The sequence below is a fragment of the Rhinolophus ferrumequinum genome, chromosome 22, assembly GCF_004115265.2.
Source record: "Rhinolophus ferrumequinum isolate MPI-CBG mRhiFer1 chromosome 22, mRhiFer1_v1.p, whole genome shotgun sequence".
NCBI classification, from domain to species: domain Eukaryota; kingdom Metazoa; phylum Chordata; class Mammalia; order Chiroptera; family Rhinolophidae; genus Rhinolophus; species Rhinolophus ferrumequinum.
The window spans coordinates 35,053,479-35,125,567 of record NC_046305.1 but is presented as its reverse complement, the minus strand read 5'-3'; the positions used below and the strand labels follow the sequence as shown (position 1 = coordinate 35,125,567).

The 72,089-nt window shown below is 36.3% G+C and overlaps 1 protein-coding gene and 1 pseudogene across 1 annotated transcript; both read right to left on the bottom strand.

Moving 5' to 3' along the window:
• The window catches only part of LOC117015059 (coiled-coil domain-containing protein 34-like), a 1,167-nt pseudogene extending 1,019 nt beyond the window's left edge, over nucleotides 1-148 (bottom strand).
• A 15,598-nt stretch (nucleotides 149-15,746) lies between these two features.
• Nucleotides 15,747-51,211, bottom strand: PLPPR4 (phospholipid phosphatase related 4). The gene is made up of 7 exons (XM_033094149.1): nucleotides 50,848-51,211; nucleotides 31,057-31,242; nucleotides 26,299-26,428; nucleotides 23,899-24,094; nucleotides 22,204-22,261; nucleotides 21,271-21,444; nucleotides 15,747-18,308 (listed from the first exon to the last, which is right to left on the bottom strand). The coding sequence occupies exons 1-7, from the start codon at nucleotides 50,923-50,925 to the stop codon at nucleotides 16,983-16,985; spliced, it is 2,148 nt and encodes a 715-aa protein (XP_032950040.1). The 5' UTR covers nucleotides 50,926-51,211; the 3' UTR covers nucleotides 15,747-16,982.
• Nucleotides 51,212-72,089: the final 20,878 nt, after the last annotated feature.

Sequence of the window (72,089 nt, the reverse complement as noted above, 5' to 3'; positions counted from 1 at the left end):
GCCGCCATGTCTCCAGCTCCTGTCCTCGGGTGTCCGCCATGAGGACGGAGAAGGAACCCGAGGAGGGCCGAGACCTGGCCCTGCAGTCGCGTAGGAACCGGGTGTACGAAGTGGGGGCAGCAGAGCACCACCGCCCCGCCGCCCACATCTGGCCCGCCAAGTTCAAACCGGCAGAGGGGCGGCAGGGACGTGCTCTCTGAAATTTGATTTTTGACGCTATGTTTTCTTTCCCATACTTATAACAATTATATATTTTAAAAGCATGGTTTATTGTAGGCATGCCAAATATAACTGTTTGAAGAAATGGCTGGGTTTCTTTAGCATCAGAAATAGGTATTTAATCACAAGCTACTAAACATCAGAAATAAAAACTTCATGATGTAATTGAATTTCGTTTTTGTTATAATGGTAGACAAAGTACAATTACTTCACCTATTAGGCATCTGATGAGGTCAAATTATGCTTTTAAATATAAAGCAACTTCAATGACTAATAGACATTAAATGTTGTACATACATTTCGTTATACAGTCTCCCCTGAAATAAATGCAAAAAATGCATCCATTAATGGAACATTGTACTGAATGCAATAAAACCAAGTTATTTTCTTGCAACTTATTTATGGTATTACAATAATCCTCCAAAGCAGTGATTAAGGTGAAAGTAAGCTGTCAGGAGTAATTTATATTTGTCTATGCTAACAAGCATTTCCTAGATTAAAAGAGCACAGGCAATGCAATTTATTGATTTGTGTCATGAATCTACCCAGAAAGTATAATGCTAATGATAGTTACAATCAAATTCCAGAAAAAAAGAAAAACTTGGCCAGTGTTCAGATGATATTAGTATGTTTTTTCAAACATTTTTTCTAGAGAAATAGATTTTTGAACATGTCATCTTTGATCTTTTAGTTCCCTTCCTTATTTGTAAGACACCTATAGGTAGCTCTCTTATTCTGATTAAAGTGAAAACAATCCCCTTTTTCAGTTGAATGCACAATTATCTGGTATGTAAAAAGTATTTAGGAGTAAGACCAAATGTGGTATAATACAATTCTTTCAAAACAGTAAAATTTCATAGGCTTCAGTCAAACTGTAGACTTTCTTTGATGATTAAAATTTATTAAGGTAATAAGGATTGATTGATTCAACAACGCTGAATGAATCCCCTAGATGAATCTGGGGACCCAAAGTGAATGGGTACATGCACAGAATTTGAGGAGCTCATAATCCAGTGGTGATTACATCATGTGAAAATTTATAATATATCTTAAATCTAGGAAAAAGTTTAAGTTAACAATTATGAAAAAGAATGATAATATGTTACTTACTTTGTAGAATTACAGTCCCCACTTTCTCTCTAGATATTCATTGGGGCAGGTAAACACAGACTCATATAACTTATGTATATGTTCTCTTCTTTCTTCCTGACATTTTGGTACTTTCGATTATTCTCAAAAGTGTACAAAAACTTTAGAACTATAAAAAATGGTTTACAAGATTTAAGATATATGGGTAGCAAATGAAAGGATATCTTAATATGACTTCAATATATACCAGGGGTGCCAAAGAATGTATACACGTGACTAGTATTCATCTTTTTTTTTTTTTAATAATTTTATAGACTTTTTATTTCTTAAGATTTTTATTGGAAGGGGAACAGGACTTTTATTGGGGAACAATGTGTACTTCCAGGACTTTTTCCAAGTCAAGCTGTTGTTCTTTCACTCTTAGTTGTGGAGGGCACAGCTCAACTCCAGGTCCAGTTGCCGTTGCTAGTTGCAGGGGGCACAGCCTACCATCCCTTGCGGGACTCGAGGAGTTAAACTTGCAACCTTGTGGTTGAGAGCCCACTGGCCCATGTGGGAGTCAACTGGCAGCCTTCGGAGTTAGGAGCCCGGAGCTCAAACTGCCTGAGCTGCTGGGCCGGCCCTAGTATTCATCTTTTGTTACCTGTATATATTGAGTATTACAATTTTCATAGTTTTCTCCTTTCTTAAAATGTGTATATATTCTCTCTCTCTCTCTCTCTCTATATATATATATATATATATATATATATATATATATATATATATATATACACACACACACACACACACACACATATATATATTCTGAAAAGAATTAATATGAAAATGCAGTTAGGTGATGAAATGCAAGATGAACATGCTAGCATTAGTATGGACGGAAAAGGGGCCACATGTAAAACTTGACAAGCTCAGGAGACGGAAAATAACCACATAGGATGAACATAAAAATTCCTAAGTAACGTGGGCCATGGCAGGAAGTCACAGCCTTGGCTGGTAGCTTCCTTGACAAAGGTCAATATTTACCTTTAGTGAGCCTGTCTGTTGTCTTTTTGCATCTAAGATAACATACTCTTGGAATGTCAGAGTAATCCTTTTTTCCGGAACCCCCAGGGGCACAACCCCCCACACCAGAGTAGGAAACTACAAAATCCCTCATTGCTCCCCAAATAACATCTCTATGTGTTGTAAAATGCTATTAACTATCCTGTACCCACCAATGGAAAAAAAGTGTGTGTCTCTCCATTTTGCTTTTTATACAGTCCCAGAGATATCCCCGCTTTGCTTTCTCCTACCCCCTTAATCTACAACCAATGGATTTCATGTAACCTTCCTTCTTTGATTCTAATGTATAAAATAAGTTGCAAAACGGCCATTTTCCAGAGCATTTTCTCAATCTCTTGAGACTTTGCTTCCCAGCAATTGTCGTCAGTTTGTTTCAAATAAACTCTTACAATCTTTCTCTCAGGCTGGATGTTTTTTCGTGGACAAGTAGCATTAATAGCAATAGGCAAATAAAAAAATAACTGGGAAAAATATTCCAAGTATAAAAGCACAAAAACTACAAAACAGAAAATTTTTCTGAGCAAGGAATATATGTTACTTTAGTATTGAACATAAAACTGAGCAGAGTAAATGTAGATGCTTCTCATGTTTCTGAACGGGAAGACTAAATGTTATCATAGATGTAAATTGTTCCTGAATTAAATAATAGACTAAATGCAAATAGTAATGGGGATTTTAATGGAACTTCAAGCTGATTCCAAAGTTCATATAGAAGAGCAAATAAACAGAATACTAACACATCTGAAACACACTACTCTATATTAAAACATGCTAGTTACAAAATATCAATGTGGGAGTAGGAAAATAAATGAAAGGACCACAATAAAAGGTCCAAAACAGATCCATGTATATTTGAAATTTAATAAATGACAAAAAGGGCAGTTAAAATTAGCAGGAAAAGAATAGTGCTAAAAATCTAATTGATTTTCTACCAAAAATAGATTCTTGCCTTATAATAAACACAAAAAATAAATTCCAGATAGATTAAAAATATACTTTAAAGGCCATTTAAGAATGAAAAGGAAAACCAGGGGAGTGTTTTTATAATCTTTCAGTAGGAGGCTTCCTAAATTAGACAGAGACTCAGCAGCGACAGGAAAAAAACTGACATATTTGACTATATAAATTAAGATACCTGTATGGCAAATAAAGCCAAAACATGAACAAAGTTAAAAGATAAAGACTAGACTGGGAGATTTTATATATATCTCCAAAGGATAATATCCATTTATAAGAATTTCTACAAAATCATGTTGAAGAGTAGATGCCAACGAAAGAAATGCAGTTTGGATAGTTTGTGGTTTATACATGTTATTTAAGAAGATACCATAATTTATTTAATGGGGGCAAAAATTTAAAGTATATTCCAACTGTATGTTTTTTGTTTTAAAATGTTCTCTTTTTTTTACCATGGACTTGCCAACATGCATCTACATAGATTTTCAATTTTAGTCTTCTATTTTTATACCCTGACAGGTATAAGATGTCTGTTTCCCTAAACATTGATTCATGTTATTATTTCTAGCAGTTCTCCTTGTGGCAGAAAGGTATGAAAAAAATTGAATTTTCATAAGCCTGCTATTATTATAAAATACCTATTTATAGGTAGGCAACTGACAGAGTTACCATAGAAACTAAAACAGCAATCAATTCAGAAACCATGAAAGCGTAAGTAGAGATGTGAGTATTATGAATAGAAAGCAATAAAATACAAAATCACTCATAATTATTGGAAAAATGCAAGCTAGATTTTTTTCCAAAGGGTAATAACAGATCGAAAAACAGTTTACAATTATAGTTTATCCACGAGTATAAACTTATGCAACTATAATGAAGCTAGGCATGTGCTCATTTTAAGATGCTGTCAAGAAATCAGCTATTTTAAGAAAACTAGATAAATATAAAATTCTAGTGTACTTTGAGAGGCCTATATCTTAAGACAAACAACAATTATTCCTCTCTCTAAATTTCCAGTGGTAGACCTATCTTAAACGCAATGCCCAAATCATTTTCCTTTGGCAGATATCTTGACCCAAACCCACATCTTCTACAACTACCACGACACAAACTTTGTGTTAAATCCAGTGTATGAAACTGAAGAGGCCAGAAATCATAATATATTAGCATCATTGTGATAAAATACTATGATGATTAACTGCAGAGGTAATTTCAGCAGGCACATTTGGTGAACTAATGCAGTCATTCCTGAACAAATGCTTGTGATTCACCGATAAGTCTGCAGTAAAAATTACAGCTAATTCTGGTGGGAATGGAATTTAGTTTTCCTTTTATAAAATATGTTTTAATTTATAAAATGTAAAACAAAAGAAATCAAGTTTTCTATTGATAAATAGTTTAAGGAATGAACTTTTCTCACCTGTAGGTTTTCAGTGCTATAAAAATGGAGATATATGAAAGGAATGTTAGAATCAAGGTCCTTTACTTAATAAATCAATATCAGTTTACACTGCAAACACCAAGGCAACTTGTAATTTAACCTAACATAAACCAATACGAGTAACTAAAATTTTCCCTGAACAATAAAGAAAGTTTATAATTTACTAGAGAGTACAAGATAATTAATATTTCTATAAATATTCTCTTCTTTAATTAAAACCTCAAAAGTTGACTTGGAAATCCAGTGACTATGTGATGGCTTTCCCATATATTTACCAAAGGAAAAGAAAAATGAATAGAGTGTAAAAATAGATATTAAATTATACCAGATATCTCCAATGGTCTAGAGTACGAGGATCATGACTCTTACAGAGTTGTTCAGCTTCAGAAATCAATGCATTCCATTCCCAAAGGGAAATAGCTCAGGGAGCTATAAACCACAGTACCCTGATTCATAAAGCGTTACTTACTGCGTAGGGGAACTGGGGAATTATAGAATCAATTATTAACCTCAAAAATAATTCTCTTAATGAAATATTAAACTTATTAGACTTTGAAATGCTAAAGGTCTCTCATTCATCTGAATACCTAAATAGTACATAGTAAGCATGAGAACTAACAACAGTAAAAGCTATTTTAATTAAATACAATGAGAAAAAGAACACTGATCAGCAGCTCTAGACATAAGAAATCTTGATAATGAAGGTACTTTGATGATGAGTTTTTTGAATCAAATTAATAAACAAAGGCAAATATTTTTTCTGTTTTTATTTGAGCTCTTAATTGAAGTATAACAGGCAATATGTGTCAACAAATTTTATGTGTACAGCCCAGTTAATTTTCACCAGGTGAACCTTCAAATGTCAGTAGCATGCAAATCAAGGACTAGAATATTGCCAGCATCCCTCAAGCTAGTTTCAGGCCCCTCCAGTCACCACCCACCCCTTCCAAGGCTAAACGTTATTCTGCCTATTACTACCATGGAATGGTTTTGCCTGTTTTTGAAATTTATATGAATAGAATTATTCTGTGTATACTATTTTATTGATGCTACTCCTTTCACTCAACATTACCTCATGATAGTCATTTAACTTTTGCATGTATTTGTGGGTTTTTCGTATCTATTTTTATATATTACTGTAGGGCTATGTCACAAGTTTTTATCTAATCTGCTGTTGACAGGCATTTAGGTAGGTTTTATTTTGGCTCTTACAAATAGTGCTGCTCCAAATATGATTGTGCATTGTTCTTGGTCAACATCCATAAACATTTTATAGGGTACACACTAGGGAAGGAACGTGCCTATTCAATGGGTGCCTATTCAATGCACATTTTCAGCTTTAGCCATGACTGCCAAACAGTTCTCCAAAGTAGTCAGACCAGTTTAAACTCCACCAACACAGAAAGTGAGTGCTCTGGTTGTTCCACATCCTTGCAACACTTGGCATTTTCTGTCCTTTTTCAGTTAGCTATTCTGGTGGATGTGTAGTGAATTCTTATGGTTTCTAACTAGCACTTTCTTTCCCAACATATCCTGAAATTAAGGACTTGTTCAGATATTAGTTAGCTACATGGATCTCCTCATTGTGAAGGGCATACCAAAATAGCTATTGCTTCATGAGGGAAAACTGTAATTATATCTGCATTTTAATGATTCTACATTTTAATAAACATCCCTAGTGATGATTATTAATACCTAGTACATGGTAACCACTGTCTAGCTGTTTCACCATCAGGACTGGGATTGTGTTTCAGTTACCATTGCATTTCTGGTGTGTAGCACAATGCCTTGTTTTAGATCCTTGGCGCTGCATTTTTCTTCTTTTTAAATATGACCATTTAAAACTATAAGTACTATAAGTACTGCATCAGAACTACGTTAGCTGTATCATGCTAGTTTTGGTATGTTGTGTTCTTCTTCTTATTTGATGAGAAATATATTCTAATTTCTCTTGTGATTTCTTCTTTGTTCCATCAGTTATTTAGAAGTAGGTGAATTAATTTCCAAATATTTGCAGATTTTCTAGATATCTTTTTTAATTTAAATGCAGTTGTAGTATAAAAATATATGATTTCAATCCTTTCAAACTTATTGAGACTTGTTTTATGGCCCAGTATATGGTCTCTCTTAGTGTTTCATGGTGGATTTAAAAAGCATGTGTATTCTACAATTGTGTATAATGTATAAATGTCACTTAGGTCAAGTTTTGGTAGTGTTATTCAAAACTCCCATTTCCTTATTGATATCTGTTGTGCCTGTTTGTGGGGACAGAGACCCAAAAAGCAGTTTCCAGGCTCTCGGCCTCACATAGAAAGGTGCTGGCTCAGGTAGTAAATGGCCATCGACTGGGATCAAATGGCCATCAGCTGTGGCTAGTTGGCCGTCAGCTGTAACCAGTGAGCCATTGGGCACTAATATAACTGCCCTGGCTACGCTAGCAGAAAATGGTGGCTAGCAAGAAGATGGTGGCTGAGCCTGCAAGCGGCAAAGTGAGGGTTGAGAATTGTGTGGCTCCTGGTTCCTGTGTCTCCAACCCAGCCGCCAGCGAGAATATAGAGATATGACTCCCCTACTTATGGCTCCATGGGTGTTCCTTTTTGGCCTCACCATGTCCTGCGTTCTTATGTGGGAAGTGGGACCAGAGACCCCACCTGACACCCCGCACGACACATGGCGTAGTCGGCAGGATCCCCTGCACTACACATGGCGCAGTGAGCAGGGTCTCCCGCACGACAAATGGCGCTGTGAGCTGGGTATGGTGTCGGCCAAAGCTCCCCGAAGGGCAGTGGAGCAGTTTGTGCATATGAACACTCAGTTGCAGGAAGACCAGGAGGAGCAGCTGCCTGAGAGCTGGAGCCCCGTGGAGGGGTAGGAAGACGTGGACGGTTCCCCAACCAGCAGAGGCCGGAGAAAGCGAAGGTTGTTTCGGCCCTGTGAGCTGGGAAGTGCTTGCTAAGGCAGCCCGGATGCAGGACTTGTAGTCCCAGGAGGAAACACTTGCTGAGTCTTCCATGGGAGATGAGGGTGAGGTCAAGGTCATCCCTCACCCCCAGGACAGCCCTGGAGAATGACTATGGACTATAGGGAATTGCCTTCCATCCCTAATTTAATTGACCACTTGACTGTTTGGGAACATACCACCATGTAATGGAACTGGCGGATATTTGCTTTTGTGTCTTGACCGGCCGCCATCGAGAATATGTAAGCACCTTGACTGTGAGCCGCTGTTGTTCCAGCACGGTACCCTGAGAGGCCCAGAGAGAGTGGCAGTGCCCTGAGAGCCCTGGCTGTGTCCAGGAAGTCTGGCTGTGCCCAGAGAGAGTGGCAGTGCCCTGAGAGCCCTGGCTGAGTCCAGGAAGTCTGGCTGTGCCCAGAGAGAGTGGCAGTGCCCTGAGAGGCCCTTGCTGTGTCCGGGGAGACTAGTGGTACCCTAAGAAGTCCAGGAAGTCTGGCTGTGCCCAGAAGTACTGGTGGTGCCCTGAGAAACCCTGACTGTGCCCGGGGAGACTAGTGGTACCCTAAGAAGTCCAGGAAGTCTGGCTGTGCCCTGAAGGAGTGGTGGTGCCCTGAGAAACCCTGGCTGTGACCAGAGAGCTTGGCTGTGTCCAGGAAATAGCATTCACCTCCAGGCTCCTCGCACAGGGCCCCTCGCGGAAGACGCTTGTCGCGTAGATTGTGAGGTGAGACCCTGTAGGGGTGGAGTGTGGGGACAGAGCCCCAAAAAGCAGTTTCCAGGCTCTCGACCTCACATAGAAAGGTGCTGGCTCAGGTAGTAAATGGCCATCGACTGGGATCAAATGGCCAGCAGCTGTGGCTAGTTGGCCGTCAGCTGTAACCAGTGAGCCATTGGCCATGAATATAACTGCCGTGGCTAGGCTAGCAGAAAAAGGGGGAGCTAGCAAGAAGATGGTGGCTGAGCCTGCAAGCGGCAAAGTGAGGGTTGAGAATTGTGTGGCTCCTGTTTCCTGTGTCTCCAACCCAGCCGCCAGCGAGAATATAGAGATATGACTCCCCTACTTATGGCTCCATGGGTGTTCCTTTTTGGCCTAGCCATGTCCTGCATTCTTATGGGGGGAGTGGGAGCTGAGACCCTGCAGACCGCCCTGCGTGACACTGTTCTACCAATTACAAAGAAAGGGGTATTAAAATCACCACCTGTGGATTTGTTAACTTCTCCCTTTAGTACTGTTCAGTTTTGCTTTATGTATTTGAAATTCTGTTAAATAGGTGCATGCACACTAAAGACTATTATGTCTTTTTGATTCATTGGTCTCTCTCGGTGAATCTGAATGGGCTGATATCAGTACCTTTAGTGCTTTTTTTGGTGCCAAATTCCTCTAAATTAATTTTTCAGTCTTTGACCTGGATATTATTAACTTACCTGCCATCATTCTGCAGTCCCATTGCAGGAAGATGTTGGGTTTTCAAAATTCATTTTATAACTGATAAACTTTCACTTAACTTTGAGCTTTAAATATGGATTCTTGCTCCAATCTATGGTGTGTGTTTGCAAAGGACAGTCTTCTTACCCTCTCAAATCAGCCTCTGTCCCACCATCTCAAAGACAAACCTTTAGTCTTCTGCAGAGGTGGAAACAGACAGTGGGGAAGAATATCTGGTGGCTTTTGCTGACTCTTAAAGAGCCTCTTGTTTTACCCCTCATCTTTATCTCCAGTGCTGCTAATTCAGCATTGTGTGAGAGATGGTGAAAAACAAATCAGGTTGCAGAACTCATGGTTGTATGTGAAGGAACTACTTGCTAAAGCTGTGCAAATTAAGAGATCTTTAGGGTCTACAGCTGTGTTACCGCTGAAATTCTAACATCATAGATCTATCTGAGTATTCATTTGTTTGTTTACTTCAATAAAAAACAGTTTCTTTCATTTCCAAAGACTTTGAATCAGCAAATTAATTAATTTTTTGGATTATAAATCTCCTTTTGAAATGCAGATCACCCTGGGAAGTGTAACACATTGATGTTCCCATCAGTTATTTACATTATATTCCAAAATAATTTCATTTGACCCTTCTGGCAAACAAGAGAAACCTGCCCATAAGGATCCGGACTGTGGACAAGCAAATGCAAAAAGGAAGCATGTTTCTGCTTTGGAACATTGAAACCTTGCTGGGTGGGGAACTAGAGCAGCAGGGGCCAAAGAATGGCCGGTGTGAGATCCTGGGAAAGGATGAGAAGTGACAGAATGCGGAGCTTTATGATGAGCTGGTCATGGCAAGAGAGCAAAAAAGAATTTAAAGATAATTCTGAGCTTTCTAGAACTTATCTGTTGTTACTATTTTAATACATAAACTCCTCTTCAAAAGCTTTCAACATAGAATATACATAAGAATTTACATAAGAATTATAGATTTTTCTAAATTATAGAATTATAGAATTTTTCTTCTGGGCCCTTAAAATATAGTAGAGATTAACCTTGCTTTTAAATATTGATTATGAGAAGTTATTTGTAAGTTACCAAATTTTCTTCTAATTAGTTAATATCAATTCATCTTGTAAATTTAGAAAAGTTTTATAAGTTGCTTATTACTTTATTATTTTTTGATTTTGCACGCTTTCTGTCAAGTAGCTAGTCTGTTTTACAGTTGCTGTACTACAGAGTTAATATTTAAGAAAAAGTAACTATTTCATAATTTCTTAATTTTCTCCTAGAATATTTATGCTTTAGCTGGCTTTTTTTCTCCCCTTATATTCAAATCATACCAATCCAAATAAAAATATAGTAATATTCTGGTTGATTTCAAATATTTTTATTTTTAGAAGTCAGATAGTCCATGTTTTTACACTCCAAAAATTTGTAAGTACTTATGGAATATTTTTAGAGATGAATTTGAAAATGCAATTAAATTAGGTAAATGGGGTGTTCATAACACTGGTGGCGTGAGTTCAGTATAGCTGGAGGCAACTCAATTTTCCGCTGTTTAATTTGTTCCTATGGAAACTCACACTCTCTCCCCTCTCTCTTTCAGCACTTTAGAAACAGGTTACAGAAGCAATGGCCAGGAGGAAACATGAAATATTCATACAGCCACTACTTGAAGCTTTGACTAACATACTTAGTCAAGTGTATGTTTTCTCTTAAAGGTTATGCACATACATTCACAAACCTACACATCACATGTTTATGGATGTTTAACAATCTAGACCAAAAGAACTGAAAGAATTTCTCTGACTTGGTAATGAAGGAACGTGGTGATGATACTCCAGGGTCTTGCAAGGCATGTGTGGAAGTGGACAGAGCAGGGATAACAGGACTGAAAGATGGTGGTTACTTACTGGGAACATTTCAGTTATGGGACACTACGAATGCATAGGCTCCTGCCTTGCTCCTGGTGTCTGTTGATTAACAAAAAAAATTAGATGTAGATTAAAAGCTCAGTTTAGAGATAGGAATTATGATCTGGATGGTCATAGATATTGGAGGAGGCTCTCTCTTTTTTTTCTCTTTCCCCTCCCTCCCCTAAGACTACATCTAAAGTAGTCTTTTTTGGACTAAACCAAGGAAAATAATGTCATGAATAAAATGAAAACTAATATTAATAAATAAACACTTGTTCTTGAATATCAAAAAGTAAAACGTCCTCTCTGAGAAGAACAAATACAAAAACTCAAAAAGTCATAAGAAAAAATAACAGGATGAAAACTGAGACAGCAATGCTTAGGGAAGAAATGAAAGATAAGAAACAAAAATAACGAGAGAGAGAGAGAGAGAGAGAGAGAGAGAGAGAGAGAGAGAGAGAGAGAGAGAAATTCAATAGTTAACTGGTGCAAGAATCAGGGTTTTATCTACAACTCATTCTGATGGGAAAATCTCAAAGTGTCCAAATTTAAAATTTTTGGTGGAACTTGGACAGCCAAAGTCCCCCAAAGACTCTTCCCAGAACATTATTCTAATACCTAGACAAAACTTAAGAACAGGTAGATGGAATAGGGTGAAACTAGGTCATTTCAGTAGGAGACTTGCTCAACAAAGATGAGATAAAAGAAAAGTTGCTTTTAATTACATAAAAAAATTAGAAGCAAAGTGGGAAACTGAGGTAACCAATGATGGACTTTATGAAGAGTTTAACTTCCTAGATTCTTTTAGCTTTAATTGTAAGAAATTAATTTTAGCACAAAATTTAAATATTTTTCCTTCTATATCTATAATTTCCTGTGGTTACTTGGCTACATCTATATAGACTAATATATGTGGTAGTGTGCAGAACAAAGGAATGGGAGCAGTAATAGGACTTTTGCCTTTCCTCACTTTTCTTTCCAATTAAACCTATGTGAAAGGAACAGTACTGTACTAAGCCACCGTGTCTAATATTCCATGGTGGTGACTAGCAGAGAAGTCAGCAGAATCTTTACAATTCTGAAAGTAATTGTGATACCCTAGTGGCAGATTGGGTGGGAATAAGAGACCAGTGGATATGCTAGATATAAAGAAATCACTATAGTCCCTGGACTCTAATATCTGAATTTGAATTTGAAAAATAAACTTGAATGCTGACTTTACAGAGGGCTTTTCAAAAAATGATAGAATAACTATGTATTTTTTATTGGCACTTGCCTCCACAGAGATTACTGTGGAGGTGGGAACACTTGAACAAACAACTGTTGCAAAATCATATCTATTGTGAAGAGACAGCTTGTTCCCAAAAATCTGACTTTTACCATGTCAACATTTTTAAAAGATGCTTCAAATAATAAAAATGAGAAAAAATACAAATAACATAAATTTAGCTTGGGAGTCTTAAAGGGGATTTCTGAGAATTGTGGAACTTTAGGGTACAATCAAATAGACATCCATTTCTTTCTCTTCCAAATCCCGTTACATTTTCCTTATGTAATATATTCTGTTATTTACTTATTTTCATAATTCTTTTTCACTCATAATAGATAGAACATGCTGTGCTCATTCAATTCTTCTTATATTTTTTGAGCACCTATTGTACTAGGAGCTGCTTATAAAGAGCTGACAATTTAGTGTGTAGTAAATATTCAATACCTGGTTAATCAAGTTGATCAATAGTACAAAATTTATGATTATGTAAATACTTTGGTTATACTGAACAAATATTCATAAATATTCTCAAAAAGGGGAGTTATGTTAGCTGTTTTGAAAAATGTAACAACTCTATCAGAATATTTCATTCATTCATTCATTTCAAATGTTTGAGTCCAACCTATGTGGTGGGTAATGTGCTTGCTAAATATTGGGGATTAAAAAATGAACGGAAAGTAGTTGTTTCCTGCCTTCAGTGCCCTCTTGACACCTACCAGTTTTGTGACTTTCAGTAATTCACTTCTCGTGTGTTTTACTTATGTAAAACATAAGTAGTTATAGTGATTATACCTAAAGCATGAGTTATATTGCAAATCCCTTTCCAGCTCTAAAGTTGTAAAAGGGAAGATTGAGATTTATCCTCCAAGGACTTTGGAAATTTAAAAAGGGGAGAGAGGACTTTCCAGAGAGTTAAAAATAAACCCCCACCCCACCCCTCACTCCCCCACACACACCTGAAGAAGCAAAGCCATTGCAACAATAGGTTTGTATGGAGAAGCAGTAGAATATAAGGGTCTGCAAGTCACATTGTGAAGGGTTTTGACAGAAACTGATAATCAGCCCTCAGGAGCCTTTCTCTTCCTTTCCTGTCTAGTTAGAGAAGACACAAAATTTCAGCTGAGCCCAGGCCTTCTCAGCTAGAGATGACATCCCCAGCCTCTTGTAGCAAGGTGATCTAGTTTGTGCCAATTGGGTTAATTATGCATGAGAAATGCAGTTTCTGTGTCATCTTCTTAAATACAGAGCTGCTTATCCTTGACATCCTCCCTCCTATGCCCACTCCTGCTGGGAAACTGACAACTAGAGCAACTTTGGAAGCCCTGAGTTAAAGATGGTAAAGCCACTTCTTCATCTATGGACTGCTTATATCTGTCCTGTCACATGAGATGAACTACAGTGTGACGGAATACCTTTTAGTCCTGGCTTTTTCATTCAGCATAATTCCCTGGATATTCATTCAAATTATGGGTATCAATAGTTTATTTCTTTTTATTGCTGAGTAATACTCCATGGTATGGCTCTGTAATAGTTTGTTGAACCATTCACCCACGAAAGGACATCTGAATTGTTTCCACTTTAGGGTTCTTATTAATAAAACTGAGATGAATATATAAGTACCATTTTTTTGTATGGACCTATAAGTTTTCATTTTTTATGGGATAAATGCCCAAGAGTGTAATTCCTGGATCTTATAATAAGTTTATGTTTGTTTCATTTTTTAAAGAAATTGCCAACTGTTTTTCAGAGTGGTTATACCATGTTACATTCCCAATAGCAATGTATAAGTAATTCAGTTTCTGAATGATAGAGAAACATGCCATAGTTTGACAAACTTTTCTTTCTTAGTGCAACACTATTTCTTCTAAACTATTATGAATATAATCAGTTCCGATTCATTCTTATTTCTTCATCTGTTTTCCTATAAGTCAAATTATTATCCATTCATACTATCTGAAGTAAAAAACCAATCTTCTAATTTTGATGAAGAAATCTAATCTTTATTTCTATGATGTTAGCACAATATACTCACACAATAGCTTTGATCTATACTTAACAAAATACATTATAGCACTTTACAAATTTTATCAGTTTGGAAAACATTGCATAACATTTTATTAAACACAATACTTTATATATATATATTATATATATTTTCATAATTTTATTTACTTTAAAAAGATAATTAACTCTCTTTTTTCTATACTTGGTTTTATCAGTTAAAGCACAGCCTAACAAAGGAAGAAGTGCTCTCATTAGCAAATAAGATAAATAGAACACTAAGGAGAAAAAATACCACCTGTTAGTCTCATTTATTTGAAATTAAGGTACCAGTGGAATGTAAACAAATTTTTTTGTAATTTTCTTTTTTACAAAAGATGTGTTATCAAATATACATGCAGAGGTCTTGAGTTCTAATGACTATCATTATATTTCCTTAACAATGGTACAATTTGTTGTCATTAAAAACTGTAGCCTTTGGCACTTTGAGTAGAAAAAGAATATATCAATATTTATGTAAAGAAAAAAAAACTTCAATGACTAGAGAAGTACTTTAAAATCTTTTGTTAAGAAATAAGAAAGATTAGGAAATATACTGCACCTGAAATGCTGCAGCTTTTTTTTTTCTTTAGAGTGCTAAAACCAGTCCACCTTTCTCTCTATAAATTGGCAAAAGTCAGTAGGAGTGTCATAATGGTGGTGGTGAGAAGTGGGGAAGGCAACATTTTATTCCCACTCCCCTCTCTGAGGAGGAAATTGCCAGAAGGGATGTAGTTGAATCTGTATTTTATTGCCAGAGTTTTCAATTCTGCTGGTTTCAGCTTAATCCCTAATGCTTTAGGAGGTGGGTTACTCTAGAAAGCTCTGCTCCTTACCTGTAGAAGTTGATAATGATGGAGTAAAAAAGGTCCAATGCAAAGTTTCAAGAACCAAATACTTCATGCTTAAAAATAAAATTTTTAAATTGGAAATACCTAAAAATGTTTATATCTTCTTATTGATGATATTGGTTTCCTTTGATTTAGGCTAAAAGCTTCATTCAGGATAGGTAGCAAAAACTGTTGTTTACACATTAAGCACAAAAACTGTGCCTATTTAGATATTTTCAAGAAATACATTTTTAATTTGTTCTGTGAAATACTTTTACTTTTCAATTTGCATTTTTTTTAATTCTTCCAGTTGGTGTCCATTAACAAAAATACCATGTTTCCCCCAAAATAAGACCTAGCCGAACAATCAGCTCTAATGCGTCTTTTGGAGCAAAAATTAATATAAGACCTGGTATTATATATATGTATATATATTATATTATATTATATTATATTATATTATATTATATTATATTATATTATATTATATGACCGGATCTTATATTAAAATAAGACTGGGTCTTATATTAATTTTTGTTCCAAAAGACGCATTAGAGTTGATTGTCCGGCTAGGTCTTATTTTCGGGGAAACATGGTATATTAGGGAAGAAGGTAAAAACACAGCTACTGTGGCTCTAATTTATTGGTTATCAGGATATCATAAAAGTTAATAATCTGGAACTAAATGGAACTTTTGAATCGCTTGCTAAACAGCCACTTAAGCCAGCTGGTTTGAAACATCTACAGGTAGAAATGACCAACATTGCTGGCAACGTAACATGATGTCAAGTTTTGGTTCAGGTTTCTTGTTTATAAATTCACAGCAGTATATTTTGCTCAACAAATGTCCACTGTTATTTTTGCTTTAAAAATAGAACATATCTATAACATCAAAAAAATTTAAAAATCAATAAAGAACAAGCCATAAAATACAAAATATGATCACAACAATTTCAAAGGACTCTCTAAATAATATATATTTTCAAATTATGCAAATTTACTCACTAAAAAACAGATTCCTTATTAGCAGTGCCTATACTTAAACAAAAAGTAAGCAGAAAAAAATAACTATGCAGAAAAGTACGAGCTATTCCTTTTTACTGAAAATATTCCTACACAATTTTTGTTGTTGAAGAAAGCATAATTTTGAAAAAATGCACAAAAGTTTTTCATTTTTTGACTCTGACAGAGCCACTACAGAGAAGCTGTGGGGTGTTCTATTCTAACACAAAGCAGCCAGCATCTTCTTAATACAGTAGCATTTCTTTGACAAGGAATTGCACACCACTATTTCACAGCTAAATAGAATTTGAGAGTTTACATGTTATATATACTATAATAATCAGCACCACCCATAATGAGCTTTAGGTGCAGATTCTGCAAAATGAATATATAATACTGCATGGCCTTTGCTGTAGGGAAAATGTGTTCTGTATTCCCACAGCTAATTATGAAAAATCCCTAAAGTTGGCACATTCAGGAAGTAAAATAGTATACATTGAAGGAAACCGCTTTCTTCTGATACTGCCCTCTGCGAACCTTCTGAGTTTGAAGATAGATTTTAAAAAGAATCTTCATGTTATCACATTAGTTAGGTTCTTGCATTGTGCTTTTCCCTCCCCTTGATGTGTAGCAGTTCTCAAGAGTCATTGAGTCCTGGGCTAATGGTGGATAATCCAGTTTGGTCAGTAAATTTCCCAATCTGCTGGAACAGAGAACAGGTAGAATGAACCCGTTGCCATTTGGGGGGCTGCCTAAATGACTGAACGCCATCACTCAATCCTTATAAGCCCGTGTTGGGGAGGTTCCTTTATAGAAGATATTTCGAGTGTTTTCGGGGCTGTTGCTTCTTTCAGGGATTAATATGATGTTGCCTTTTCTCCGAAGAGTGGAGTCGCGGGAAGAAGAGATGGACAGCGTCTCTGAACCAATTTCGCTGCCCTCTACTGGGGTGACGCGGATGGTGGTGATTCCATGGTGGTGATGCTCATTGTTATCAATGTTGCTTCTCTTGCGATCTCCAGAACCAAAACTGTCCTTCAGGGACTCACAGCTCTCTGAGTCCCTGTTGAGATCATTGAGCTCGTAAGTTTGGCGAAGGCTGCCCTTCTCGGGGGCTTTCCATTTCCAGGAGCCACTGCCTTCGCCTTCGGTGGACGGGATCTGTATGATGGGCCTGTTGTTCTCTGGGTGAGCTTCCACCCTTACGATCCCACTGGGTTCGTGGTCTGTCAAGGTTTTGTATCGGATGGAGCCAGTGCAGGTGACCGTGCTGCCTTCAGTGTTCTTGGGGCTGCTTTGGAGGACGCCCTGCTGCTTGGACATGGCTATTACCTGCATGATGCGGGGCTGGCTGTTGCTTCTGTTACAGGCCACAGTCTTCTCGGCAGCTTTCAACCACTTGGCCCGAGCAGAGCTGCTTTTGGGGGAGGTGCTTATGTTTTCTTGGGTCTCCTCGGGGATGTGCACCAACTGTGAGGACCCAGGGCGGGACTGAATGGACACTCTTGGTCCCCCAGGCATGCTGTTGTTACACCCGGAGACAGTGCCAGGCTGGATCTTGAGGTACTGATTACCAGGACCATGGTGGTCTCCATTCACCCCCACCCTTGACGGCTCTGAGCTTGACCTCATTTCTATGGATCTGGGTGGTGACTGTCCGGGTTCAGTCTCTATAACTTGCAGGGACAACTTCCGACTTTCATTCTTATTCTTCCACTGGGTGAGGAGCTGCTTAGATCGGGCAGAATCCATGGAGGCATGAATGGTGGTGTTTCTTCTGACAGAGTCTTCTACAGATGGAGTGTTGGCTCTAGGCAGAGTATTGCTGAAGGTCACCATGTTCTCCTTCCCCATGGGGCTCCGTGGAGTGATGATTTCTACATCAGCATTTGCCCTTTTGAGGTTTGTCAATGAGCTTGCATCTCGGTGGTTTCGGTTGAGGATGCCTTCTGTGTGAGCAATTCCATCACTGCTGCTACTATTTTTAGCAGATAAAACTCGGCTGGGATCCTGATTGAGGTCTGTCAGAGACCTGAGGGCTTCTCTGTGCTGAAACATACTCTCTTCGCTAGGCAGAAAATTCCCCACAGCATACAGACCCTAGTGTTGAAGAGAAATAATAAATGCCATGCACTAGAAGACATCATTACTCAGAGTTTATCTCAGAAGACCCACTGACCCATATAAATAAGGTATGTGCTCTCTATACACCACTGACTAATACAAATAACCAAAAAAAAAACAAAAAAAACAAAAAAAAACCAACAAAACCCTACAATTACTGGGAAAATAGTTTGTAAGTTATATCATAAATTACTGAACTAGCTATTCAGAAATATGGAGCCCATTATTTTTTATTACTAGTTGGATTTTTTTCTCCTTTCTCCACCCCACTGGATGTTTTTGAAAATTTAATCCTCTGTATGTTTTGAAAATAAAAGTCAGACAATAAGATATATATTAAGATATATATATACACATACATATATATATCTTGTACTTGCTACTTCTTATACTTGAGATATATGTGATATTATATATATATGATATATGATATATATATATATATATTCTGCTTTTTCAAAGCAATTCATTTTTCTGGATTTAGGAATCTCTCATTGAGTGACATGTCAAATGGCTTAAATGATTTATTTTACCTTCCATTTTCAATCATACCTTATTATGGAAAGTGGAACATATGGAACAATGAATCATTCATAAAACATGATATCAGGTTTGGCAATGAGGGCAGAAATGCATATTGTTACAACTCACATTAAGTACAACTCTGTGTGCTCAGCATTGTACACAGTGTTCTCGGAAGAGAGGGCAGAAATTGTCACTAGATTGGGGCATCCGCATTCTTATTTTATTTAAACTTGGTCTTAAATTGGGAAATAATATTTGATCAATGTAGTACTATTACACTAAATTTGAGCCAAATTTTATTTAATCTTCATACACAGGTATCAATTTTTAAATTTGCTTTAGATTTGTGGAGATAAAAATTTGGAAAGGATTAAAATTCAGATTCAGTATTTTTACCTTTTTTATACATAGAGGATCTAATTCCTGCTGGATTTTCAGTTTGTGACATGCTTTGTTTAGAGATAAGAGCAAGCAGCAGATACTTATTTATGTGCTAACTTTAATAGATGGTAGCCATTGTCTACTTTTCAAATCAAACCAAAAGAATTCCATGGACTTAACATCTTACAGAGTGTTTAACATTTACAATGGCATTGGCTTAGAATGGATAAATTTCCAATTTCAGGACATAGAGTGCAAAAAATGAATGGAAGGAAGTCAAACTTCTGCCTCTCCAAATACTTTAATTCAAACCTTCTTCTAAATAATATCTATCTATCATCTCGCTGCCAGAGTTCCCAGGATAAGCAGTCCCTACTTAATGTTCCATTAATAATTGTTTTTAAATTTTAAGTTTAGGAAACCCCTTCACTAGATGGCAAGTAACCTCTGCCTGTATTGTTCAATATTCTTTGCCCAGCACTGTGCTTAGTAAGTATAGTTGCTTAATCCTTATTATGATATGAAGTAGATAGTTATTATTTTCATTTATAGGTGAAGAAACAGATTTCTGAGAGGCTACACAGCTTGGCTAAGCGGCAGGAGATTTAAGATTCAAGCCCAAATGCTTCGGACTATGGAGTCCATGCTAGTTCTAGGACACCAAGAAATCACACCTGTGTAAGCAATGCATGAACTGGAGAGTGACAGTTCTCAGTCTTCTTTATTTATTCTGTAATACACATTGTCAATCAACACTGCCATAGGCAATGCAGGCTTATGCACAATTCCTGACACACTAACTTTAAGTTGATCAATGAGACTTGAAGTGACAATCTTGACCATGCTAGTTTATAAAAATGAAAAATAAATTATTGCTCACTTCAGTACCTTCAATATTTTTTTGTCATCATTTTCTTGTAACACCTCTCACAAGTGCACCAAGACCACATGACTGAGGACTGCTGCTATAGACAAGTAATTTTTACTTCTCTGTCAACCTCTCTCTTTCATTATTGCCTCTTCCTCTGCATGTTTCTTGCATGCTGCTATTCCCTGGCTGCCTTTTAGTCTTATGACCTTGCAATTTTATATACTCTCATAACTATAATGGTACTTCCACCAATAATGTCCATGATTTCCAGATCTTTTTCCCTACTACTGATTGCTGTTTTCAGCTCCAGACTTAACTCTTCCTCTTCTTATACTTGCTATTTCACATGTCCATCTTTTTGCATATGCAGTTTCTTCTTATTGGATGCCCTTCCTCCTTTCCTTACCTTAAGAAAAAATTGCTCATTTTTTAAAAATCACATCACTTCTATGAAGACTTCCTTAACTTCCTTAGGCAGTTTGCTATTCCCAAAGCACTTTGTGCACTCTTTATTTTATCATTTGACATATTGTAACCATTTATATTTTTATTAATCTTTATGCTGAAAACTCCTTGAAGATATATCTTATTTCTCACTGTTCTAATGCTTAGTATATCTCCTGGCACAGGTTGAATAGTGAATAAATGTCAAATTAATTAATTAATTAAATGGACAATCTCAGTTTTCTTATACTGAGGAAATTTCCCTTGAAGAAACATCAGACTTAAAAATAGAGTGCTGTACAAAAATTCAGTATTTGTTGGATCAGTTATATCCCGGTGCTACATTTGTATTGTTGAGCAAGTTATATAATCATCCACTAAACCTTCACTTTCACTAACCTTAAATTCACTAATGTTAACTTTCCTCATTTGTAAAATTATGCTAGTAATAAAAGTCCCTGACTCTTTTTGGAGGTTGGGGGTGTAAAGATAAAATGCAATAATCCCTCTAAAAATCATAGTTTCTGGCTCATGGTGAGAATTTAATGTTATTTGACTGAAAGGGGGTTATGTGTTTGAGCTTAGAATGGCAATGCAGCCAGAGATTTTCTCATGAATATAAACTATATTGCACGTAAGTTATTACAGTGCAAAATATTCTATGAATGTTTTCCATTTTAAACTGTGGTTTATCACATAATAATAATTATTATTTACCAAGTACAGAGCAATTCCTCCTCCTATTAAAAAGCCACAATAGACATCAACTGGATGGTTCTTATACTGCGTTATCCGTGTTAGCCCACAAATGATTCCACAAATGATGAATGTGAAGACCAAAAGCGGTTTCAAAAGCTTAGAGGAATCTGTTAATGTGGAATTGAAGTACATCTTAAAAATGAAAAAAAAAATAGGTTAAGTATGTCAGAAAGGTCATTTTACTATTAAATTATAATCAAATAAAAAGTTAAACTCAAAAGTCTAACTGATACACTCAATATCAATTTTACTGTTCCATTCCCCTTGCTATGGTTATATTTTATACCTGAAAAAATGTAAATACATGACAAAATTCATGAGCTAAATAACAGATCTCTCACTTAATTACACAAAAGTTTGAAAAAAACCAATTGAAACAGTAGAATTAGCTAGACAACTGCTTAGTCTCCATGTTACTGGTCACATAATTTCAACCCATTTTTCTCACATAAGACCTAATGGACTACGTATTAATCACATATGATGATGATTCATTGTACAGCATTTATCAAATTTACACTGACTTAGAACTCACTGTTACATAAATACTGAAAGTAAAATGTGTGCATGTGTATGTGTGTATACTTAACACAGTTCTTTCAGTTTTAGAAATTATAACATTCATGAAGTTCTCAATACATGAAGTATAATAGTACATTAAAGGGATACCAGGCTAAATAAATAACATGATTGTGTAGAAAAATTATTTTACTATAATATTGTTTATAGTAGATCCAATTTCTGCTTTTGATGCCATTGTATTGAAGGACTGCTGTGCTAAAGTTTACTGTTTTGTTATTACATGGCTATATAATGGATTTAGTAGGAGACAACACTCATTCCTGTGATTTTCTTCAGGACACAGATTGATGAAATTACTCACTTACTTACCGAAACATACACAGCTGCAAAGGCGGCGAGAGTTGCATGTTGAGAAGGGAATGATTTTCTGCCAAAAGAAGACAGTCAAATTATGTTTTCTATTTCAGATGCACTGCTAACAATCATCTCAAGAACACTGAGTGGTTGAACTTCAAAGCCATGAGGCAATAAGCAATAACTTTAATTTCAATTTTGTTTTCTGGAGAAAGATCTGAGTGATAAAATAAACACTGCTAACCACCATTAGTACGAAAGAATAGTAGTGATGTGCTTTCCAATAGAAAGTGTTAACTTTGTAGGGGATCACTTTCTTACACCATTGGAAACATGGCTGAAAGTAAAAATGGATTGGAGAACATTGTAATCGTTCTTTGGTATTAGAATTATGTCAGTTTAAAGTAAAAGTTCATAAAACCTAGGATTTTAAAGCTTTTTAATTTTTTCTATACTCTTATATGCATGGTTTCATTTAAATCAAGTTTTAAAAGACAAAATTATTTTCTCACAGTAATGGGACTAAATGTGTTTTTTATACTGTAGACAGCATAAGAAAAGTTTAGTTTTAACAAAATGTTTCTTTGTTTATTTCCCTTTAAAATAATTATTATCTCAAGAATCACAGAGCATCTTATTTCATTAAATAATTTAAGAAACAAGAAGGTAGAGGTAGAACACAGGATAGTGGGAGAGACACTGAAAAGGACAGACAGAAGAATAGATATTTCTTTTAATGGATAAAAAAATTGAAAAAAAATTCAGTTATAATAATGTCCTCCTAATTATTTGTACCCAAAAAAAAGGATTATCATTCAACACAGATGAGATAATATAAAAGGATTGAGAAAGAATAGAGGATGTAGGTCTTAAATGTAGGTTTAAAGTTGTTTGAATGGACCATGAGAACTTGAATGTGTATAATTACATAATATCAGATTCTGATTCTTCTTTAAGTGTAGTTATTAACTTATTTTTCACTCTTAAATTGATCTTTGGGAACTCATTGAATGACAAATACAATTGTTATAACAATCATTTATTGTCCCTAAACATCCTGTAATTTATTTCCTTTGAACTTCTAAAATATTATCTCTTGCCATGCAAGTTTACTTTTTACTTTATTGATTGAAAAAATTTAATACATTGATAGTTTCTTGAGTTTTTTGTCCCCTATTTTTTGAAATGCAAGGTTAGAAGCTATACAGATCTACTGGGTTTAATCAAAGAAGACATATGCAATCCCAGATGTTATCCCTTTTAAAACTTGACCCAAAAGAAAATTCACATGATTCTTTAAAATAAAATATATAATGGAGATATAAATATCATAGATATTAAGTCTTCTACTTAATGCAAGACACATATTGACAGTAAGCCATGGCTGACTATAAACATCTCAAAATAAATGAATTGTGGTAACCTAAAACCATAATGAGTTTAGGGTGGGTCACAGAACATCAATCGGGTTTGGTGATAGGAAGATTAGTGGCAAGAATGTGGGCCTGAAATTTGGAGACAGAGATAAAGATTTTGAATGAGCCATTAATGGGTTTCTATGCTATAATCACTAAAGAGATAACTAAATTGAGAACAAAAATAAAACCCAAATCACTATGACCAAAAAATGTCTGCCTGAGGTGATACCACAAGCTGTTAATGAACAGTGAAAGCACTGATATGGAATGTTCTTAAGTTTCAGTTTCCAACCTGCCACTGTTGATAACTGTAAGGTCAGATCCTGAGCAAATATCTTCTACAATGTAGGAATTTTCTTTGCAAGACACATTCAGAGAGGTGTAGTTTGGCTTGCAAACAGTCAGAAAGTATGGTGCCTGATATCCTGTGGACAGTTGTATGATATCTGTAATGAGGGCTGTAGAGCATAGTCCAAATACATGAACACCTATAAGCAAAAGGAAAGAAAGTGTTACCAAGTTAGTGCTTATGCTGATGCTTGGATCTCATCATCAACTGTATTTATGACACATTAACATGACCACCTTCAAATCTATTGTGATCATTTTCTCTGAGTTTATTTCTAGAAGATGGTATGAAAATTCCTAAATTTCTGAAGACTTAAGGTTAAAATAAGAGCACCTCCAAAGTAGTAATTTGAAGTATATTTGTCAGTTTGGTTAAATAAGGCCAATTCTTAATATTAGTAACCATAGGTCACTTGTCAGACACCTGGGACATGTTAAGGTGACCAACTGTGTGATTCAAAGAGGAATAAATACGGGGAATGAAGCAAAATTCAAAATAATTTTAAATTACTTAGCATGTTTCAGCTGCCAGGGCTCTCTCTACCAGTAATCCCTAACTCCAGCCACAGTTGCCAAACCCTACAGAATTGGTTCTAACTCCCTATAAGCTGTAGTCATACCAGGAATGCGAATTAAAACACAGAAGGGGGCAGGTAAGCCCTGTCCTGGAAACAATAATCATATCTGGGTATAGAGTTGTGGGAGCCTTCCTGCATGTTTGGAATTTGTGTTCTTATGTCTCCTCCTCCAAGTTCTATCTTTCTTTTGTCTCCTAGGGCCAGTCTTAAGCAATAAACTCACACACCTTGATGCACCCTTGGGTACTCAAACTCCATTCTTGCTTCAAGTCCGTTGCCTGACCTTATTCTTGGGAGTCTAGCTCTGCTCACATACACATGATCTGAACTTGCCTGCTCCCCCTATGAGTACACTGTCTTGACACCCTCGATTCATTCTGATCGACAGCCTGAATTCTGATTCATGATGGTGAGATGAGATGTACCTGGGTAGTTTGTCAATGAACTGTTGACCAAGATCTCTGGCCTGCCCGTTGCCCTGTTTTGCATTTTCCTTCTCTGTTTATTACCACCTAAAAACCACTCTACCAACTCCTTCTCCACCCACTCACCTGGGGTTCATGACACAGGACCTTTATTTCTACACTCCAATTCCTAGCAGCATACAAGGTCTTGGAGAGGAGTATGGGTAAACAGGGAGAGTGAGAATCTCCAGATCCAAAGAGATGGGCATTGCTGACTCCGGGTCACTGTTCTCTAGAGTAAGATGGACCATCCTCATAGTTATAAGGCTTTTCCGAGAGGTTATATTCCCCTTTTCCACATCATTTTGTTATATTAGGGAAAATTTTCTCTGACATCAGCTATCAGTCCTGAAGTTTTATTTCCTTGCCTTAGTGTATCACCCTACTAAGGGGCCTATTCTTGTCTTACTATCTTATTGTGCGTTGCTTAGTGGAGCAGAGCCTCAGCCATGTTTTAGACCAGGTTTTTTATCTGGGAGAAAGACAGTAATATTTAATTATTTACTACATATGTATTGAATGAAACTAACTACATATTCCTTTGAGATGAAAGGTTACAGGTAAGATAACTTTTTACTGACTTGTTGGGAATGCATGCAAAGCATTCATATTGGTGTGATGTACGGTGGCTTGACTTCTCAGCTCAGTTAAAAGAAAAGGACTATGACTCAAAAAAACGTTAAGATGCTAATCATAATGTTCCCATGCTAATCAGAGAGATGAAGGTTTAGATACTGGTTTGACTCAGCTGTTGGTTAGTCAAGCTTATGGATTTTCTATAGATCTCATAAAAAATAGGAGGTAAAGTGGGAAGATATAACCAAGGAAAAATAGCCATGATATGCAATATTCTATGATGACATTTCCATGTGCATTAACTTCTGGATGAAAACATTTCAGGATGATTGAAATGGAATCATTGATGTGCCTAAAGCAATTTCTGAAGCGTTATCCATTCATACTGGCCTGATGACATTTATTTTCCACATTAAAAAAAGAATACAGATCCAATGAAACCATTTTGAAGTTAACATATGCTTCCACGAGAGCTAAGACAAAAAATATACTGAAATGCATGGCATGTTAGCTCTCAAAACAAGGACGGTAACTGTAACTAACACATTTCAGTTACAAAGCCCAAATTTGGATATATTAACAGTTTTTTGTATAATATAAAACTCATCATGTACCAGAAATTATACATCTAAAACATAGCTTTGAAGACTTAATATCTGTAATTAAATATCACATATCTACTTGGAAAAAAAAAAGGTTTCCTTTCTTTGTGGTTCCCACACCCACCAACAAATCTGACGGCTCTTCTAAGGAAAGAGTTGAAGTTGCAGCCTCCAGCATTAATGTTGGGTTCCAGTCCAACCCCGTTTCTTCTTTTGGACAGGCAACAGTAGAGAATGCCTTCCCCTACCATAATCTGTAAAGACAAGAGGGCTTCAGAATGGATTCAGTGGGTTCAAATGGATTATAAGTTATCTCTTAACACACTATCAATTCAACAAGGTAAAGATGCATTTTTCCTAACAGCTTTTGTGATCAGTTTCTCCTGCGTGTTTGAGGGAGCGGTGAGAAGTAAGCTGTCAGGGCACTGTAAAGAGCCTTGGATCTTCTGTGTTCCTATGTACTGGTGAAGGATGTGATAGCATCCTGGAATTTTAATGTGGTGGCAACACCCAAACTTTGGCCCTTTCCACATCAACACCCAGTGACTCCTATTTGATTAATCACATGGTGACTGATTCTGCCCTAATTCTTGGAGTCTTGACTTGACACTTCATCCCTAAATCCATGAGAACAAAATGTCTGAGGGGAGAGTAAAATAAGTACCAATGTTAGGATCAGGAACATTTTACTAACAGATTATTTCAATAAACTATTTCAGTTTAAGAATAAATTATTTCAGTTTAAGATTAAGCAGAAGGATCAACCCATGGAAAGCATACATGAGGGTAGAAAGGTGCTATCTAAGGCTGTCCAATAAAAATTTCTGTGATGATGAAAATATTTTCTGCACCATCCAATATGGTAGCCATTACCCACATGTGGCTATTGAGCACTTGAAATTTAGCTGCTGCAATTGAGAAGCTTAATTTGTTAAATTTCATTTCATTATATTTAATTATTTAAAATTTAAATCAATCTACATTTAAAATGAAATAACCACATGTGACTACTAACTATCTTATTGGAGAATGCAGATTATAAGAGAATCTAGGTAAGCAGTAACTTCTGGATGAAAACACTCCAGGACAATTGAAATGCAATCATTGATATGGCTAAATTTCCAAAGAGTTAACCATTCATACTGGGTAGTATTTCCTAGGTTATAAGATATTTAGAAAATGTGTTTACAATGAACAGAGAGCCATACTATAGTATCAGAAGGACTATATTAAAATAAGGTACTGTGCACTTGCTGTAGATTCTAGGACATAGGACATCAGTGAAGAAACTCAAAGGCAGCAGAAGGAAGAAAATAATAAAAACTAGGGCAGAATTAAATGAAATAGAGAACAAAAAGACAACAGAAAAATTTAATGCAGCAAAGAGCTGGTTCTTTGAAAAGATTAATAAAATTGACAAACTTCTGGCTAGACTCACTAAGGAATAAAGAGAAAAGACACAAATAAACAAAATCAGAAATGAAAGAGGGGACGTTACGATGGATACCACAGAAATATAAAGGATCATACAAGAATACTATGTAGGACTATATGCTACCAAATTCAATAACCTAGAAGAAATCAATAAGTTCTTAGAGATATGTATCCTTCCTAGGCTGAATCATGAAGAACTGGAAAATCTAAATAGACCGATCAACAGCAAGGAAATTGGAACAATCATCAAAAATGTTCCCAAAAGCAAAAGTCTGGGACCAGAGAGATGACTTCACTAGTGAATTCTACTAAACATTTAAAGAAACTCAATATATTTAGGCACCATTTCCTTCAGGAAGTTTCCCTTGATATCCTTTACTATTCCCTAAATTGAATAAATCCCCTCATATGTGGCTCCCTTAGCACCTTGTCCTTCCTTCTAGCATAGCTTGATTAAAGTGTACTTCAGTTATTCATTTGCTTATCTCTCACTAGACTGTGACCCTCTGAGAGAAAACTCATTTCTTTTTATCTTTTATCTTCATTGATTTTAGCACAGCACCTGGCACTGTGAAATTTGCACTTGTTATTTTTCACTGTGGGATTCTTGTTAGCTAAGTATACTGGGCATTCAGGCTATTAGTTACTCTATGTAAGACAAGCAAGATTTGAAATTATGAGTTCTATTTATGCAAAAAATTTCAAATATTTGGGATTATTGTGCTTAAGAAAATTAGAATTAAAATTAGAAGTGAAATTAGAATTGATTTGTATAAACATGTGATGCTGAGAAAAATAGGGTTATATGAGATACTGACAATCCCTTAGATATAAGTGATTATGTCACTCTAAAGATTATAACCATGATTAGGCACTGAAACAGATTTTCCAGGTGACACATTCCAGTTCTCAACATTAGCTTAACATTTATTTCATGAAGTACTTAACATTGTAGGTTTTCAAAAAAACCTGATGACAGTAAGCCTACAGCCTTTTGCTTCAAATGTTCAATCTGCTATATTTAGTTCTGTAGGTAATATGGTATGTGTACAATTATAAAGAATCTTTATTTGTATAAAAATATTTCTCTTAAGGAAACTCTACCAATAACCATACATGTGTGAAAATCACATGGTGTACATGATGAAACCTTTTAAGATCAATTGTATAGAAATAATCAAAAGGATTTGTTTCAAATCATTGAACATTGAATTAATTATACTTCTTGAAAAAAATCATCCTACATTATCACTTTAAATTAGACATGCATCATAGTAGGTACCATATTCTTCATAGATAGGTGTGACATGGTAGCACACAGATAGAATAATATAATGTTATCTCAAATGAATGATTTCAAGAAAATTAACCACGCATTCCTAAAATGTATTGTTGTATGGCTAAAAGAGATTGATTTAATCTTCACTTCTTCAATAACAATTGTGTGAATAATTTTTTCTTTCTTATTATTTCTATATGTAATGATGCACATTTTGTCCATGAATGCTAAATTATGTAAGACTTTATTTGTACAAGGCCAATAAGAAAATATGTCTTATCCTACAACACAAAAGCCATTATCTCAAATAACCTTGAGATTTCAGGAGTTTTATATTAGTTATTTAATATACTCCGAACTCATATGTCAACACAGTGCTTTCACACTGTTTGGCTTGCTTACAGATAGAGGGTTTTTTGTCAGTATTTAGATATCACCCAACTGTCCTTTTCTCTGAGGAGCACAGCGATTTTCTTCTTACATTGTTATTCATTTAACCTTGATCTATATGTCATTGCATGAATTTTCAAAATGATATAATTTGGCTTGAAGGTAGAATTCTCCTCAAGGGAAGGAGAGATGCTTCCTGATGTATTTCTAAATGTGCCTGCTTGTGTCCTCATTCGGAATGGCACGCTGTTGTGCTGCAATGTGGTTTCAGGGATTAGGCTTTGACAATCAAATTGTATGTTGCTGTTGTCATTTCTAAAGAGAAACAATTTATGACAAGTATCTTTCCACAATATTCTGTTTATACTGTCTGCAAGCCTGAAAAGAAACAGTACAATTCTTTTGCATGTCAAATATCATGGACACGTTTTTGGAAGACATTCTGAGTGACTCTGCTTCAGGGGAGATGTAGAAAGGAAATATGTTCCTCTCTATAATAATAAATATCATCATCATCATCACATCATCATCATTGGCACTGCCCTGGGATTAGCCACCATTGGGAGAACTCGCAATGCAAAAAGTCTTTCTTGAGAAAACACCAAACCAAAACAACCAAAAAAGTGTTATATTTGTCATAGTATCTTTAGTGTGTATATTTGCCTTTTGGGAAGGCTAACATTGATTGTATAGTCTCCAAAAGCTAAGGTTAACTTCTAGGCACTATAATCAAATTCTGATAGAATTCTCTTTAAAATTAGATATAATTATCCTTTAAAAATATGTAATAAAATTTTACTTCCAGGGAAAAGAACGTACATGTGTAGATTCATGCAGGTTTCATAAAGATTTGATAAACTCAGGTAGTCTGCATTGTTTTCCCTGAGAAATAATCTCCAAAGAACTGAATGAAATGCTTGTTTCATTATCACTCTAATGTAAATAAAAATTGAATATTAATGATGAAATTTTCCAACTTGAGGGCAGTTTCAGAAAAATAAGAACATGCATGTCACAGACATGAAAGGAAGTTTTAGTTTCTCATACAAAATCATAAAGACAAGTTAAACTTAAAACATCTCTTAAAACATAGAGAAAAACTGGAAAATAAATACTAAATTATTTACATGTAAATACCTATTTAAAAGGATCAGTTGATCTTCCTTTTGCTCATATAAATATCCCTTTAAAGAATATTTCTGATGTTAGTTCTTGTGTGTGTGTGTGTGTGTGTGTGTGTGTGTGTGTGTTTGTGTGTATGTACCAGAAACAGGTTATGCCCTCTTTACAGTTGTTGATGCTCAGTGTTCATAATCAATAAAAAGCGCTAATCTAGTAAAAAATGAAACACTAAGTGATATCAACATGCACTTTTAGAAGAAACTCTGTTGGCTATGTAATTATTTGTTTTCCTCCTGCAGTTTTCCACACTTCAGATTTCACATAAATACATGAAAAATACATTAATGAGGAATTGGTTCAGATATGTCATATTAGGCATTCAAGAATTATGCAGTTACAAATTTTTTTTCGGAATGATTTGTAAACATTAGAAACCCACCATTTTTGCAATCATATAATCTTCTTTAACTTTTAATGACAGTAATTTTAACCTATTAAGTATTCCCACATGATACTGTCACAATATCTCAAAAACATGATCTTTCTGGTCCAAGACTTGGAGTTCACTTTTTGTTTGCTTTTAAGCGATGTACTACACAAATGTAGTCATTCTTAGTTTTCTGGCACTGACAAGCACAATTTGGGGGCAATTCTTACCGTAATTGCAGGTCCAGCAAAAGCCAAGCTAAGCAACATAAGGAATGGAATTGCCTCCTGAGTGGGTTCAATATACGGCATGCTAAGACTCCGGTCATAGCAGCTAAATCCAGAGTGCACAGGTTTGAAGACATCTGTGAGTTCAAGGAAGTACAGGCTAACCACCGATGATGCCAATATAGGCAACTGAGAATGAAGGACATAGAAGATCAATTTATTCTTAGATACATGTCATACATAGAATCAGTACATCTCAAAATAGGAAACAAGTATATTTTCCCTCTTTTTCACAGCTCCTCTCCAATCTCATCGCTAAAATCATTCATAAATACTATTATTGCTTCTGCCTTTAAATATATCTCCAATTCATCCACCTGAGTCACCAGCCTGCTATGAGTCCATGTCTTCACTCACCTTTACTCTTGCATAACCTCCTAACTTCCACTTTGTAACACTCCTCACCCCACCCAACTGATTTCCACCCAGCATCCCAAGGGGTCTTATGAAAGTATTTTAGAACATATCACTTCCTGTCTTAAACACTCTAGTGGTACCCATTCTACATGCAAATTTCACAGCATGGAATGCAAATTTCTGCATGATCTGGCTCTTGCTTCAGTTTCTTACATCTTCTTGTACCATGGTTATACCTCTTCCTAGACCCTGGCCACTACAGTCTCATTGGTCTTCACTCTTTTTTAAAAATTGAAATATAATTGACATATTGAATTATATTACTTTCAAGTGTACAACATAATGATTCGATATTTGTATATATTGCAAAATGATTACCACAATAAGTTTAGCCAACATCCATCACCACACATAGTTACAAATCTTTTTTTCTTGTGTTGAGAACTTTTAAGATCTCTCTCAGCAACTTTCAAAAACATCATGCAGTATTATTAACTATAAATCTCCATGCTGTACATTACATCCCCAGGACTTATTTATATTATAACTAGAAGTTTGTAACTTTTGATTCCCTCACCCATTTTGCCCACTCCCCAACCCCCTTTGCTGTCAACCATCTATCTGTATCTATGAGTTCGAATTGTTGTTGTTTGAGATTCCACATATGCTATCATAGAGAATTTGTCTTCCTCTGTCTGACTTATTTCACATAGCATAATACCTTTAAGTTCCATCCATACTGTCACTAATATCAAGATTTCCTTTTTTATTGTGGCTGAATAATATTCCATTGTATGTACATGCCACATTTTCTTTATTAATTTATCTATCAATGGACACTTAGGTTGCTTCCATGTCTTGGCTATTGTAAATAATGCTGCAGTGAACATGTGGGGCATATTATCTTTCCAGTGGTGTTCTAGTTTCCTTTGGATTGGATAAATACCCAGAAGTGGGATTACTGAATCATATGGTAGTCCTATTTTTAATTTTTTGAGGAACATCCATACTATTTTCCATAGCAGCTGTACCAATTTACAGTCCCACCAACAGGGCATGATGGTTTTTCTTTTCACCACATCCTTGCCAACACTTATTATTTCTGGTCTTTTGATAATAGCCATTCTAAGAGATGTGAGGTGGTATCTCATTGTGGTTTTGATTTCCATTTTCCTAATGATTAGTGATGTTGAATACCTTTTCATGTATCTGTTGGCCATCTGTTTGTCTTCTTTGGAGAAATGTCTCTTCAGATTCTCTGCCCAATTTTTAATTGGTTTGTTTGTTTTTTTGCTATTGAGTTATATGGATTCATTTTATCTTTTGGATATTAACCCCTTATCAATATATGACTTGCAAATATTTTCTCCCATTTGGTAGGCTGCCTTTTCCTTTTGTTGATGGCTTCCTTTGTTGTGCAGAGCTTTTTAGTATGATGTAGTCCCTTGGTCTTTATTCTTTTCCTGTAGTAGCCAAATTAATTTCTACCTAGGATCCTTTGTATTTGCTATTCTGTCTTCCTTTTGTGCTCTTCTCCGGGCTCTTGGTATGACTGGATTCTTCTCTTCACTTAATGATAACTTTCTGTACTCTCTATCTAAGGTATCTCTTGATCCAGCCTTCCCTCTCTACCCTTATGATCTTGCTTGACTTTCTTCATGGCACTTATCATTAAGGAAAATTACCTTGTCAATTTAATACTCACTTATTTATTTTTCACCTCCCTCCATCTCCCACTGAAATATATGCTCCATGAAGTCAGAGTGTGCCAGTGTTATTTATTGCTGAATCCCCAAGATGTAGAACATTTCCTGGCACATGGTAGGCATGCAGTCATTTAAAAATTTAATGAAGCAATAAATAATTGTTGATAAATGACTAATTGAATAAATGAGTAAATCTTTTTATAACAATAACTAGACTAGAGTTACCAGGTTAGCAAATGAAAATACAGTTTATCCAGTGAGATTAGAATTCCAGATAAGCAATAAATAATTTTTAGAGTAAGCATGTCCCATGCAATATTTGGGATATACTTATACTAAAAATTATTTGTTGTTTATCTGAAATTCTAATTTCACTGGATGTCCTCTCATGTATCTGGTAAATCTAAACTAGACACAATTTACTTTCTATGTGTTATGGATTCAATTATTCATTCATTCAACCTACAATGTGCCAGGTATTATGTGGGTACTAATTGTAGTATGGCAAACAAGACATGGGCTTGGCCATCTAGGATCATAAGCTTAGTGAGAGACCTGTTTTCAGCTAAAGAAAAAGCCCTGCAAATACATTGTCTGATGCTAGGCCTTTCTGAAAATGCAGACTTATATAACACTGAAAAAATTGTTTAGTTTAAAGCTTTGTTACTCATGGAGGATACAATATTTATTTAAAAAAACAGAGCAGATTTTTGATAAAGATGTTTTTGACCATCCATGATTTCTGGTTGTCTACTGAAAAAATAAGTAAATTGACAAGACAGCATTATGCCTTCTATTCCTAAGAGGTTCTTTTGTAGTGAGGTGACAATTAACTTCTAATACTCTAGTAAAACCAAGGGGTCATATGGTTTTCAAGGCACCTAGGAGATTCTAATATCAGCTCTCCCACTCACTACCACCAGTGTGACCTAGGAAATGTTTTCCTTAAATCTCAGTTTTCTTATCTATGACACAGGTACATTGCTAGTACCCATCATTACAGGCAATTAAAAGGAATAAATAAAGTATTGCAAGTAATATTCAACAATACCTGAAATGAAGACCAGTTTATAAGTGTTAGTATTATTGTTGTTGCTGTTGTTGCTGTTATAACTATTAAAAATAATATCCTTGTCAAATGTCACCTTTTTCATAATGCCTTACCTAGCAATTCTTTTTGAGAGTAATTTCCTCACTCTTATTTCCCTAGGACTTACTTTTAGGAAATTGTTATACATTTTTTAAATTACTGTTCTTTATTATAGTTATCTGTTATAGATTAGTTATAGTCTTTGCTCTGCTTTCCAAATAATAATCTCCTTAAGGTAGGGGACTAATCTTTTTTCTATATTTGCACTATTAATATAAGTTATAGTGACTTCCAAATATGTATGCATACATATACATACAATAACTTAATATATCAGTGAAAATAATTTCCTTTACTAATATTATGCATCTTTGTCCTTTCAGACATTAGCCTCCTTGAAACTGCCAATTTTCCCAGTTACACCATTTTTCTATCCATGTATTAATATTTTTTTATAGTTCTGTAGAAGCATGTTTCAAGACCTTCATATGTTTTCAAACTAGGAATCATATTTTTCTTACTTTTTGATGTTTATTTCTCTAAAGTATCTTTTACTATTTGTCTTTTATATCAATTTTGTTTTTATGAAAGTGATTTGAACAAAATATTTATAATTGGTGGAAAAGTAATTTTATACATTTTTCCTATACTGTATTTTACTATTACACAGAGTAATGAATTAAATTACAGTGTTTACTTCTAACATATTTATCTTCAAAGGTATCTTTCTTTTGAAATGCTCAACAACAGAACTTTCTTTTGAATGTAAGAAATTTGACAAATCATATGTGCTAATTTTGACATAGATATATACAGAATAAAATCTCACAGACATCTTTGATTGCTTTTAAAATGAGATTTAAAAAGACATTTGAAAAGGTTTATATATTGAGGCATTAAGAATTTTGTTCTACAGTTATGTTGCAGCCAAGATAAAAGTAAGAACCATGCTATTTTTATGCGGCAATACAGAGGAGTGAAATTACCTGAAGATTAGGAGAATTGTTTTCAAAATGAAAAGATTGACTCTTGTAATTACCATCTTCTAAGGAATTTGTGAGCAATAACACTAGAGCAATTTTTAAAGAGAAAATTATAACAGTTTTACAGGACAGGGCAAACAAAAGAAATGTGTTTCAAAAGATCACATTTGCTAGATAATATTGATTTTTTTTCTGATGCAGTTTTAAAGAGACAAATCTATAGTACATATCAATTGTAGTGAAACATTTCATGGAATCTATCATGACATTTTGTCTAGGTCAGATAACTTGTTTTAGCATGTTGATAAGGGCAAACCTCATTTGGGAGAGTTCACTTTGCTCTCAGCCTAGAGTAATACAGGTCAATTTCATTCCGTTCCTTTTTCACAGCCATGGTGAAATCAGAGTCCTCTGAGATCCTCTTAAACTGGAGGGATCATAGTCTCAAAGGGCCACTTAACACATATGATATTCATGGCTCATTTATTTATTCATTCAAGAAGTACCTATTGAGAGCCTACTATGCCAGACGTTGTTCTAGGTCCTGGCAATGCAGTTGTAACAAAACAAAGTCCTTTGGTTGTTTCCATGTCTTGGCTATTGTGTACAGTGCTGCAATAAACATAGGGGTGCATACGTTTTTTTGAATTAGAGTTTTGGATTTCTCCGGATAGAAATTAGTCAAACAGAAAGACAAATACCATATGATCTCACTTATATGTGGGATCTAAAGAAAAGAATAAATGAATGAACTAATCAGAAACAGTCTCAGAGACATAGAGGAAAAACTGAGGGTTGCTAGATGGGAGGGGGTGGGGATGAGGGGGAAGGTGAGGGGGAAGAAAAGAACAAAAAAACAAAGTCCTTATTCTCATGAAGATTTCATTCTTGCTAAAGAAGGCAGCTAAAAATTTTAAAATTATAATATTAGTACATATACTGTAAAGAAGATAAAATAGAGTAGTTGAGTATCTGGATTGCTATTTTAGATCAAGGGGACCTACCTAAGTAGGTGTCATTTAAATAGAGACTTGAATGGCCAAGAATGAACTAATAATCATACAAAAACAAGGTAACAGGCATAGTCAGAAGGGAGAAGTGATAAAAGATGAAGTCAGAGAGGTCAGTTTGGGACCAGATTTTGCATAAAATTGAAAGCCAGGGCAGAAATTAGTATTTTATTCAAAGTATATTTGGAAACAGTTTGGAGAGTTTAAGCAGAGGTGTAATAAAACTTGAAATATATTTTACAGAGATCACTGTGGCAGTTGGGTTGATTATGACTGTGATAGAAGTGAAAATTTATGACTCTTCAAAACTCAACAACTACTTACTGAGTCCCTAGTATGTGCTAGGCATTGCTCTGAGTGTGAGGAATGTAACAGTAAACAAAACAGAGAAACTCCCTGTACTCATGCAGCTTACATGCTGGTGGAGGCATGGCCATTGCAGTAGTGCAGGCAAGAGATGATGGCAGCTTATACGTGGGTATAGCCCTAAAGATATAGAGAAGTTGGTAGATTCTGGGTATAATTTTGGAGACAGAAATGACAGGATTTATTGATGGATTGGTTATTGAAGAAAAAACAATAAAGGCTGATTTCAAGGATTTGGGGCTTGAGTAATTTGGCTGATGGTGTCATTTATTGGGATAGGGAAGGCTGGGAGAAGCTTGAGTATAAGCAACCTAAGGTTCTATTTGGGAAATATTGAAATTGAGATACCTCTTAATTATCAAAATGGAGCTCTCAAGAAGAGAGTAAGATGCCAATCTGGAACTAAAGAGAGTCCAAGGTTTCAGGTAGAAAGCTGCAAGTCATGATACAAGATGATTTAAAAAGCATTACCCTCATTTTTGAAGAACAACACTTGCATAAGAAAATTAAAGTGAGATTGCCTTGATTTTGATAAATAATGTCACAAGAAGTCAAAGAATGTAATTTGTATTATTCATACCACTCAGATGCAAGAGATAACCTAAGAGAAAGAGAACATTTTATATATTAATAAGTATAAAATGGGAGGTTGGGAACCAATCCTGATTAAGTATCCCAAAATCATATAAAATGTGAAATTTAAAACTTTAATACAATATATTGAAATGAAATTCAAACTGGAAGAAATATTAGCAGATCAAAGTAATTCTATTAAAGCTTGTGGCCAGTAAGCAGATTGTCATAGATCAACACTAGGGTTTCAGGGTGGGAGTTCCCGTCCATTCTAAGGAATTTTTCTCAATTTCCTGTTCCTGAATCCCAAGATATAAACTGTTTTCTGTTCTCCACAACGAATCCTTTGCGCAAAGTGACGGCCAATGCTGCCAACCACCTGGGTTCAAGGAGCCGATTTTCCCAATTTTCCGACCAACTTTTCTTGGGAGCTAATTTTTTCCTTGGAGCTAATGCAGATAAATATTCCCCTTAAATATTCACAATTAAAAAAAACCAAACTAATAACAGGACTTTATGGCTTATAAAATTATCTTCATCCTAATTGTAGCATATTTAGATTAATGACAAGGAACCTCAAAATATAGATTATAAAAAACATACTAACATTTGTAGTTCCATTTAGAATAGGTCAGAATGAGTCTATACCATTATTCAAGGTCTAAAAATCTAAAGTAGTTTTCACAAATTAAATGGTTGTAGTTTATATGACATGCATACATACAAATTAAAACAGGACAGTGCGATTGGAGGAAATCAATGCCAACTTCAGAACAAGCAAAATTAGTTTCTCCCCTCATTTATTCCACCAGCTTCTGGGACTAGAAGTGAGTCATTTAACATCCCTGGGCTTCATTTTTTTATCAGTGAAATGTGGGACTTCTTACATTGCCATCTAGTTCTAAAATTCTCCATGTGCTACCATTTCTTTCACACCATCACTACCATATATAATGTATTAGGTTTTCTGTCTCTATTCTCTGCACAATTTGTTTCATCCACCTTGATGTTTCCAGGCTATTTCCTACAATTCACATCTGATCGTGCTTTTAATAGTGTCACTAATTATAAAATAAAGTGCAAATTTTCTAGAGTGACATTTATGATCTCTTATACTATAACTTCAATTCTGCCTTCTTGTTCAATTTTGCTCCATACCTACTTGTTACTCTCCCATCCCACAGACAGCCTATATTCCCATTCCATTGAAATCCCCAAAAGACATGTGCTAGTCTCTGCTTTACATTACATTTTCACCCGTGTTTCCCATAAAAATTGTCCTTGTAAAGGTTGAGATCACATAATTTTTTTCTCTCTGAAACCTTCCTCATGCTCTCTATTCAGAACTGAAGACTCTGCCTCAGGTACTCCATATATAGTTTTATTGTAGTACCTGATAATCTGCCTTGGATTGTAGTTATTTGTATATTACTAGCCCTTGTCTTAAGATCAAGTAGCTAAATGTAAGATCTTTGTAATTCTCACAGTGCTGTGAATATTTTAGGTATCCAGTAAATAAATATTTGCTAAATTTAAAGAAATTAGGATATTATTATTACAGAAACAAAACATGGACAATTTCTTAGGTGTCAGATACTGTGCTAAATTCTATAATAGATTGTTGCATTCAGTTCACAGCATATAAAGTATGTGTTGGTATCCCCAATTTACAGATGAGAAAATAGAAACGGAGATGGGTTACGTAAACTGCGCAAGGGTCACAAGTTGGTGAGGGGGACCACCCAGATTCCGCCCAGGTGCCTGAGTCCAGAAAACATGCTCTCAACTGCTTTCCCTGAGGATCTCAACCTACTTTCCTCCTTACATTGCTACAATGGCTGCATTTCATTCCAAATGGGACGAGCATGTTGTCGACAAAAAGGTACCCAGTTTGAAAAAAGCTACCCAGTTGCTCTTAACTCTTAAATATTCTCAGTTTAAATACTGACTTCATCCTTATCAAACATGAAAATTGCTTCTTTTGCTCAGATATAATATCTATCCTTTCTAGAACTCATTTCACTTTCAGTTACTGAAAGTAGAATGTATTGAGCACTTACTCATACCTAAAAAGAAAACATTTATTGAAATTTTATTTGGACATTTCTCCATAAACTATTTAATTTAATATTCATAACCTCCTTGGGCATTTTGAAATAAATTTTAAGATAAAGACTCTGCTCCTGGAAAGTGCAACAGCATGCCTGGCTTCTGCATACTAGCCAGTAATTGAAACCCAGTCTGTTAAAAATTCCTGGAAGCACGAGCCCCACTTCACCCTGCTGCCACTTTGGCACACGTCACCATCTGGCACTAGCCTAGTTCTTTTCAGGAACGAATAGCCCCAGGCTTCAATGGAAATACCAGCTTAAAGGACAGACGTGAGAGATGGCCATGTGTGCATGGGGTTTAGGTGGCACAAAGGTGAAGGGACAGCAGGCACTTTCGAATCATACTCTTAATGACCTGACATTCCAAGGTCTTAAATGTTCTTTCCTGGGCAGTTTTCTCCAGTATAATTTTATTATTAATATTAGTAGTAGTAGTAGTAGTAATATCTTAAGAACCTTCAGTTATATCTTGCATATGGTCTGATTTTATTTCACTTCTGTCTTCCCTAGTGAAAGACTGCTAATATAAAATATCAGGAATTGGGCACATTTAAAGCTCTAAATGCTTTCCTGTCACTAGTGTTTCTTTGGATCACTTTCTCTAACTGCACAGATAGAGTTCGATGAATGTCTCCATCATAGCAATTGTCAGATGGGATGGCCGTTGTTCCTTTACTTTTCTCTTCTATCCAATGATAAGATCCTTGAGTGCACACAAGTTATCTTATTCACTTCTCTATCCCCAGAAACCCCTCGTATAGGTAAGGACCTGATATATGGGGTATCCTCAGTGTAGAACAAATTAATTATATGGATGGATTTTTTTGAAGAGATGTTAAATGTTTGGACAATTTTTGTAGTGTGGTTAGTATTGAAAGAGAAAAACCACAGGCCTCAAATGACATCACTCGTACTAAAAGTCCATGATACCAAACCTAGATTTAATACCTGATCTAATTGCAATTTCAACCTTTCCCAAAAACGTAACCTTAATCAACCAGTCTGGAATTTTCTGGTCAAGCACCACTAGGGTAATCTGTCACATGCCTTCTCCATCTCCGAAAGAAAAGATGTTCTGGCCCCAAAATAATCCTTTGCGTTTGTTAATAGCTCCCTTGCCCCACCCTTCTTCCTACAGACGCTTCCATTTTGTACAGCCCCTTGGAGCGCCCTTCTAGTTGCTAGATAAGATGCTTCCTGATTCATGAATCACGTAAAAAAGCCAATCATATCTTCAAATTTTACTTGGTTGAATTTTGCTTCTAACAATATGATAAAAGTAAAATCCCCAAGTTAAAAATCGTTGCTTATTTCTATCACAGAAAATGCTATTGTGAATTTCTGGAATTTCACTGATTTTTTTAAATATTAAAAAAATACAAGAAACTAAAACGAAATCCTTCAAATAGCAATGGTAATTAAAGACCTAATATGTATGTTAGGTTTAATGGGAAAAATCTGTTTATGTCTTTCTGCCCAAATATAAATTACATCTTTACAGCTCTAAAAAGACTAATTACAATCACTCAGTGATCTAACAGTAAAGTCTAAATAATGATATGTGGCTGTTTTACTACCTGAATATTGATTCAGCATTAGGCTTGGAGTAGTAAACTTTGTAATCATCAGCTTTAACCTCAGGTGTTGAAGATTTGTTCTCCTTACATAATTAGACACTGAAGTACGTGCAACATCTTAGAAAGCATTTTCTTCTTTAAACCAAGTTAGAGACTAAGACCTGAGGCTAAGGACCTGTATTTCAATTTAAAAATAATTGCTTTTGAGTTTTTTCTCCCAGCTACAGTTTCTTTTCACTTAGAACATATACTTGACTTTAAAAAATATAGGTACTGATAGCAATTAATGCTACTAATATTTTCCAGGTACTGTGCAAAGTGCTTCACATGTCTGAACTCATGCAGTCTTTACAACACCGCTTTGATGAACACCGCTTTTACTATTATTCTTATCTTACAGATGAGGTAACTAAGGCACAGAATGATTATATGAATTCTGCAAGATGACACAGTCTGTTAGCTGGATTATAATCTCAAGAAATCTGGCTCCTGTGTTCATGTTTATAATTATTATACCTACTGCCTCTTGCTAAAAACTTCCAACACTGATCTTTACCTTCCCAAAGACATTAAGAAATGTCAAAAATAAATTAATACAAAGTGCATTTTTTCTTTATACATTATAAACACCACCCTCTAATGTCTGCTGTGAGTGGTATTCTTGATGTCTCCTAGAAAACAGTAAGATCTCAATATACTAAGATTAAATATTAAATAGCATTTTCATTTTTAGTGGGATTATTAAATATAGAGAAAGTATATATATTTTTACCTGAATGGTTTTACAAAGGAATTAATCTTTGGGACCTAATTCATATTTCTTAATATAAAAAAAAAATAGGAGTTAAGGAAAAAAAAACATTGTCATTGCAATAATGTCAGGGAAATGAGATGTAGCTATAAATTTTGTATTTGAGATATAGAATAAGAGAAGCAAATTTCTGATTCTGATATCTAAAGTGACATATAATCTTGTTATATATACAGAAATTATTGAATTAGAGACATCAGTATTTTGAAATTTATTTTCAAGTTGCTTACTAAACTCAGGTATCAAATTTATCATTAAGCCATTGTCTTTAAGCACTATAAAGGTTTGTATTTTCTATTATGTAATGATTAACCAATGTATTTATATTTATGGAATGCATACTATGTGCCTGATGTATTTTGTTTAACCTATAAATTATCCAGAGAAGAGATATCTAATCTAATTTTGGAGATGAGAAATTAACAATGTATCATGAGCTATTCTCTCTTTCTAAGCTTGTCTTTTATATACTTAAATGCACGTTATGAGTCCACTTTCAAAAATCAAAGATTTTTCAAGACTCCCTAAGATGCTATTTCCTTGTATGTATCTTTGAAAGGGAATGATGCATATAAAAGAGACATTAAAGGTGGACTACTAATGTGGGACGTTAATAACTTTTATTTTCCAACATCCTAAGGCTGTGAATCAATTGAGTGTGATTGCAATATGTGTTTCATTGTGAGATGTACCCAAAAGTCGGAAGAACTTGTATACAAACCAAATGCAGTATAACATGGGATACAAGTACATCTGACAAAGAAGCACATTTTATTACTAAAGTCTTAAATCAATAAACCTAATTACTGATGCATTGCTTGACCAACACAAAAACCTAGAAAGGTAAATGGTTTGAACCAAGAGTAAAAGAGTAAATGAGGGTGTGTGTGTGTGTGTGTGTGTGTGTGTGTGTGTGTGTAGCTAAGCAGTACTCTCTTGGACTTGGAGAAAGGGAAGTCCTTGCCTCACTGTCCACGCTCAATCTCTGCCCTTCTGTTACACTAAACAGCCTCTGCCTAGACGGGAAATTGCTGTCCTCATTGGGAGTTTTACTAGGGCCTGGAAAATGAAGAATCGACACAGGAAAGAATGTGCAACTGAGGCACAGGTCATTTGGGTCTTTGTGTGTCTTTTGGTCATCTCCTACCTCTCTCTCCTCTACTTTATTGAGTGACCTCTGCAATATTAAGAGGAAAGGGTGATGGTGGAGGAAGGAATGGAGCCTGCTGAGTCAGATGGGCTGGCAGCTTTGGAATGAGCAGTTCTTCAAGGACTATCTTCAAGCAGTTCTTGAAGATAGCCTAGAGCAGGCATCTTCAAGGAGGTCCTCCAGTTGGCCTTTCTTGGCATGTTTGAACATACACCTGGGCACTGAAGTCTTAGCAATTTCTTCCTGTTTCTGAACAGGACTGCAAAGACCACTGACCTTCAGGGTCAGTAGAGAAGATGGAGGACAATGCCAAAGCCAAAGCTGAGGTTCACTATAGGCTCTAGCTCCTTATCTGTATTAATTAAGTTGCTAGATTTCTTGGACAAACAACAATCAATGCAATACAAATTAATTGAATGTTTATTATCTGTTCCCTGCTATTTTCATTGTTCTAGAAGCTAGTGTTAAAAAATGAATAATAAAAGGAACTCTTGGTTCCAACTCCCAAACAACAGTCTGTTAAATGTACTGCTATCTTGTTTAGCTTTTCCTCAAAATACATTGATTTTAATTACCTGTATTTCCACTTCCCTTTAATTTATACCTAAGCAGTCTAATGTCAGTTTTAGAAGAATGTACAGAAGCCATCTTGTTACAGCAAATAGGAAAGCAATTATCCTCCTTTATGTTGATTAACATAAATATTTTATGATTAAAAAAACAACCAAACAGTAATGGACCTAAGGGGAATTGATCCAGAGTCTAATTACCTACAGGAAAAACACCTCAACATTAATTTTGTCAAAATTAGCATTTCTGTCCTTGGCTTCCACATTCCAAAATCAACTTGAACATCAGGAAATTACTCCATTCCATAGTTATCTGGAAGTACACTTCTCAGCTAATTAACTCTAGACGAAACCATAGAAAACTGAGATGGTTATAATTGGACGTTTCACAGTTTTAAATACAAACATTCCTTTTCTTGTGGCCTACATGAGAGAATAGCACTATTTGGATTTTAGGCAAGTTCTTGGAACTACCTGTGTCTCAGTTAACAGAATTAATATCTACTCCTCAGTTGTATTTAAAGGATCAAATGAGATAATATATGTGAACAAATTGCATTAAACTATAATGGAAAATTCAAAGTTATTTTGTTACCAATGATATAAATTATATTCTTACACCTTACAATGTTTCCTCTTTCCTTTACTATCTGTCAGAGAACTCATGTTAAGGGAAGTTATTGTGAAATTATAGGTGGGCTATTAGGCAATGAAAAAGAAAAATATCACTTCCAATCTTCTGATCTTTAGTTGTACCCATGCTTTTCCAAGAGCCTAACAATCTGGAAAAGTAGAAGATCCATTCATAATAGCTTTAACATGTTGTTTAATGCAATGTGGTATCATGAAATGTGTACCCTAGGTATTTAGATATAACTTTCAGACAGCTAGTACAATTTATTCACATGTAGAATTAGAATGACCTGTATTCGGAGTGTTGTAATCCATGGGGAAGCTTTCTAATGTAAGGAATTCTAGAAATAGTAATAATTAGGAATGAGCACTAGAACAGGAGCCTGGAGACTTAGAATTCTATTCCTGATCTGATATTAACCATAATATGTTTTAAGGTAACTCAGTTAAACTTTTAAAGCCATAACTTAAATATTTGTGATGGAAGAAAGAATCAAACCAGATGTTCTTTTAGTACATGATTTTATTAGACTTTGCTGTAATAAGACATTTCGTCACTTCTTTTTTAAGAGAGGTTGCTTGAGAAAATATACATTCGCTGAGAGAAAATCTGTTGTAATATTTGTAATACATTCCCAGCATAATCAGTAACAATGGTGCCTCACATGCTTTTTATTTAACAAAAGCTTAGACAACCCAAATGCCTAAAAGACTCCCCGTGGGTCTCTTTTGCTCGTAGGTGGGTCTCCATTAGCGCTCACATACATTCACTGATACTTTCTATTTTCTTGTGCTTTTTCTCCTAATCCTGCTCGGCATGGCCCCTCTCTTTTTCTATTATCTCTTTGGGATTCTTTCCTCCATGCTCTATCATTCTCATAGACCTCCAGATTCATCTTTCCTAGACTTTATTTCAGTTCCAACTCCTCCCTCTCACTTCACCCATTGCTCCTCATTCATCCACAGGAGACTCATGGGTGCCATTTGTGCTTTCCCAAAAGAAACTCCTTCTAGGTAGACCGTCATTGTGCCATCTACACATCCGTGTCAGAATTAAATCAGTTACTCTAAGGAGAGGATAGCATAAAGGAAGCCAAGTTCAGTAGCTGAATGAAGAGAAAAATTATTCCACAACTCAGATGGACACCAACCAGACATCTTCCAAGTACATCCCTTCAGATACCATGAAGCTCGCCAAGCCAGGGCAGTGGCAGATCTCCCTATCGCAATTCATCTTTAAGTTTAACATTATCATTAGAAGCATTTGTGAGGTGGAGTGGTATATCGGTAAAGCAAGAGTGAGATGGACAAGCACTCAAATCCTGGCTCCTTCACCTAATTGCTGTGTGTCCCCAGAAAGCTATTTAGCTCTCTGAGCTACAATTTGGGGATTAAAAAAATAAGGATAATAATACTTCCCTGGTACTACCTTAATACAATATTAATACTATCTTCTAGGGTAGTTCTCCAGATTAAAGATAATACATGCATAGGATCTGTCATGTAAAGGAGGCTTGAAAAGGGCTGTTCTTTTTAAATTACTATTATTATCATTATAATTATTATTAATCTCCAGTTGAGGTTGGTGGAAGCCAGTATTTATTTTTTCCTGTTAGAGAAAAGTGGGACAAAGAACATTTTATTAATTAATTTTATTAATTGTATTAAGGTTTTGTCAAGACACCACAGTGTCAAGACATGATGTTCAGATTGAACTACCCTGGATATCTTTGCTCAAACAAATGCTTGTTGAGCTTCTCCAGGTACGACGGCAACAGAGAAACAATGCCTTCTACTCCTGAACACATTGTCTAGTTACTGACCCTATAGTAATCAACCATCATTAACAAAACCCTGAAACACATCCATTGCTAAGTACAACATTCAAATTAGTGAAAACTTTCCATATAATTTCAAGTCTGTTGTGTTTAAAATATTCTGAATCTATACTCTAATGTTTAATACTGTTACTTTATGCTTATTGGAGAGAGATGGTATTCTTACTCCCTCTGTGTTTGTCTATGCCTGTGTGATCAGGTGTGTGTGTGTGTGTGTGTGTGTGTGTGTGTGTGTGTATGAAAAATAAGAAATTTCAAACTAAAAATATCTTTGCATATAGGTCAAACACAGCTCCTCTACCTCCATAAAGTGAATATCAGATTAGTAATAAAAATGTATGTCATAAAGCAGAATGTTTAAATGAAAAGAATCTCTTTCCCATTTACTTGGTAAGGATTTATATCTTTTTGGCTGAAAAGCTAATTTATCATTTGTTTATATTGCATACTGAATTGATGCAAACTCGTATCTTTGAATAGGATGAATAATGAGAACAAAATTGTGAGTCTGAGCACAGGTGGGACCATTATAATGCTTTGCATGAAGGAAAGTCATTTAGGCACACAGACAATCAGGCTTATCATGTAGAATATTGGGTTATTAAGTTTGAAGGACCGTTTACTACTTCTAGGTGTGCTGCCAGCTGCAATTGCCGCTGTAAATGATACAACTATCAGTTGGAGAGTGTTTTGCAACTTTAAAGGCAAGAGAAACCTTTTCTTCAGTGGAACATTCCTTTTTACTTGCTTTTCTGTTCAACCTGATAAGGCCTTGAATGTACTTGTTTTGAGAATTCCTTTCACTCCTTGACCTTTCTTTTCACAATTGAACAATGCAAAATAGAATTACCAAACTTGTTCATAAAGTGAGGTACCATATTGGAAATCATGTGTTTTTCAAATCGCCATGTAATATTGATATAATGATTGTCAACCATAAATTTGTCAGTAGGCAATTGGCAGCATAAACCAAAGATGTAAGAAAAACTAATTATATCGATTAATTAATGTTTGCTTAATATCAAGTAGTGATGAATTGGGACAAGACTACTTGATTTTAGCAGCTGAACACCTCAGACTTGAGCCCACAGGGATATAATTAGAGCGATCCTGACACTCTGCACATGGGCTGTCAGCAGCCCCACTCTTTACCTACACCTAGTAATGAGGGTTTGTTGAAGGTTCACTAACTAGTGAGTCAGTGGGGGGCGTATACACTGCCCACCAACTCTGTGCTTAGAGGTGCCCTGTAGAAGGAGGAACTCAGCTGAGGAAGCTAGCCTGTTAGGCAAAATCATATCACCTGTCAATGTGCTCCATCTCCCTATTTTTACCAGTGGGATAACACAGGAAGTAACTTTGCCTCTGTGAATATTCTTTCAACATGTTGAGAGACAGTTATTGCAGTGGTTAAGAGCATATGCTCTGAGTTAACACCTGGCTCTGACTCCGACTTTGCTTTGTAAATCCAGGCAAGTTGACTTTTATGAGTTGCAGTTTCTTCTTCTTCAAAACATCAAAAATAATGGCCTCTTTCTTAATGAGAATCTTTGACTGAGTGTGATAGTGCATGTAAAGCATTTATAATTTTATTCTTAGTACATATCAAGTGCTTCATAAGTGATTGCCATTATTATTGTACAACCTATAAATAGCACTCAGTTTATTCTCCCTATTCAGCTCCCTTAAGATTGGTCAATTTCAGACAAGCTCTGGAACTTGAGAAATTGGGGAGAAGTTGGCTTCTTCTGAACAGCGGGAACTCCCAAGCCAGATTTTGTCAGTACATAATCCCTTAAGACCAGCCTAGAAGTAAAATAATCCATTCAGGTCAAGGGCATTTATGAGAAAGGAAATGAACTGATATATCTTAAGTAACTACTCTATCTCAGGCATGATGCTTGGTGTCTTATATGCTTTAACCTCATAATATATTCTAAGATATGGGTGTTATAATTTCTTCTATATATGTATATTCATATTATACCCTATAATTTCTATTATATATGCAGAAACTGAGGATGAGAGAAGTTAACATGGCCAAAATTATTCAAGTAGTATGTGGCAAAGGTGATGTATGAACAGGTCAATCTGTCTGTAAAGCTTACGTTATCCCCAGTTGTCCATGCTGCCATTTTTCTACCATAATTCATTCTAACATTATTTCAGCACCATCTCGTCTGAATGAAAGTTGTTCTTTTGTTTCCTAGTTAAAGTTTCCTCACATCTCATATCTATTATGAATAGCAATTTAAATTATCTACAATGTCACTGACTTGAGACCCAGTGACTATTTTCTCCTCAAAATGTGGTCCTTCTGTTGCCTCATTTTGTTACTTAAATTATTGTCCGAAGTAACAAAGAAGGCTTGAAATACCAGGGATGCCAAAAAAATGCATACACATGACTTGTATTCACCTTTTGTTATTGGTATATATTGATTATTATAATTTTAATACAGTTTTTCCCTTTCTTAAAATGTGTATACATTTTTTTTTGTCACCCACTGTATGTGTTCTGGGCTGATACGTGATGGAAGATTCGCTCATGTTTCACTTTTCTTTTTTAATTACTAAGGTCTTGGGAAAGTATGCTGTAAATAAAGCAAAGTGTCATTACGTTCTAAAATCTTACTGACATGTTAATTCATGCTATATTTATTCATCCTCCAAAAGAGATATAAAACTCATTCTCACCGCCTTCAAAATGAGTCATTCCAAAGGAGCTTTGTAGTGCATCCTGCCAACTTCTTAAATAACTGATGTATTAATGTCTTTTCTCATTTTCTAGAGGATCTTTAGTAGTTCATCATGCATTTAAATTTCAGAGAGATAATTTGCAATCCAATTTTGTGGCTCTACCTTTAAAGTCAGTTATACCTAAGACATAATGTCATAAATGCTCATTCAAACCCATGAATTGTCTTCAAGTAATTGTATATCTTGCCCTGAAGGAATTCATAGAGGGTATCTGACTGGGTCAGAGTGAATGTAATGATTCTGGACTATCACTCATGGGAAAGAAATAACATTAGTAACATGTTTGTTTCTAAAGATGCATTTCAAATGTATTATGAGGCATTTTAACATAAAATTCTAGATAAGGGACATTTTGTTAAATGTATCTCAAAATGCACACATTGATTCTTTAAAGGCACATCCTTAATTCTCTGATTTGCATCCTCTTTCAGGAATGTATTTTCCTTGAAGCCATGTGGCTGCAATCATTACGTAGTCAGCTTCTAGCTGACCTCAGGTGTGCTCCGTCTTGGAGGTGGAACCCAACAATTAAACGATTTCTTCTAGACAGATACAATAGATCCAGACATGAATGAAAGTGCTTTAGTACAAAACCACAGTGGATTAGCAGTATGACATGTATCCTCACAGGATTTAACTTAAAGGCAGGTATCCCATCTTTCTATTCCTTTACGCTTTTCATCATGGAATCTTCAGCTGCCCATTTTTTCTTGAGAAAACTCTTGTCTTTCAGCAAAATTACCTAAGCCATGGCCTCAAAATCCATTGCAAACAAAGGAAGGGCAAAAATAAATGAATCTGTTGAATACTTTAAATAAACTGGATAATTTCTTTTCTTTTCCATGGGTCATGGATGAAGGAGTCAGCCATCATTTCTCTGAGATGTATGCAAGCCACATACATCTTTCTTAATACTGAAACCATTTAAAAAATTTGTGACTTCTAAGAGAAACTTGCAAATAAACTGTTATCTATGAGGGCAATTTGACAATGTCTCTTCCCCCAAGTTTCAAGGTAGTGAATATCCCTCAACACAGATAAGCCTCACAATCAGCAAATACAGAATCTTCTATCTGTACTTGGAAGTGCTAAGCCTCCATATTTGGCTGAAAAGACAGCCAAGGAGGGATATTTATAATTCAGCAAGTCTTATCATTCTCTATGCAATCCAGGCTCTAATTACACAGAACATAGTTTCATGCCCCAAACCATCTGATTTCACTAAACCTATTCAATACATTTCTTTTCTACCTATGATTCAATAAATCTCTTGCTTAAAAATGTCTTCCTAATATAATGGACCACAGTGCATAGAATCACTGTACCTGTCAATCTTGATAACCCTCCCATAAATTGTTCCTACCTTAAATACTGCATTTCAGTAAGTTTGAGGTTCATTATGAATACATCTGCAGGTTAATTGCTTATCTGTAATACTGAGCAGCACAGAATAAATGCACATGTACAAATCATATAAAACCAGATGATGTCACTTATTTTACACATGCATATGTATATATATATATATATCCATATATGTATACATACATGTATATATGTGTGTGTATATACATAATTTTTTGTTAACCATGGAAAAGGGTCAATAGATTGATGCCTAGTTTGCAGACCCAATTTTAGAAGCAGATGTGAGCACCATAGTGATTACGATAGGAGAAGGGTTGTAACGTGTTTTTTTTTTTTTTTTTTTGTAATAAAGCACACAATAATATATAATCCTAGTAGTTTATAAACATCTCCAGCCCTTGTACATCCCAGGCATGGCTATGTGCATTTGAATTCTTAATAAAAGCTCACAGATTTCTAGATTCATACTCGCAGACTGAAGACACAAATCCTGAAATATCAGCATCATGGCCCCTCTGGGCCACAGACGCTGTGCACACAGGCACGACAGGAGGGCCCAGGAACTACCCCCACACTCACTCACACAGGTATCTTTTCCCTGCAGGCCACCCAGCAGCGATAGCGCTAGTGGTGGTCACCCCAGACTGGCAGGCACTCCCAGGCACACTCGGGGGAGCTCCCTAGAAACCTGAGGAAGGCGGGGGTAGGATCGGGCATTTGGGGGCAGCGGCGCGCACCCTGGCACGGTTCCGAACCTCCAACGCGGTCCAGGACCTGAATCCGCTCCAGAGGTACCAGGAAGATCTGCATTATGCCAAGGCGCCGGGCCAACTCACCTCGACAAAATAAAAGCAGGGCAGGAGGGTGACGCTGTCCTTGATCACTTTGCCCTTTGGCCTCTCCTTCGCCGACATCCCGGCCGCCTGCCGGGGTCTGCGTCCTCCCCTGGGCGAAGTGTGCACAGCGCAGCCGAGGCGAGCAGCCTCCTCCAGCCGCAAGCGCCGGTCGCCGCTGATGTCACATTCCCCGCGGGCACCTCTGGAGCCGGCGCGCTGCGTGCAGCGCCCCCGCCTCTCCCCGCCCCTTTTTGCAGCAACCCAGCGTCTCTCAGAGCCCGCAAGTCCTCTTCCTCCCCTACTCTGGTCCCACTCCCTGATTTTCTCTGCGCAGAGATGTCCAGCTCCCTTCCCTCCTCCAAACTGTTGCTGCAATGGCTTCCCCTTCCTGGCACCCTTCCGCTGCTCTCCACCGCCCCTACTAGGCATCAGGGCTGTCGGAACTTGACGTCAAGAATTGGAAAGGGGGGACGCACCCCGGATTCTGCTGCAGTGAGCCTGAGGAGTTAAGGTTCCCATGCCCTCCACTGGGAAGCCTCCTGGGTCACTCTAGGAATAATAACTTCAGGATTGCTGGAAAACAGAAGCCTAGCTCCTGCGCACTGACCAACAGTGAGAAAATCAACCTCTACCTGCGTTTTTATTTAAAACTTGGATCTCTTACTGAAAAGTAGGCCCTGATAGGAACTCATTTAGAGCTGGCTGCTATCCAAGAATGACCTCCCCTTCTGAGGATTCTCTGCCTAGAGGACTCCCTGGCTCCCTCCAACACCTGCGCACCTGCTGTCAGGGAATGGTGAGGATCCCCTGTATCAAGGGAGGCAGATGTGTAGGCATCTTAATTGAGTCCAAAGGCTAGGGTGTTCTTACCTTATCTTCATACCCCTAGAACGTCAGTATTGCAGTCACAACCACAAGCACTTCTTTGGACATTAACAAAGCTCTTCACCTCTGGGGTCTTATGCATGGCTGATCTCAATTTTGTGATGATGTTGTAGGCAACCCAGACGTGTCAAGTGATATAGAGGAGAAAAACACCCAGCAAATATAAAACAGTTTATTATACTAATAAAGATAACACACTTCCATAATCATATGCCCTAGGCCATTTTCAACATCTCCAAAGACTCCATTTCAAGCATGTGACAATTCTCAGCCAACTTTCAGCTCACTTCTTCAATTGCTACTCTCTGTCAGCCTGGGCTGCTGTAACAAAATACCATAGACTGGGTGGTTAAACTACGGACATTAGTTTCTTACAGTTCCAGAGGCTGGAAGTCTGAGATCAGGGTGCCAGCATGGGTTGTGGGGAGGACTCTCTTCTTGACTTGCAAATACTTCTGTATCTTCAGATGGTGGAGAAAGAGAGTTACCTTTTTGGTTTCTTCTTATAAGGGCACTAATCCCATCATGAGGGGCCACCCTTGTGACATTATTTAAACCTAATTATCTCTAAAAGGCTCTAACTCCCAATACCATAACTTGTGGGTTAGGGTTTCAACATATGAATTTGGAGGGAACTCGAACTTTTAGTCCATAGCATACTCCAGTAGTTCTTTGGCAGCCTGGGGACAATCTGGTCCACCAACACCCACATTTCATTGCCACTACCACCTCATGCCCTCACTTTCTTTTACCAGGATTGGGTTCCAGAGTCCAGCAGTATAATTCCTCATTCCCTCCTCTCTATTTACCACATTCATTTGGTGAAATTCCTTCCACAGTTAAACCTAGTTCTCTGCCCTTACCAGGACAACTTAAAGTGACTGGAGAAAAACACATAACCACGTGGTCTTGTCTCACATCAGAGTCAGGATCGCAAACTTCAGATAGGGCTCACTAACTGACAATCCTAGTATTTTCCCACAGTCTGTTCATTTTCTGACTCTCTGAGGACCAACTCACACCATCTCCTCTATCTTTAAATCTTGTCATTCTTAGAGAATGACTTCAACTCTTACTTCACTCAGAAAATGGAAGAAATCAAAAAGGAACTGTGATCTTCCAAAGCTGAATACTTGCTGGATTGGTACAATAGCCTCCTAATTGTTCCATTAGGTTCCAACCTTGCTACCTTTGTAACTTACAAAACATTCCCTATACAACAGCTAAAATGATCTTTTGAAAAGTAAATCCAATTGTGTCATTCCTCTGCCCAAATCTTCCAAGAGCTCTTTGTCACATTCAGGAGAAAGCTCTTTGTCACATTCTGTCACGTTCAGAACTTCCCACCACTTCCTCAAAGCCCTACCTGAGGGCCCTGCCCCACCCATAGGCCTCATTCACTCTGTGCTTCGGTGGTTTGGCAATCCCAATCCAGCTGTATTTTCTGCCTCAGGGACGTTACATTTACTGTTCCTTTGTCCAAGAACACTGTTCTGCCAATATTGCATGGCTCAACCTCTTACTTAATTCACACTTTTGCTCAAATTTAACTCCTGGAGAAGCTTTCTTTCACCACGATAAGTAGTAATAGTGGTAATTACCCCCAAACCTCCATCACTCTTTATTCTTTCATGTTATTTTATTTTTCTTCATAGAACTTATCTATTTAATAGCCTATCAAGTATATCTTGACCAATTTTTTCATTACCTTCCTCTCCCACTAGAGTTTAAATTTTACAAGGTCAAGCACTTTTTTGTCATTATATAGCTAGTAACTGGAACTGTACCTGGCACATAGTGAGTGTTCAGTAAACATTTGTTGAACCAATTACATTAAATCATGCATATAAAATCATGTAACGTAGTTTTTTCCACATACTAAATGTTCAATAATTGTTACTTGATTCTGTTTGTTAATTATGTTTAATTATGTTAATCACTAGCTATGTTTTTTATTACTACCAACTACTTTGTGTCTGTCTTTTCTTTTTTCAACTTTCTTAGTACCTCAACAGAATTTATAGTTCTTGATAGAGTTTCAGAATAATTTATAAACTTTCTAAATATATCATCCTAGAAACTCAGCATTTCTATATATAAGTAAGGTAAAATATAAGGCTAATGCTATAGTTCCCTAATTTCATTAGCCAAGAGCTGAAAATATGTGATAAAATATCAGAGATGCATGCTGACCACACGTCAATAACTTGGGAAATTATGGAAACATTAGAAAGGTGCTCCCCTTTCCTCTCTAGGTGGTCTGACAAGCTTGACCTGAGCTCCTAGTCAGGGACCAGGAAATGCTTCAGAATTCAAAGCCAATTCCTACTGTAAATCTTCTAACCTGCCCTTGCTCAGATTCTTGTTCCTTTTCCCCCTCTTTTTAAAAACATATTCTTTTCCCCATTTAAAATCATTTCACAAAACAATCAAGCTACTTTATGCAATCCACTAAATACTAAACACAATTATAATGTCTTGCATTGGGGTGACAGTTTGATGTATTTTACCTACTTTAACTTTTAATGCTCAAAACAATGCAATGAACAGAGCAAATTATTTCCCCATTTTATAGAAAAATCTTGTAGACAGGATTCAGAGATGGAAAAAATAAATAAAAGGTTGACTCAAAGGAGAATGAGATTTGGAGTCAGAAGACCTAAGTTCAAACCCAGAATATATTATATTTGAACTCTGCTCTTGAGTAAGTCACTTAATATTTCCAGGCTTCAGTTTCCTAACATGTAAAATGAGAAAAGTGTTGGTACCATCTGACAACACTCTGTGGCTCAAATGTGACAATATATGTGACAGCCCTTGGTAAATTGTCAGTTTGGTCCATCCATTGATCTGTCCATTCATTCAACCTACAAATATTAATTGATCTCCTACTATGTGAGAGGCACTTTTTCACTGGATACCCACTGGATTAAAAGATAGATATGGTTCCTTCCCACACAGAATGCACAGTCTAATGCAGGTGAACAGGGGAGAAACACAGACACTAAGTTGGTCATAACAAAGAAACACTTCCATGATGATCACTATGGACAAGGCACTGTTAAAAATGCTTTGCCCATGTTACCTCATTTATTTCTCGCAACATCCTTAAGAACTGAGTACCACGGTGTCACACTTTTCAGTTAGAAAACTGAGCTCAGAGAAGTTAGGTGTTGTATGCAAGTGCAGCAACTCTAATTAGTGGAGCTGAGATTTTGAACCCAGTAGGTTGCTCCAAGCTCTGTGATCTTAAGGGCTACAGATACTGCCTCTCTTAACAAACATATAATTACATCTATGATATACACTACAAAAGAAACAATGAGGATGCAGTTGATTACTATGAGAAACATCTTAAGTATGGTGGCCCAGGAAGGCCTTGGAAGAGTTGACATTCAAGCCACTTATAGTATTGAGGCTACTGGAGACATTCCTGAACTAAAAAAAATCTGCTCCATCCCACCTTCACCTGTAAATCCACATTTAGGCTAAGGGCAGGACTTGTATATTGAATATTGATGCAGGCATGCTAGTTGCAGGTCCTCATAATAATGGTGGCATTAAAAGCAATTTAATGTGCCTCACAGGACTTGATTGTTTTCAGTGGAAATCCTATTCCAGTGCATTCAAATGAGAAATGGCACCCACTGAAAAAGCAGCATTCTGACATTTCACAAGACAGAGTATTTCACAGCACAAATAACCTGGAAAAAATATGCCTGAAAATGTATTTGACATCATCATTAAAACTGTCAGACTCAGGAGAAAAGAAAGAAGTAGTTTTTCTATGTACTGGTTTTAGGTGCCCATAGACAAATACGAACTCTTTTTCAGCTTCTTGGCAACTGTTCATTCTCAGGATATTTGTCTGACATTTTTCGTTAAGGTCAGAAAAAAGGGTATTTAATTTAGTAGTGTCTTCCCCAGATATCAGCCCACTCCACAGCATTTTGAGGAGAGAGTGTGAGATTTTAATGCGTTTTGAGGAGAGAGTGTGAGATTTAACCTCTTTGTAAGAGAAAGAGGTTTAAAGGAACTCAATATGCAGATGAGGAAATAGCAAAAGTACTGAAATGAAGAAAGTCCTGGTAGATGGGAAAGTGACGTTCTAGTTTTGGCCTCACCATTGACTAATTACATGACTGTGGATAAGAACACTTTACCTCAGGACTCCATTTTCTCATCTAAACATGGAGTTAGAATTGTAAAGTAGATATCTGTTGTTTCTGTTTGAACAAGATCCATTACTCCTTCTTGTGATGGTTTCTTGAATTTTCATGATGAATGTTCATGATGAATATTCATGATGAATGTTCATGACAGACATTCATCATGAAGCCTTAATGAAGGGGTTTGACCCTCAACAAGCCAAGTGGGAGGAAGGTGAGACCGATGTGAACAATTGCACTCTATTCCCCAGGAATTTGAATCTTGACGGGAATGATACCAAGACAGAAAGCTCTTGGTATTGAGTCATGGCAGAAGCGGAACAGAAATTAATGTTGGTCTTTCAATTCTCAGAACTGCCCTTGTTCCTTTCCTTTCAGAAGTCTGGCTTTTCTCCTTTCTTTTGTTTCCTTGCACATCCCATATCTTTTCAAATAAATATAGACTCTCTCTCCCTCTCCCTCTTCTCACCTCTTTTCCTTTCTCTGCCTCTCCTTCTCTCATTACTTTAGCCAGAGTCCATTTCTGTGGCTGCAACCAAAATCCCTTAACTAATAAAATGACACAGCAAGACACGCACTTGTTAAAGGATTACCTTAAGACCCTTTTTTAAAAAAATTGTTTTAAATCTAACACCAAATTTACCTAATAGCATTTTTCTCAATTGAATTTTATTTTTTTCTATTATCAATGACTTTTGCCCACCATGGTCCCCTGTGATTCCCTATCAGGGCATAGTAGAAGGTGACTTACATAATTCTAGTGAGCCTCGTTGCACAGGAACATGGCTTTATTTTGGGAGTAGTGGCTAGCCCAGGAAAGCCCATAGCAGTGACACAGAGAACAAAACAAAATGTCACACCACTGCAGAGCTTTGCTATGCATGTGCATGGCATACCAATGTGTTGGGAATGGGTTACAACTGTTCTGCAAAATATTTCTCTTTAGGGGTGTGGTGGGGTCTGTGCAAGAACTTCAGTGCAGGTTGCCTCTGCTTGCAAGCAAGCATCCTGGTTGGGGTAGAGCATTGTCTGAGCATGCCCAGAGGGTTGCAAATCAGAGGAACAAAAGAATAGCATTAGAACTTGCTGCTCCACCCCGGGACACTGACCATAGCCCAGAAGGAACCCCACCACCTGGAAACCTGCTGGACATACCACCTGGACAGTCAGCTGCAGAACACGTTATTGCCTAGGGGCACTGGGCACAGTCCTCACTGTGGCCTGCTGGGGATGATAAGAGAGTAGACAGACCCAGCAATGCTCCTCACGGGTCCATCTAAAGGCAGTGGCTAATGCCTCTGTCTCACATCTGCTGGTCTTGTCAATGGGTGACCAACGTGTCTTCCATGCGGTGCCCCAGCCAGCTGCATATCAATTGCTCGAAAAATACACACACTTTCTGCAAATACGAGTATCATTTTTGTTTTGAAATATTTGATATAAAATATTTAGTTGGATTTAAAAACATCCCAAACTATCACAAAAAATTTAAACATTATTTTTGTCAATGACAGCAGAGCTGTTGGATTTTTTAAATGTAATTTCAAGGGTTGCTATATTTCCAATGATTGTAAAAAAATGATTTTAGAATTTTATCACCTACTTGCACAGGCAAAGTTTCTATTCCATGGTGACTATCAAGAATTTAAAGAGTTCAAAATTAAAGTTTTAATCAAAAAATGTATGTAGCAATTCCATGTATAAAGTATATTCATGGAAGTACGCTCATATTTCTCATTACAAAATTGAATAAATTTTATTTGGAAGTTTTATATTTAATGTATTTCCCTAAAACTTGATTTGTCTTCATGCTTCTATACTATAAAAATGTGATTTTTTTCCACCAAATTTTATATAGCTGCCCTCAATTTTCTTTTACCCCCAGTGTGTTGTATTAATATACTATTTTATGTGTGAAAAGATTGAAAATACATGAACATAAATTGGCTATTCCTTCAGTGTCACACTGTACAAATGGTTTTCCATTATCTTGCTGGTAAGTAAAAAAAAAAATTAAAAAAAAAACAACAAAAACCCAATTAATTAAAGTTTAAGATAGTCCCAACCACTCAGTCTAAAAATATTGTCATCATCCTGGATTTATTCATGCTTTCATCCCTTGTATTAAATTTTGCTCTTTCATATTTGTTTTTTCCCTATTTCCACATCAGTTAAGGCCTGGTTTCCTGCATATAGTCTGCTGTGGCCTCCAAGATCTTCTGCCATACAACATCCCTCTGGATAAGTACTCCACGACACACTCCTTGTCTCAGCTAAAAGCCTATTTCCACCCTCTGCAGACTGTGTCCTCTCTGCTGACAAGCTTGTTTGAGCCATACTTGCACCATGTTCATTCTGCCTCTGTGCCTTCTCACATGCTGTTCCCCTCTCCTGGAATGCATTTACATCTCATGTTTCTGAATTTTCTCCATGCTACTCCAGCTCTCAGTGACCTCTCTCTGAGCACCAGTAATCCTTACTTTGCACTGCACCATCTAGCACTTGATTATGAATTGTTTTGTTTCATTTGATATATTCTTGTACTCCCAACTGTAGGAGTGGTTTAGGGGAATGACACATGTCATTTGTCTTCTGTACATCTTCCACTTTCCATTTCTGCTCTCACCATTTTGCTTAATTCTTCATTATCTCTATGATATTATGATAACCTCCTGGATAATTTCCCTGGCTTCAAATCTTCTTTTTCTGATCAATTCTTTAATTTTGAACTAGGGTTATTGTCCTAAAACACAATTTTTGATCATGCCACTCATTTGCTCAGAAATGCTCCACGGTTCTCCATTGCCTAGAAAATTGTATTCAGTCTCTAGTATGGCATTTGGGGCTTCCATAGTTCAGCCTTTACCAATCTTTCCATCTCACCTCCCATTCTCCCCTGTGCAGACCCTACATCCGGATACCCCCGCCTATGGGGCATTTCATAAACCATACTCACCTATATTGAAGACTTTTGTGTATAGTTCCTTTTCCGATTCTCGAAGTTTCAAAAATCACATTTCTAGTAAAGCTTCCTTGATTTTTCCCACCTCTGTGATCCTTTAGGACTTTCTTTGGACGTCATGTAGATAAGGTTACATTTTGACTTCATTGTCTTTAGATTTCCTCAAAGATGTTTTGTTTCTTGGAAGTATGAGCCTCGTCTAACTCATCTTCATTTTTTTTTTCTTTTGAACCCTTAGCATAGTATTTTGTATATAACAAGAGTTCAGTCAATATTTATTAAATAAATAAATTTCATAAATTCTACTCTCCTTTACGATAGTTAGTATAGCCTTGGAACAACATAGATATTCTGAATGCGTGCTAATTGATTATTTTAGGGTTTTATGATTTATGATTCTATTGGAAAAAGCACTCTCTGTCTTCCAATGCTTTCAGAACACCAACTTTCACAAGAGGTGAAAGGAGTCTGACACTTGCAAATGAGAACCTATTTTATTTCTTTTTTTGATTGATTTATTTATTTCAATAGTATTTTATATTAATTTCAGGTGTACAGCATAGTAGTTAGACATTTGTATAATTTAAGAAATAATTCTCCTGTCTAGTCTAAAACTCACCTGACACTATACATTGTTATTACCATATTATTGACTATATTCCCTATGCTTTATTTTATATCTCCATGACTATTTTGTAACTGACAATTTGTACTTTTTAATCCCTTCACCTTTTTCACCCTGCCCCCAACCCCCTCCCATCTATCACCCTGATCAATCTAGTACCCATCTGACACCACATAATTATTACAATATTGTTGACTATATCCCTTATGCCATACCCTACATCCTCATGGCTACTTTGTAACAACCAATTTGTACTTCTTAATCCCTTCCCTTTTCTCACCCACGCCTCAAGTCCCCCTCCTATCTGGCAACCATCAAAATGTTCTTTGTATTTATGAGTTTGTTTCTGATTTGTTTGTTCATTTTGTTCTTTAGTTTTCACATATAAGTGCTTTCTCTGTCTGACATCTTGCACTCAGTACAATACCCTCCAGGTCCATACATGCTGCCATAGAAGGCAAGAACCCATTCCCTTCCATTAAGCCATATGACATTATATGTGTGTGTATATATATATATATATATATATACACACACACACACACGTATTACATATGCATATACATATGTACATATATGTATATCATTATATATATGTATATCATTATATATATATGACATTATATTGTCATATATACACCTCATCTTTATCCATTCATCCATCAACGGACACCCAGGCTGCCTCCAAATCTTGGCTATTGTAAATAGTGCTGCAGAGAACATGTGGATGCACACATCCCCTTGAACTCGCATTTTGGGTTGCTTTGGATAAATACCCAGAAGTGGGATTACCGAGTCCTTCTTTGTCTGTTAAAGTCTATTTTGTCTGGTATAAGTATTACTACCCCAGCTTTGTTTGTTTGTTTGTTTCCATTTTCATGAAATATCTTTTGCAATCCCTTTATTTTCTGTCTGTGTTTGTCTTTCAATCTGAAGTGTCTCTTGTAGGAAGCATATGTAAGGGTTTTGTTTTCTTATTCATTCAGCCCTCCTATGTCTTTTGATTGGAGCATTTCATCCATTTACACAGAACTGTACACCTGAAACCTATGTAACTTTACTAACCATTGTCACCCCAATAAACTTTAATTAAAAAAAGAAAATAATTATATATATATATATATATCTATATATATATATCTATACATATATATATATAGATATATATGTGTGTGTATATATATAGCTGTTGCCATTTTATTATTCATAATTTTGATTTTTATTTCCATCTTAAAGAAGCCCCTCTAACAGTCTGTGCAATACTAGTGGTGATGAACTCCTTTAGCTTTTTTTTTTTTTATCTCGGCAGCTCTTTATCTCTCCTTCAATTTTAAATGATAGCCTTGATAGGTAGAATAATATTAGTTGTAAGTTCTTGCTCTTCATCACTTTGAATATTTCATGCCAATCCCTTCTGGCCTGCAAAGTTTCTGTTGAGAAATCAGCTGACGATATTATGGGAGCTCCTGCTTAGGTAACTAACTGCTTTTCTCTTGCTGCTTTTAGGATTCTCTCTTGTCTTTAAACTTTCCCATTTTAATTATAATGTATCTTGGTGTGGGCCTATTTGAATGCATCTTGTCTGGAGCTCTCTGCACTTCCTGTACTTGTATTGTCTATTTCCTTCGCCAGGTTAGGAAAGTTCTCAGTTATTATTTCTTCAAAGAGGTTCTAAATCCCTTGCTTTCTCTCTTCTTCTTCTGTTACCCTTATGATGTGAATGTTACGTTTGATGTTGTCTCAGAACTCTCTTAAACTATCCTCCTTTTTTGGGATTCTTTTTTCTTTTTGCTGTTCCAATTAGATGTTTTATGCTACCTTGTCTTCCAAATTGCTGATTTGATCCTTTGTTTCATGTAGTCCACTGGTGATTTCTTCTAGTGCATTCTTCATTTCAGTTATTGTATTCTTCACTTCTGACTAGTTCTTTTTTTATTGTTTCTATGTCTTTTTCATGTGCTTGCTATCTTTTTGTTGAAGTTCTCACTAAGTTCTTTGGACATCCTTATAACCATTGTTTTGAACTCTGTCTCTAGTAGGTTGCTTGCCCCCATTTCGTTTAGTTCTTTTTCTGGAGTTTCCTCCTTTCATTTGGGATGTATTTCTTTATTTCCTCATTTTGGTTGCCTCTCTGTATTTGTTTCTATGTGTTAGATAGATCTGCTATGTCTTCTAGTCTTGACCAGTGGTCTTATGTACTAGGTGTCCTGTGGGGTCCAATGGCATAGTCTCCCCAGTCACCCGAGCTGGGCATTCCAGGTGTGTCCCTTGTGTGGGTTGTGTATGCCATCCTGTTATAGTTAAAACTTGATTGCTAATGGCACAAAAGTGGGTGAGGTTGACCTTAGGCTGACTGGCTGTGGGGTTTGGCCTCATCCACAGCTTATGGGATGCTAGGTGGGGGACTTACCCCACAGAACAGGATCCGCCCCAGTGGACTGTGGTGCCTGTTGAGACCACCCTTTGGGTGTGCCACTTGTGAGGCTAATTGTGTGGTGCTCTGCTGTGGTCTGAAGTCAATCTCCAAGTATGTTGGTTCTGGGGCCTCTTGGGAGGGGCTCTGGTGAAAGCCCAGATCAGCCCCTGCCTGTGACCAGGTGGAGAGTACCTGGTAGGATCTGCAAAGTGATCCACAGTTGTCGCTGCCTGTGCTATACATGGAAACATGTGGGAGAGGATGGCTGCCACCAGTACCAGGTCTGGGGTAGTCCCAAAAAAAGCCAGGGCACTCCAAGGCCTGCTGCCATCTGCTGGTCTTGTAAGGTTCAGCCACCAGTAAAGCCTCCTGCTGTGTGGCTGGGTGTGGTGGAGTCTCAGTGAGTCACGAGGGTGGAGTGAGCAGAGTTCACCAGACCAATTCAGATTCAGATTTCGCCATGGGCATAGGGGAGGTGCTCAACACAGGAAAGATGGCACCCACCTGTTGGCTGCATTTCCCCACACAGGAAATGGAAACTCTCCCTTTACTCCTCACCCTGAAGTTACAAAACTCAGTTTCTTCCCATATGTCTCTGATGTCCCCCACATCACTGTTCTTCCACCAGAGCCCAGAGTGAATGCCTGTGTGGGCCCTTTAAGAGAATGTGTGCATTTCCTGCAGTCTTCTGTCCCACCCAGGGTTGGAATCCCCACTGCTTTTCACAGCCAGATGTTGTGAGGGCTACTCTTCCTGGCACCAGTACTCCAGGCTAGGGAGCCTGGTGTGGGGCTGTGGTCCCTCACTCCTCCTTGGGGAACCTCTGTGGCTGAGATATTTCTCCTGATTTTCAAGTGTCACATGCGGGTGTGGGCCTGTTTCACATCTTCCCCTCTCCTACCAGTCTCAACGTGGCTTCTTTCTTATATCCTTAGTTATAAAATTTCTGTTCAGCGATACTTCAGATGGTTCTCCAGGTTGATTGTTCTACAATTGAGTTGTGATTTTGATGTGTTCGTGGGATGAGGCAAGCACAGCATTTATCACCTCCACCGTCTTGGGTCTCCTTCTATATATTTACTTTTTATTATTAGTTTCAAGTGTATAAAACAATATAATCATTAGAAATTTACACGACTCGCAAAGTGATAACCCCAACAAGTCTACTACACATCTGACACTGTAAATAGCTATTACAATACCATCGATTATGTTCCCTATGCTGTATTTTACATCCTGTGACTGTATACAATGTTGATGGTTGACATTTGATTCTATTTTATATTAGTGGTCAGGAATCCATACAACTTATGAAGTGGTGCCCCCATCAATTCCAGTACCCATCCAACACCATACAGTTTTACAACAGTATTGAATATATTCCCTATACTGCACTTCAAATCCCCATGACTATTTTGTAACTACCAGTTTGTGGTTCCTAATTCCTTCACTTTTCTCACCCATCCCCCTAACCCTCCTCCCATCTAGCAATGATCAAAATTAGAACCTGTTTTAATTAGCCCAGAGTCACTCCTGTTCTTTCAATTCTTCTGTAATTATCCACTATTACATAGAATTTGTATAATAATTAGTCCAACATAAGAATTTTGAGCATCTCTTATTGGTATGTTGAGAAATGAAACAGTTTTATAAAAAGCTAGGGTCTTTGTAGAAGAAAGAGACGCCAACTCTGATCCCTATTTTACTGGATAAAAGTGACATAGGGTGGCCCCAAACAAGAAATCTCCTGGCTGGAAGAGACAAAAAGACTCATAAGAGGAACCTTCTGGAAGGAGAGGGTTTGGTAACCCCAACCCACAATAATAGGGCCCAAGAGGTGTTAAGGGTGGGCTAGCTCTGGAGGAATATGTAACTAAGGTGGAATGCCCCTCTGGACTTGGCCCTCGCCTGGTGTTGTGCTTTGAGGATCACTGGATGAGCATGAGATTGGGAAATAAGACCCCAACCTGGTAGTCCCAAAGTAGGATGCTGCGGCCTGTGCAGGATTCCAAGTCACTGAAAGAACTTCAGCAGCCGAGAATGAACTTATACTAGACTGTGGAAAACCAGGGGGTGGCAGCAAATGGAGCCAAAATGCCACAGGAAAAGTAAATCTTTTGATTCTTCCCTGGCATTGGACCTGGGCTGAACACTTTGAGCAACAAGTTAGCACCTGGGATCCTCAGACTCTCTAGAGTAGGGCTTGGTGAATGACTATCCTACAGGCCATATCTAGCCTTCTTTTATAACCAGTGTTATTGGAACATAACCTCACCCATTTCTTTCTGTGTCGTCCATGGCTGCCTTGACATTATTGTAGCAGTTGAGAGCTGTGACAAACATTATATGGCTCATAACAGCTAAAATATTTACTCTCAGGCCTTTACAGAAAATTTTGCTGACCCTGATATTCAGTAGCTTTCACACTTTCCCTTCACTCCATCTATCCTAGTTCTCACTAATTCCCATTTTTAGTCTCTGTGTGTACTCTGATGTGGTTGATCTTATTGTCTCCAGAATGGACCACTTTTTCTTTACACACCATTTATCATCACTCTCTCTTGCAGCTGAGTTCTCAAACAACATTCTGCCCCACTATAATACCTACTGCTTGTTTCTTTAATGTCACATTTTCAGGACATAAATTCACTGAGCAGTGATTTTCTGACATGACTTCAGACACATAGGAATAACATCAACACAAAATAGAGTCTAAAGTTTATTTTTATAAAAGATTTGACAGAAGCTAAAAATATTCCCTAATATGCCATAACATACAGTAGATTAATATTTTTAATACTTTATTTAAATTTCAGACATCCATTTGCCTTTGCAAATGTTAGAGAAAATTTTAAACTTGAAAATGTCATAAAATGGTAAAGCCACATTATACAAATATCTTTAATTTGTTCAATCTGTGTTAAATTCTTTCAAAGTTATTTAAAATGGCATGTACATCGTAAGAAATTAACCAATATTTCAGAAAAAACAGATGGAAACTTGATCTTTTTTTTTTTTTTTAGGATCCAAGATATACTTTATTATCCCCAATTTTAATATAAAGAGACTGAATTTTAATGGGTTAATAATTTGTCCATGGTTAACAAAATAGTAAGTTTTTAAAGTGGAATACATAAAACATTCCTTTACTGGAAGAACTGCCTGAAGTATATTTTCTTTTTTTTGTTTTTAAGTTTATTGGGGTGACAATTGTTCGTAAAATTACATAGATTTCAGGTGTACAATTCTGTATTACATCATCTATAAATCCCATTGTGTGTTCACCACCCAGAGTCAGTTCTCCTTCAATCACCATATATTTGATCCCCCTTACCCTCATCTCCCACCCTCCTCCCCCCTTACCCTCTGGTAACCACTAAACTATTGTCTGTGTCTATGAGTTTTTGGTTCTCATTTGTTTGTCTTGTTCTTTTGTTGTTTTGGTTTATATACCACATATCAGTGAAATCATATGGTTCTCTGCTTTTTCTGTCTGACTTATTTCGCTTAACATTATAGTCTCAAGATCCATCCATGTTGTCACAAATGGTCCTATTTCATCTTTTATTACCGCCGAATAGTATTCCATTGTGTATATATACCACAACTTCTTTATCCATTCATCTATCGAAGGACATTTTGGTTGTTTCCATGTCTTGGCCACCATAAATAAAGCTGCAATGAACATTGGAGCACACATGTCTTTATGTATAAATGTTTTCAGATTTTTTGGGTAGATACCCAGGAGAGGGATTGCTGGGTCCCATGGTAATTCTATTCGTAATTTTTTGAGGAACCTCCACACTGCCTTCCATAACGGCTGCACCAGTCTGCATTTCCACCAACAGTGTATGAGGGTTCCTTTTTCTCCACAGCCTCTCCAACACTTGTTATTATTTGTCTTGTTGATGATAGCCATTCTGACTTGGGTGAGGTGATATCTCATTGTGGTTTTGATTTGCATTTCTCTGCTGATTAGTGATGTTGAGCATTTTTTCATATGTCTATTTGCCATTTGTATGTCCTCTTTGGAGAAATGTCTCTTCAGGTCGTCGGCCCATTTTTCAATTGCATTGTTTGTTTTTTTGTTGTTGAGTTGCATGAGTTCCTTGTATACTTTGAATATTAGCCCTTTATTGGAGGCACTGTTTGCAAAAATCTTCTCCCATTCAGTTGGTTGCCTCTTCATTTTGTTGATGGTTTCTTTTGCTGTGCAGAAGTTTTTAAGTTTCATATAGTCCCATTCGTTTATTTTAGCTTTTACTTCCCTTGCCTTTGGAGTCAAATTCATAAAATGCTCTTTGAACCCAAGATCCATAAGTTTAGTACCTATGTTTTCTTCTATGCAGTTTATTGTTTCAGGTCTTATGCTTAAGTCTTTGATCCATTTTTAATTAATCTTGGTACATGGTGACAGATAGCAGTCCAGTTTCATTCTTTTGCACGTGGCTATCCAATTCTGACAGCACCATTTATTGAAGAGGCTGTCTTTTCTCCATTGTATGTTTTTTGGGAAGCTTGATCTTAATGTCATTTAAACACTGACACCAACTGTTATATTAATTAGAAAGGAAAATGACTAGATTTAATGAAAATAATGGTGTATTCCATCGCTGACCTTTTACTCATTGCCATTATACATAACACAATTTTTAAAAGTATATACAGCGGGTGCCAAAAAATGTATACACATTTTAAGAAAGGAATAAACTATATTAATACATACTGATAACAAAAGATGAACACAAGTCATGTTCTACTTCTGCAATTATAAATGGTGCTCAAAGTGGTTACCATTACATTTTGGGATACCTGCCTATGTATAATTGATCAAATTGGGGATAAAATAAAAATTCAATAATTCAACAAATATTTACTGAGGGACTACTCTATACAAGGCACTAAGTATAGAGAGCTAAATGAGCACAGTTCCATTCTCAATGAGTTCACACTATACTAAGGGAAGTTATGTGAAATTAAAGGCTTAGAAAAGAGATACTAGCCTTCAACGTTTTTTTCATATATCCTATAAAATAATATAAAAATACTTTTCCTTGTCCATTTTATGTTAATATCTTAAATTTTAACATAAGTTTAAATTATTACAAATGGTATAATTTTGGCACATTGCAAATATTGATGTTACATAAATCTGTTAGATCACTTTAGAATATGTGTCCAATGGAATCTAAATACCATTATGATTTGATACCCACCTTCATTCATTAATAATATAAATGAAAAAGAGATACTTCCAGTAATGGTGATTTGGTGATTCAGACTGACTCTTGTTAAGCACAGGTAAAAGGGCTTGACATAAAGCAGAAAATATCCTTTGAATAGCATCAAACAGCCAACAATTTAATGTGGAATAACCAATCTTAGACTTGCAAGAGTGAACACCATAGAAAGGTGAACTGGAGTTGTTGATACCAGGGGAATTTGCCTATAGACAGAGGGCAACTCATACTTAAATAAAGGGACTAGGGTAACTAGGGTAAACAGCTTTGGGGCTGACTTTTGGAGATGGGGGTACAGAGCCTGAATGTGGTAACCGCCAAAAGCAGAAACCTAGCATCATCCATCCCTGCTATGAGCAAACACCTCGGAGAACTGAATTCTGGAAGTGGGACGTAGATATTACTCTGGGGATCACCAAGGCAGCTCAGAGGTCCTTAAACCTTAGTCCTGTACTTTAAGTGTCTATAGGTAACTGGAAGCAGAAAACAAAATCCTTTCTGAAAAAGATATAGCACACTAAGTGACAAACTTTACCTAAGAATATTTTAAAAAATAAAATTGGCCAGCAAATAATTTAAAATTATAAGGCATATAATGAGATGTTTACATGAGCCAGAATCAGGTGAAGCAAAAGATAGAAACAATTCTAAAAGAACTCTGGATTTATCAGACAAATAAATACACTTACTCTTTTCATGGACATAAAAGTCAAACTTAAATCTTTTCAAGGAACTGAGGTTTGCAGATTTGACCAGAAACTATCTAAAAATTATATAACTGAAAAATTATATAGATAGGTTTAATAGCAGATTAGAACTTTATGAAAGCATGAGGATGAAAAAAATGATAAAAACAGTATGTAAGTTAGGAAAGAGTCAAATGGAGCTACAGTATTCTAAGGTTCTCTAATTGTATTGAAAAAGGAAACAAAGAGGTAAGAAAAATATGTCAAATGAAAAATTTTTCAGATGGAACAAAATATGTGCATAGGAAAATGGAAGACATAACTATATAATACATAATGCATAATGCATGTAACATATAATTATATATAGATAATTTCATGAGTTCAAATTGACTCGGTTTTTAGTTAAAATATAAGGACTAACACATCAGATTTAAAACTTAATTACATCCTATTTACAGAAGATTTTGAAAATTTTAAAGTATAAAGAAGTAAAATAGTGAATCATACAAAAACTTAGCCAGAAGAAAATGATGTAGGTGTATTAATTTTCAGTTGAATAAAAAGTTATTAAATTCCTATAGGAAATAATCTAAAGTTTCACGAGACTTCTACGGTAAAAGCTAAAACATTTTAATAGGAGAAATTGAAGGCCTAAATAAATGGAGAGTTATACCATGTTTATGGAGTAGGATGCTAATAATACAAAGTTGTCAATTCTCTGTGAAGCCCCCCCAAAATCCAAAATATCTCTTAGAGGAACTTAATGTTTTGATTTAAAATTTTATGTAGAAAGAATTTTGTCTGTCTTGAAAAATGATTTGTTATTTAGACATTATAGTCATTTGTTTTCTCAATTTCTTATAAGTGTATCAAAATGTATTGCCAAGATACAGCAAATGACTCTAAGCTATACTTTATTCATTCACTTGGAAGCATTTTGTTTATCAAGTGAAATTTATATGATACAGGAGTAAAAAGAACTCTACAAAATTAGAAATTATTTATTTTTGGAGTTTGTCCATTAACTGCAAATAAAAACCTATGTGTTTGTGCCATTAAAGTACTTTAAATGCTAAAGTACTTTTAAATATGAAATAAATGAATGGAGAAATGGACACAAGACTTATTACACATAAATTGATTAATATTTTTATGGTTAAGCATTATTACATTTACAATTATGAAACTGAATATTATATCTCCACTTGAGGAGGCTAAATCTATCCTAATTAACTGAAGTTGTTTAAATTTAGCATATTAAATCCTAGATTGTATTTGGGAATCTGCTACATCACATGAGTCAAGGTGGATGAAAATTATGTGTCTTCTGTAAAATCAAAAGAATGGCACACTTCTTATTCTCTTGGAACCCTGCTGAGCAGCATTATAGATGAGCCTGTGTTAGCCAGTTGGTTGATGAGAATCATGTAGCCCTATTGTGTCAGCCAAGCACCAGAAGCAGAACAACCTAGGTCACTGGCAGCTGATAACAGACCCGTGAAGGAGCCCAGTCCAAATTGTCAAACCACAAAATTGTAAGCTAAACAAATGGTTGCCACTAAATTGTGGAATGATTCATCACACAGCAAAAGCTATTTCAGTTAAAATGGTTTTGCCTGGGATTCTGGCTGCAAAATTGTTCTGTCTTTTTTACCAAGCCTATTTTTCATCTTATCTGATGATGTTATGAGATTTCCAAATAGCCTTTTAAACAAATTCCTTTTCTGTTTAAATCAGCTAGAGATGGTTTCTGATACTTGTATCTCAAAACTCTGACTGATACTCTTGGAATAAGATAGGATTTTAATATCCGAATGCATTCTTTTTGTTTTCAGTAGTTTATGATCCTTTCTTCTATTCCAAGTAACTAAGTTAAATGCTATCTTATTTGGAGATCAGATAAAATACATTGCATTGAAGCAAAAAGGTAGTTCTTGATATAGAAAAGAAATTTAGAATGTGTAATAAAAAGTTTATCATTTTCCCTGTCTTCTTTACCATATTTGGTACCCCCACAAAACCCAGATGAAGATTCAATGGTTTTGGGAGAAGAGAAAAAAAATAGGAAAAAAAAAAAAGAAAAGAAAAGTGAGCTTATTTATTTGTGGATCTCAATGAAGAAACCAACAAAACCCTTCCCACCTAGACTAACCCTTCCCACTAAGAACCACATGGTTTAGCAGAATGTACCTGCAAAGCTCAGGGAGGTATCGAAATTTCCACATTCCAATTGTCAGTCCAGGAGCAGAAGAAACGTCCCTGCAATGTGTCTGTAGAACTGAGCCTCAGACAGCCTCAGACAGTCATCCAGCAGCCATCCCTCCCTCACAATATGGAGGGTAAATTGTGTGCCAAGGAGGGCATAAAATTGTAGTTTCTCATAGTCTCTGGAGTTGCTGGAGAATTTACTCATTTTTCGTTTGTCCAGGACAGCACAGATGTGACAGAAGAACACGCAGATTTCAAGAGGCTTCATATTCTTAAACAAGGGACAGCCCAGCAATCACCAGTATCACAACCAAAGGGCAAATGAGACAAGGACATCAAGCTGATACCAACATGGTAAGGATACAACTTCAACCAGATTACTTAGTTCCACCTTAACCATTTAGCAGTAGTTAGAGGAAACCCTGAGAAAAGATAATGGTGGGAAAGAAACTCTTTAGTTTCTGAAACCAGACAGAATGGAAGATTATATCAGAATTTAGTTTAGTTCTACAAGAATAAGGATACCTAGTAAAACACCTGACACTAGCAGGCAAAAATTTGTACCTGTTATTAAATGAGAATAGCCTAAAAGTAGATAGATAAAAAAGGTTAAAGAGATCAAATCTACTGGAGTTAATGACTGATTAGATGTAGAAGGTAAGAAGAAGGGAAGAGCTTAAGACGATTTTCTATTTAAATGCAATAGATGTTTGGTGGTAAAGTATTTAAGATAGCAAATACGAGGTCGGACAATTAAGTTTGTGAATTCATCTTAGAAAAAGTGCTACACACCTCATTACTGAATATCACTATAGTCACCTTCAAAGTACTTCTCTTGGGAAGCTATGCACCAATGTCAGTGCCTAGTCCACCCTTCAAAGCAATTTTGGAACTCATTTTCTGGAATGGCCATCAGAGTTGTCGTCGTATTACCCTTGAGGTCCTGAATGTCATCAAAATGTCTTCCTTTCAGTACTTCCTTTATCTTTAAGTAAAGAAATAAGTCATTGGGGGTCAGATCAGGTGAGTAGGGAAGGTGTTCCAATACAGTTTTTTGTTTACTGGCTAAAAACTCCCTCACAAACAGTGCCATGTGAGCTGGTACATTGTCGTGAGGCAAGAGTCATGCATTGTGGGTGAAAAGTTCAGATTGTCTAACTTTTTCACACAGTCTTTTCAGCACTTCCAAATAGTAAACTTGGTTAACTGTTTGTCCAGTTGGTACAAATTCATAATGAATAATCCATCTGATATCAAAAAAGGTTAGCAACATCATTGCAACAACGTCGCAAAATTTATTGTCATACCTAGTACACCTAAATGCACTGATTCCATTATGATTCCAATACAATTGTCCCTTGAACTGTGGGGGTTAGGGCTACCAACCGCCCTGCACAGTCAAAGAATCCATGTATAACTTTTGACTCCCCCAACACTTAACAACAATAGCCTACTGTTGGCTTGAAGCATAACTGACAGCACAAACAGTTGATTAACACATATTTTGTATGTTACATGTAGTATAGATTGTATTCTTACAATAAAGTAAACTAAAGAAAATATTATTAAAATCATAAGGAAGAGAAAATACATTTACAGTGTTTATTGAAAAAAATCTGCATATAAATGGACCAGTACTGTTCAAACCTATGCTGTTCAAGGTTCAACTGTACTTATAAACCTTGCATAGGTTAAGTTCTCTGAGCTTGACTTTTCCCACATAAAATTACGTATCTAGTACTTGTTCCAAAGGTAAAGTGACTATATAATTTATCATCCAAACTTGGATGTTTTTGAGAGTGAGAAAGGGTGTTATTTGTTATCTTGGTATGACAACAAGCATAAACCAGATTGTCAGGGGCAAACTGGGATCTATGGTCAACTTACTCACAGGTAAGTTTAAAAAGTAACATAGATATAGATATAGATGATGATATAGATACACAGATATAGATATAGATGATATAGATATAGATATAGATAAACGAGGTCTGACATTTTAAGTTTGCGAACTTGTTGCAGTGATATTGTTAATCTTTTTTGATATC

Coding starts and splice junctions, on each gene's coding strand:
- PLPPR4 (XM_033094149.1), bottom strand. CDS start 50,925: ATGTCGGCGAAGGAGAGGCCAAAGGGCAAAGTGATCAAGGACAGCGTC. Junction 26,429..31,056: donor TTGCTGGACCTGCAATTACG/GTAAGAATTGCC, acceptor TTGTCTTTACAG/ATTATGGTAGGGGAAGGCAT. Junction 21,445..22,203: donor TTGCAGCTGTGTATGTTTCG/GTAAGTAAGTGA, acceptor TTCATTTTTAAG/ATGTACTTCAATTCCACATT.